Consider the following 72,089-nt stretch of genomic DNA (forward strand, 5'->3'; position numbering starts at 1 on the left):
TTTACTACAGTTTGTTTAAAGCTTTTTTTTCTGGCCTATCTTTCTGAGTTGCAGCTTAATTTTTCACTGTCTCATTATAATTTCTCTCTTTTTTTCTGGATTTCATCCTCTCATTCATTATTCTTTGTCTCCTCTCTTGTTTCTGGCTTTTCTTCCTGCAGCTGGGCTTTGGTTAGAAGGGGTGGACGCAGCTGCCCAACCGTTTTCACATTCTTTACTGATATGATTTTCTTGAGGTAAAACATCATTTAAGAAGTATTACTCAACAATTAAATGTTTCTGTCCTCCTCAAATTCTGTGTGTGAAAGTCTGCCAAGAAGATCCTTTGCAGTTGTTTGTATTGGTTTGGATCCCTTCCTGTTATGCATTATTTTATTTGTTCTGTGCTTGTTTGCCTTTTATGTAATATTTTCTCATAGTTCTAATTTCCTGTTTCTATTTAATCTTCACCACTGACTTGGTTCAACTGTTATCTTTCCTTTTTTTCTTTTTCAGGAGGAAGGGGTTCAAAGGCTACTTTTCACTATAAGTTTTGACACTTATTAAACGACATGTTTCTTCAATGTAATGGGCTAAATTTTTGCAGAGTTCAGGGGCAATTGTGAAGCTAGGAGTTGTACTCCTGCTTAGTTTTGAAGACTCTAACTTGTCCACTGTGCTCTTGGTTTGAAGCAGCAGCAAATTTTGTTGATATTACTACCTAAGGGTACAAAATTGTGCCCATGAGAAAGTGATCTGCTGTGGAAACCTTACACTATCTGGACTTGAGTGCTATTTCTAACTGGAAGTGCCTTAATCTTTCAAAAATTACAGTAGGCTTTTTCAGCATAGCATCTTAGCTGACTTTTCAATGGAACACTGAATAATTAAATATCAGGTTCTTCCTAAGTAATTGAACAAATCTTATTCATCATGCCTAGCTTATCTTTAGATAAATAGGGATGTATCAGGGTACTTCAATGCTGCTCTTCAACATTTACAGAAGGGAAAGGGATGGGATGGGTCCAGGGATAATATTAACGTATTTAACAATTATAAGCACCAACAATCAGAATGGAAGCCAGTCTTAGAGCAGGAGTTGGAAACCTTTGTCATGCCAGTACTTCCCACCTTGTTTGCTGAATTATTGGGAGGCTGGGGTCTTAGCAGTGGGGAACAGACGGTGCACTTAAGGCCCTTGAGCTAGTGTGGAATTATCTTAATACTTTAATAAGTGGCTACATTTTAGTCTTGGGTGAGAGTGTGCTCATTGTTGATTTATGTTCAGTTCAAATGCAGCAGTCCCTTCCAATTTATACATTGTGTTAGATTGGCCCGCAGACACTATTGGGATGGCATGTGATTTTCTACAGTGGTTCCTAGTGAAATCCTGTGTGCAGGTCAAGTTTAGATTTTTATTAATTGAGCTTCTCAACTCTATGGGAATCAGAGCCTACCACTGTCCATAGAAATAAAATTAAATATATATATATATATATATTTATTTATTTATTTCAAAATGCACTGAACTTGAGGTTGAGTTTTGGCCATACCAGTTATTAACTGCAATTTTGGGCAATTGCTTAATAACTTCATTTTCACCATCCTTTATCAGTAAAAGTGAGGGGATTGGATCAGATGAGTTCTAAGTTCCCTTCAAGATCTAGCATTCTCTAATTCTATTTAAATACCAATAAGAAGACTTCTTTTGCCTGATATTTAATAGATAATTGAATAAAAATCAACTTACATTTCAGGACATGCAGGAAAAGGTACCACATGACAAACTTCTGGGCATATAATCCATTCCTGAGAACTACTTATTCATTTCTTTCCACGGGTTTCCAACAGTGTTTAAAGACTATCTGGATAAACTTTTTTTTATTTGTATACAAAGGCAAATAATAATTATACAAAATAAAATACTTTTTCTCTATATGCTTAGCATCCAATTATTTTCTGAAGCATCACTATAGTCTTTCTGCAATGAAGGTGTAGTTATCCTAAACTCTTCCCTCTGTCTCATATGGAAGACAGAATTTTCAATGTTTATTTCATTTTAAGAATGGGTTGAACTTTTTGAAAGTGCATTGTTAAGATAGCATTTGTCATTTTCAGAACAATGGCAGAATTAGTTGTTTTTCACATTTATCAATTCATCACCATCAAAAAAAAGTCAGAACTTTTTTTTACTTTTTTAAAATTTTATTTTTATCTTAGTCACTAGACTACCAGGAACAGAACTATTAATATGTGGTATAAACCATCCTTACCCAAACTAACTAAATAAACAAACAAACAAGAAAGAGTAATTTCTTCTTAAACCTTAAAAACTGCTCTGAAATTATCTGAATCACACACTAGATTTCTTTTAGCCTTTGGCATTTCCACAGGTCTCTGATGTACAACAGCTAAATTGTTTAGGTCATATGGTTCTACCTTCCTACTGATACCTGTTTTACAAGACAGTAGTGTTAGTGCCTAATCATCACGTTTTGATGATGCCCTTATTCAAAAGATAAATCATGTTCTTTCACACAAAACAAAAAATATTCCCCTTAAGCTGAAAAGACCAGTTTTGCCTTTTCTAGTTAAAGTATTAGTTATCATGATATAGGTCCTCTGTGACAAATATGCCTTCTATGAGGGAAGCAGCTCTAAGACAACGAGTGCCTTGTTTATGGTTGTGGTTCAATATATTTCTATTGACTTTAGGTGTAAGCTTTGTTGGTTTTAATTTAACTGGAGTGTATATGTTTATTAAAGACTGTCCAAACCAAACTGAGAGGGAAAATAGGCTAGAAACTAGAAAGAAGAACTGGGGCTAAAAATGAGAAAGAAGAACCAGGCCAGGAAGAGATTCAGCCTGCTGGTTTGGTTAAAAATGTATTCATTTGTTTTTCCATCTATTTATCCATACAGCATCAAAGAAATATTTATTCAGGGCCTAATATTTCCTAGGAAAACAAATGTTGGTCCCATGAAATTCATCTTTTGAAGATACATGAAAGATATAAATTATTATGTATTATATATAATTTATAAAGATATAAATTATTTAGTCAGATTTGTGAAACTAGAGGAATATAAAGTACAGTGGTGATAATAGTAACAAAGATTTATATAGGTCTTATCTATGCCAGGCAATCTTCTAATCAGTTTACATTTACTCTTTACAATAAGAAGTATGAGGCAAATAATTACAACTGTCATTCCCATTTTACGGGTGGAAAACTGAAGCACAGGAGGGTCCCTGTCCAGTGTCAGTGGATTCTGGGTCCGTTGAGAGAAATCACTTCTCACAGAGTGGAGACTGAGTTATCTCAGAGAAGAGATTTCAGTTACAAAGGATCTTGTGTGTGGCAACCACTGAGCCAAGCAGATCTTTCCAAAATCATGCCCCATGGAAGGGCATTTTTATCCAGAAAGTCCAGAATAGCACTTGTACTCCTGAGGAAGGCTGCCATGGATACTAGTCCTACCATCACATTTCTCTTCCCAGTTATTAGTAGGCCCCAGTTGGTAATTTTTAAAGATTATTTCTTGAAAAGAGCTCAATTACTGACAAATTCCCCCTGTATCCCATCTTGATCAATCCTGATGCATGAAGCATCTGATCAGAGCCCCTTTTATTAGGGACCTAATGAGGGAGAGGCCCAGAGCTGCTAGCAGGCTTCCAGGTATTCGCCTGCCATGCCACAGGCATCTTTGGATGGTTCCCTTTGCTTCCTGTTACAGTTTCTGACTCTGAGGCATTGCTAGAGAAACCTGTCCTGCCAGTCAGTCAAGAAAAAAACATTAAGAAAAATTACCATTCAGGCCAGGCGCAGTGGCTCACGCCTGGAATCCCAGCACTTTGGGAGGCCGAGGTGGTGGATAACGTGAGGTCAGGAGTTTGAGACCAGCCTAGACAACATGGTGAAACACTGTTTCTGCTAAAAATGCATAAAATTAGCTGGGTGTGGTGGTGGATGTCTGTAGTCCCAGCTACTTGGGAGGCTGAGGCAGGAGAATCGCTTGAGCCCAGGAGGTGGAGTTTGCAGCAGTGAGCAAGACTCTGTCTCAAAAAAAAAAAAGACTATCTAGCTTATGTGTGTGAAAGTTTACCTGGTATATATGAAAGCAAGACTTATTTTATGAAGTTTAAATTATTACACAGTCTATTTTTTCACCTAAAATAATTAGAGAGAATGATTATGTCCAATTTTGTTGAGAATGCAGGGAAACAAATTTTCTTATCACAGTTGTAGAGCTGTAAATTGGCACAACAATGGGGACATATTTTGATATGATAAGATATAATAGATGTGTGCAAAGATCAATGAACAGTTGTTAATTATAGATACTTTATTGTAAATAAAAAATTGGGAAAATTTACCTAGTAATAGGGAACTGGCCAGTTAAATTATGTTATCTCCAAACAATGAGATACCATGTAGGCATTGAAATTCACGTTGTGAAAGATTATTGATGGGAAAGAGTTAATTATGCATTTAATATTGAATTAAAAAATTGACTATCAAATAATATATGCAGTATATCATTTTTATAAAGAATGGTAAATATATATATAATGCAAATGCATAGGCATGTAAAATTGTACTGATAGATAAATATGTGTGTATGTGTATAAATAGATTTAGTTTAGAAAATTATTGACTAACACTTTACTACTAATGGAATTATGAGAATTTTTAAAAATCTGCATTTAGCAATTAGAACAAAGTAATTACTATATAAGATTGTTACTAGGTAAAGAGTAAGAAATTCAGATAAAATAAAATGCCTCACTCTCTTCATAACATCACTTATTATTTTTAAATAAACCTGGCCCTTCGCATTCACGTTTGATCTACAATTTGCCCACATCAGTTACCCATCCTTTGGTTGATACCCTTCCCTAAGGTCTTTATTAAGGGATATTATAGGTTTTTTAAATTGACTAGTCTACATTATTGCCATCCTGTTCACCTATGAGAAAACAGCTTAGATCTCACAATTAATGAAGGGTAGTGATTCAGCAATAGTGTTTGTTTTATTTGAATATTATTCTAGATCAGAGGTCATTATGTGGCAGTGCTTAGGCTGAGGCTGGGCCACAGGTGTTGGGATTAGCTCCTGTAGTGTTCTCTAATATTTAAAAAGCATAAGACTATTTCATATAAAAATCCAGATATAAGGATTCTTTTGAAAAACAGATAGGCCTTACAATGCAGAACTTGAATTTCCACCAGACAGTGATTAGCTGGAGACTAGTAGACATTTTCCTTTATAAATGGGCACACATGCTCCAGTTAGCCATGGCTGCAGCCAGCCCTTACTTTACCTTATTTTGGCTGAAATTCCTTGTCTAAGTTTATAGGCATTTTTGTTGCCGTCTCTTTTTTGGATCACCCCTATTTTCATCATATTTAAAGATTAAGATGAAATTAATAAATTGATAAGCTAATTTGATGAGTATTTTCTTTATCATCTTAAGTAACATCATCCAGATGACAATTGGCCCTCTAATTTCAGAGTATGTTTCTATTTTATTTCCTTAAAAATAATAAGAGGGAGAGATACAGAAAGCAGGGGCTAGACAGAGAGAGAACATAGCAAAAGCATTTATCAGAGGAACACATGTAATGTCAAAAAAAACTGGTAATTGAAAGATTTTGGTTGTCTGGTTTACAATTTTCTCAGCCATAAAAAGTTACTTTATTTGTATTTGAACAACTCAATATTCAGTTTGTGTTTTAAAGTAAATTACTGAGCCTTTTTTCCCAATTGCCTCTGAGAATAGGAGAAGGAAATTAATGAACTATTAAAAAGAAACTAGCTTCACAAATTTATAGAAATTAAAAAAAACAGAAAAACAGATTTGCTGGGAATATTACAAGGGTGCAATGATCCCCTGGCCTGTTAGGACATGAGGTATCAACTAATGTGCAATTAAAAAATAAAACCTGTGAGAAGGCAGTGTGGGAGAATAAAAGCCTATTAATGCACTCCTAAGAGTTGAGGTTCTTGCCAGCAGAGCCATCTGTCAAGAGATTACAGAGAAGGAAATTTCTGCAGGAATCTTCCCCTGGGACCAGATAAAGTGCCAAAAAAAGGTGTGTGGCATCAGAAGTGAGGACAAACTCCGAGAGTCCTCTGCAGTGCTTATCGCAGACAGAGAGGAAACCATCCACCCACTGGCACTCAGGGAAGAGGAAGAGAAGAGAGGGAAGTCTCTGGATTGCTTTTGACCAGAGAAGTGAGGTCGTATTGAAAAGAGTTTACAAAAACAAATTCCTTATAAGGTAAGTTAAACCTTGTTGTACTACACTCTTAAAATTTTCCAAAATACAACGTTTTATACTAAGGGCACTAATGAGAAAATGAATATTAATTTTATGAGTCACATTTACAGAAGATGATCAGAAATAGTTGAGGAAAAGTAAAATGTCATTTTTCTTGAAATCTTGAATCTTTGGAGTTTATGAAAATGCCCAAGATGTTATTTAGATAAAATGTTGTACTAATATGCTATTTTCACTTATTTCTTCAAAATAAATGCCGTTTAAAAAGTAATCAAGATAAACTCATGATTATTTGCCTCTTGAGAATTAAGAACATGCCATGCTGTGAAATAATTAAAAACCATATGACCATGAAAGTTACAAGACTTGATAATAGAGAAATATATTTTTTAAAGTTTCTAGAATCATGGCAGGAAATGACACTTTAATTTTAAGATTCTAAATAGATCTTAGTTCATTTCCTGATCTATGTTTCTATATGGTAGTATTCTGTATATTTTAATAATTATTATTCCTATTTCCTTTGGTGATTGATTTTATTTTTTTCTAAGATGAGAAAAAATGTTGATTATAAAGAGGAAAAATATCACAAATTTATTATCTTGAGAATTAGATAAGCATTATACATTTTTTCTTTCAGAATTTTGTCAGAAAGAGAGCTGTTTAAATGCAATAAAATAAACATGTTAGAAGGCATGCCTTGTGCTAATTTACAAATGTTTTTAAACTTATAATATTGGTAAGAAATTGTTACTCAGAAATTAGGACTAAACATGCTTTAATTAAATTTTATTTTGCATTGATCAAAATAGAGATATTCTCCTGAAGTCACTGGTTACTTAAGGAAATGGAGATGTGCAGACATAAACATAAGTTCTAGACAGGGAGAAGAAATAAATCTTATCTGTTGGGAAAGAACACAAAGTCAAATAACACAGTGCTAAGTCTGGCTGATCACAGCGATCCAGTGTTCATGCTGGCACTGTGCCCATAGCAGATTATTGCATTTGTAATTGGAGAGAAATTAACCTGTGAATTTAAGTCAAGTTATTCTGCGAATTCAATTAGAGTGGACAATTAATTTTAATAACCCAGGGTTTTGAATCTTCCTTCCTCTCCTACAAATGAACAATTTTTCCTGATTTATCAGAATATTATTTAAATTCTACTTCGTATTTAATTATTTTATCCATTCCTCCATTTACTTGTTCATTCAACCAATATTCAATGAATAATGTCCAGGTGGAAGGCACTATTTGGCTAGGCATGAAATAATGAACTGATGTGGCCCCTGCTCTCAAAGGGCTTATAGACCAGTACACAGCATACAAAGTTTCCCTTTAACTTCATAATAATTTAACAAACAAAATTTAAATCTATTTTACCAACATGAATTTGAGGTTGACAGAAGGTAAGTGATAGCAGTAGGAAGTATCTATGTTAACATTATAATTCAAGACTTTCAGTACATTGGTTTTATTTGTTATTTAGTATTTTTTTTCTGATAGTTTTTTTTTATTATACTTTAAGTTTTAGGGTACATGTGCACAACATGCAGATTAGTTACATATGTATACATGTGCCATGTTGGTGTGCTGCACCCATTTACTCATCATTTAACATTAGGTATATCTCCTAATGCTATCCCTCCCCCCCCTTCCCCCACCCCACAACAGGCCCCAGTGTGTGATGTTCCCCTTCCTGTGTCCATGTGTTCTCATTGTTCAATTTTCACCTATGAGCGAGAACACGCGGTGTTTGGTTTTTTGTCCTTGCGATAGTTTGCTGAGAATGATGGTTTCCAGCTTCATCCATGTCCCTACAAAGGACGTGAACTCATTATTTTTTATGGCTGCATAGTATTCCATGGTGTATATGTGCCACATTTTCTTAATCCAGTATTTTTTTATTTGTTTAAAGTAGCAAGGACTGAGCATTATTTACTCTGCTCTTGGGTTCTCATTAAATTCTTTACTTTAATAAACATGAAACAAATTAGTTTTTACATAGAAGAGGACAAGAATTCTTGTGCAGCAAAATGTCCTCTTCTATGTAAAAACCAACCTCTAAATATTGTCTATTTAAAATTGGAAAATAGATTCTTACCTACTATATTCATTGTTATTCCTACAATTAATTTTTGGTAATGTGCATTTCTATCAGTTTTGGCAGTATTATGATGGTTTATCCTGAACAAAAGTGATATTTAAGTTTTTGAGTTATGAAGATCCTCTCTGGGATCCTTGCCAGAAACAATGAAGTTCTTGCTTGGACCAGTGGGTCCAGAAACTGTCACTTCAAATAAAATGTGTTTATAAGAGAGCACTGTCTTCATATCTTTTCCAAATAATAAAGTACTAAATTCAATAGCCAATATTTTGATAATGCAACATATGTACTATAATGTGAATACAGTATTCTTGTCATAGAGAATGAGTTAGTCAAAATAAAACAAGTTGCAGTCATAACTGTGCAACTATTAGGAACAGACTCTTTAACATTAAAATAATGTAGTAGTTCAAAGGCACATAATGAAAGAGAACAACTGATTACTTTTGACTCTTGTTATCAGATGAAATCTATATTAGGCTTTTAGTTAGAGTTTGATATTTTTAGTCTTCAAAGAACATTTATTGGTCACAGAACATTTTCTTATATTATATATTTTTGAATATTGATCTTTTTTGTCTCTTTATGTATATACAGTTGAAGAATACATTATTTTTGAGGTGGCCAGATAATTAAAAGAAGTTCTCACAGTCTCCTCTCTGCCTAGTACCTAAATGCTTTTTATCTAGAAAGTGACAGATCCCCAACCAAAACAATCTCTGAACTACTGTTCACATGAAGGGATGTGGACACATGAAGGGATGTGGACATACAGATGAACAGAAAGCTGAGCATGAAATACCAAAACTCCTGGGTTTCAGTCTTAACTCTGCTGATTACCACTTTGTGGGGACAAGTCTCTTACTCACTTTCCCAGCTGTAAAATAGGGATAATAATAGCACTATTGTTATTATGTGGATCAAATGAGATAATATATGCATGGCTTTATCATATTGTGGTGGTAATGATGATGATGATGATGATGATGATGATGATTGTGGTGGGGATAATGATGAGATTCTCAAGAAATTCAGACATTTCCAGGGCCTGTGTGGATTTTTACATTAGCCCTTCACTGTGTCCAGTTTTGAGTTTCTTTATTGCATCCCATGCAAGCCACCAGAGATAGCTTTCTAAAGAGCAAATCTGGTTGTGTCACTTCCACAGAGTGGCTCTCCATCACCTATGGCTAAAGACTCACACTCTTTAGTGTGGGATATAAGGCTCTTCTCTCATGCCCCTTCAGTTTCTCACACTCCTGAGTCTTGGCACATATTCTGGTCTCTCTGCCTGGAACACCTACTCTTTGGTCCCACCTGTGTAATTTGAATTTAACCTTCAACACTGAGCTCCAGCTGCCAAAAAGACTTTTCTGATTCCAGCTTCACCTACCTCCCTCCATACCCAGGACTGTGCATAGGTCTATCTTGGCTCAAATTTTAGTCGGTCAGCTTGTCATTTCCTTAAAAAAAAAAACCCTGTGAATTATTTGAAAACGGAGGCCATATCTTTTTTTCGTTAACTAGGAATTACAATTTCTAACACATAGAAGGTGCATAATAAATGTTAATAGATACATGGATGTTCTAGTGAGCAGGTAGGAAGCCTCTCCTTTTACAACTCTGTTCATTTTCTGGGTACTGATGTCATGCAGGGGTGTTGATATAAAGACACGGATTCATGAAATGTAAGGCAAGAACGTCCATAAGTACAACTTGTGGATGTGGCTTTTGATCTTTTAAATAAAAATTTTAAATCTGTTATTTTATCTTTTTATGCTACTTAGCTGGAATAAGAGAATTCATTATAGTGCTTTTAATTTTAAACATAATTTTTAAAATAGTACTTTACCAGTAAAGAATGAATTATTTTTGTTGAAATTTTTGATCAAACTACATGGCCCATTATGTCACCAAAGTGGTAGTAAGAAAGTTCTGGGTCTTTGCTGTTCACTCTTCTCTGTGGAGGTGTTATGCTGAATCTTGTACTTGGACGTCATGATTGTAATGGTGCTTAGAATGATTGTATCAGTCTGGGGATAAAGATGTAGTCTTAGGAAATGAAATTAATATCTCCAAAATACTATATCAGGTTATTAGTGTTGTTATGAATAATTTCAATCTGTTTATGGAAATATTGAACTGTGTTATGAGACTCTTAAAAATTTCCATGCTATACTCAGAGAGGTAAAGCAAGACAAAAATTTTAAAGGAAAAAAATGAGGAGGATTAATGTAATTGTTTTGAGATCTTGGCTACAAAGGTCAATAACAAGGGTGACACCAGTCTGAACTTGGACAGGCAGTTGTTGGGCAGATGCCCTGGCACAAGTATTTTTGGTGTGGGGTTGTGACAGCCTTTGTGCAAGGTTGTGCACTTTGCGGAGTCTTTCGTGATAGTTTAAAAAGAAAATTCCCATGCTACACTGAGATTTTGAATATGAATTGGAATTTTAATGTGGTTTGCATATTTTTGAATAAGCAAATGTAGAGAACTCAGATATGCTGTCTATCCCCTCCCTATCAATAGTGAGCTGCTTTCAGGAGCTTTAATCTTAAATTTCTTGCACTCTGAAAGAAAAAAATGTTTTCAAAGAACAACAAGAGCTTATGTTTCGAGGTTCTTTCCTGCTCTTTCCTTTAGCACCTGTGTTGTTCGGGGTCTTTTCTGCTGCTATAACTAGAAAAGCATAAGAGGGAAAATATCATATTACAGGCAGGTACTCACCACTTCATTGCTTCTTCTCCTGCCAGATTCTGCTCATGTGGCTCTATCTTCTCTTGCTGCCCATATAGATAAGACCGTTCTTGGAGTCTCCCTTTTGAGGTTCTATATCCTCCTTCCAGTGCAATAAACCAAAATCAGCACTAATCAGTTGCATAGTTCTTGTTCTAACACTAAACTTGTTAGACAGCTGTGCTATCCCCATGGATTTTCTTAGTTGGTCTTTTACTTAACATGTAAAGCAATTGTGGCACAAACTGATTTGGAATGAAAATAGAAGCACAACCCCAAACGTAACTGCTATGTCAATAAGTAATACTACAGTAATAGTGAGTTAGCATAAAATTACATTACTTTCTAGATAGGTGTTTAGTTTTCTTCTATTCTTTATGCTCTATTCAGGTACCAAGGATTCTTTCTTATTTGTATTTTTTTCTTTCAGCAATATCTATTGAAGGTCTACTGTGTAGATGCATTATGATTCAAATTATACTTACTGAATAAATGAATGTACATGGTGAATTTTTGAAATGCTTCTTTGTGGTTCTAGGACCTAGCATAAGTCTTGGCGCAAGTATATACTTAATCTTTGTTAATACTTGAATACACTAAACAAAGTTGGACTACATGCCATGAGTAGGCAGCTTGGAGAAAGTGAGTAGGTCCTATTTAATTTTCAGGAAGAAAGATGAACAACTTCATAAAATAACATCCCTCAAACCATTGAGTTTCTCTGAGACATTTTCAGGGGAGGATAATCAGAGGAGGAAGGCTTTAAGCCCCATTCTGGGACCTCTGAAGCTGTCAGTTTTAAAGCCTGCCTCTAAGGTTACACAGGAACACAACTGTAAGGGAGAGTCACAAAATTCTATTTAATTCCATGGAATGCAATTTGATAGTGCCTAGGAAAAATATCTAAATAAAATAAAATACTATGATAACATAAAATTCTACATAAAGTAAAATACTGTTCTATGAAATTGAAAAGTCTAGATTAATTGAATAACAATTAAAGTGAAAAATTGGGAAATCAAATGACAAATCTCAACCATGTAAATTCCTATTTCTTTTTTCTTTCTCTTTCTTTCTTTCTTTCTTTTTCTTTCCTTCCTTCCTTCCTTCCTTCCTTCCTTCCTTCCTTCCTTCCTTCCTTCCTTCCTTCCTTCCTCTCTCTCTCTCTTTCTTTCTTTCTTTCTTTCTTTCTTTCTTTCCTTCCTTCCTTCCTTCCTTCCTTCCTTCCTTCCTCTCTCTCTCTTTCTTTCTTTCTTTCTTGTTTGTTTCAATAGCAGTTTCCTTGTTGCCCTTTCTCAAAAAATTGCTGAGGTAAACTCCTTACCGTTATACAGTATATTTTGTGGAGCACGTAGTTATAGAATTACTTTATTATTATTACTAATGAGGAACACCATAGAAGTTACATTTATATAACAGTTTATGATTTCTTAGTCATAAATGTTAGCAATGTAAGGGACCTTAGCAGTATTCTAAATAAATTCCCTTCTTTTTACAGATGAGGGAACCGAATGATACAGTGATTAACTTATTGGTTTTATTTCAGGGAAAAATGAACGAAAATTGTCATTCAGAATTATGTTTTCAGTTATATGAAAAGTGGTTGTCAATGAGACACTCAAGGTCGAGTTGATATCTGGCTTTATCTTCTTTTAAAAATGAATTTAATAACTTCATTAAAATCTAAGAATATATAAAGGCAGCAATACCATTACTCAGTTAACAGAGATTTACTTATCATAATTTCAAACAAGGAATTCATCAAGTTGAAAATTCTTTCCAAGGAACTGTCCGGTATTCAAAGAACATGAGGGCCATATCACCCGTCATGCCCTTGATGAAAATCCCGACAACGTATTCTATATGTGGGTGAAAGAGGGCTGTTTTATGTCTCAGCTAGCTCAAGGTACAGCTGAACAAGAGACAGAGTTAAAGACTTCCTTCTTTTTAGAGAATCAAGATGTGCATAGTATTCTGGGGTGTCTATTCTGAGTCAGGTTTCCATAGTCTCAAGTTAACATGTCTAGACGTCCTTAAGGCTGTTTATCCTAGGTGTCCTTAAGCTTGAGAACCGGTCTTTAGAGGAGGGTCAGCTCTCACAGTGGCTCAAGACCCAAGGCCATTTGAGAGAAAAAACAGAATCAAGCACAGGAAGACAGTGCCTAAGACACTGACAGACAGCCATGGAAGGAAAAGCAACACACACACACACACACACACACACACACAAACATATATACACACACACACAATTTATGGAGAGAAGGAGATATACTATGGCAGTGACATCTTTATCTTTAATAAGGTACTAACTTTTTTAAAAATATGTAGCATGATTAGAATAAAACTGTCTTGACTCAAAGAATGAATATTTGAAAATATTTTCTTCCTTTGCATCTAGCTTAAGATAGCATTTCTGAATATCTGTACTGTGGGAACACCAGCTTTATGGAATGTTGTCCTACAATACTCCCCCAACCCCCATATTCTAATAATTTGGTGATCATATAACTTTGGGAAATATTGGTTTCAACAAAGACAAATAGCCATCTTTCATTTGGGGCTTAAAAAAATCATTGTAAATTTGTAAGGGAAGTATTTAAGATGCAGAATTTTCTGTATCAACTACAGAAACTTTTGTGGTTTGAAGCATCTCATAGTACCAGCGTTCCATGAAACACACTTAGGAAGTAGTGACTTCTATCATTTAACAATGCAGTAGGAATTGAGGTTAACCAAGACATCTTTTCGTCTTGTGTGGAGCTTACATTTTAATACCATGAAGAGGAGTCCTAATTTGATAATTGTTACGATTGTATAAGTAGTATGTCATCACTAATGATCTCTGTGTTTATTCAGAATAGACCACCAGAAGTCTAATGAGTTGTTCAGAACTTAGACAACCTAGGTTACCAGTATTTCAACTTTCTTAAGCAGCAGCAGACCTCTTATTTAAGCACATTCTTTTATAGACATTCAATATGCAAAAGAGATAAAAGGCAGGCTGGTTTGATTGATTTGGGAATACAGTGATAGACTTTGGTCTTCTGACTTCTATAGTGGTCTGTGATTTGTATATTTGAAGATCAGCAATTACAAGAATTTTGCATAAAGTTCTCATCAATAAAAAAAATTCTGGATATTTTAACAATTTTGGTTAATAAAGCACCAAAAAGCAAGGATTATTTTTATAAAATATTTGATTCGGTTTGATTCTTTTTTTTTTGCAATAAACAGTTTCTATGTTACAGCAAGCGTTCAAGAATTATAGAGCGGGGTTATACTCGTCAGGCTTCTTGAAGTGAATTTTTGAAGATTCAAACAAAGCGAGATTTCTCTTATAAGTTGTTCCCTTACATTTTTTAAAAGTAAAGGGTGTATACATAAGAAGAGAATGACAACTTCTAAAAAACTTGTGTTGGTTTTCTATTGCTATTGTAACAAATTACAGTTTAAAACAATGCAAATGTATTATTTTATAATTCTATAGGCCAGAAATCACACTCTCACGTGGGTCTTACTTGCCCATTGATCAAAACTTTGGCAAGGCTATTTTCCTTCCAGAAGCTCTAGGGAAGAATTTTTCTCCTTGTTTTTCTTCTGGCTTCTAGAGGTTTTCTGCATTCTTTCGCCCATGTACTCCTTCTTCCATGTTCAAGACCAGTAAATTTGCCTCTCCCTCACCCTGCCTCCTTCGTCACATCTTTCTCTGATGACAGCCAGGCAAAGAACTCCACTTTGAAGAACTCATGTGATTACATTGGGTTGCCTGGATAACCCAGGATGTCAAGATCTACATCCATAAACACATCTGCAAAGGCCCCTTTGCCATGAAAGGTAATATTCACAGATTCTTGGGATTAGGATGTGAACATTTTTAAGAATCCATTATTCTGCCTATCAGAGTATTTTAAGTTCCTTCCCAAAATGCTAAATCACTAAATGTATTATAGCTTCATAAAATTAAATAAAGTATGAGTCTTTTGTTTCCTCTTTGCATGTGAGCCCTTTCCAAGTGACCAGGAAGATACTACTCATTCTTCAAGGTCCTGGACCAATGAGCCCTACTCTGGGACCTCTTTCTCTACTGCATCTAGTTGCTGCCCCTTCTGAATTTCTTCTCCATTTATAGGTGGTAGCTTCTGCATCCATCTCCAATGTGTCTTCCGGGCTCCTGTCAATAACAGGAGCTCCTAAAAACAGGGACTTAATCCAATTCAACTTTTTAAAAATAGCAGACATTGTAGGTGATATTCCTAGAGACACTTCCTAGGGGACCTTCCCACATTTTAGATGATCATCTATATGCCCATGACTCTCAAAATCATTATCTCCAGTTTCGATTCCTCCTAGAATTCTCAATTCACTTAGCCAACAGCCTATAAAATATCTCCTCTTTGATATCTAATAAACATCTGTGTTGTGGGTCTCCAAAGCTACTCTCAGATTCAATGATTTTCTAGAAGGACTCATAGAACTCAGAAAAGCTTTTGTACTCATGGTGACAGTTTGTTACAGTAAATGGATACAGATTGCAATCAGAAAAAAAAAATGGTACACAGGGCAAAGTACAGAGGAAATCAGATGCAGCTTCCAGTTGTCTTCTCTGGGTAACATTGTATGGCCAGCACTTAATTCTCCCAACAATAATGTGTGATAATACATGAAAAGTAATGCCAACCAGGGAAGCTCACCTGAGTCCTGATGTGCATGGTTTTGACTGTGAGTCGCTCATATAGGCATGCAGCACCTATATGATTAACCTTAGGTCAAACGGATATAGTCTCAGGGACCCAGGAAACAAAAACAGGTGTTTACCATAAATCACATTGTTAGCAAGGCCCCAGGTATACAAAGACACTCTTATCATGCAGAATATTTCAAGAGCTTATAAACCTATCTCAGAAGCTGGTCAAAAGCCAGTCCTTTTTGGAAGGTGAAGGGTTTGAACACCACAAGTCTGAATTAACACTTTACTGAACAGCGTCTCCAATTTAACATGGCTAAATCCAGAACACTTCATTTTCCCCCAAACCTGCTCTTACATGAGTCTTTCCCACTTAGGTAAAAAGTATTAGTATCCATCCAGTGGCTCAAATAAACAAAACACAAACAAAAAAATCTAAAAATTATTCTTATTATTCTCCTCATCCTTTATGTCAGTTTCATCAGCAAGTGCTAGCAATTCTCCTTTTAAAACATTTCTAAAACAATCCCAAAATTTCCCACTTCTTTCTATCTCTACCATGATCATAGTCCAAGCCACTTTGGCTATAGTCTCCTAAATGATTTCCTCCTTTAACCTCCAATCTTTTCTACACAGAGCGTCCAGAATGATATTTTAGAATAATAGAGATCGTGCCATTACCATGCTTAAATCCTCCAGTGGCTTTCCATCATCAGACCCAAAGCCTTCTCTGAATTAAAAAGCTTTATTCTAACCCCTGCTTGCTTCTTTAACCACCCCTCTATTACTCTTTATATCTCCACCTATGATTCTATCAAAATGGTCTTCTTTTTATTGCTTGGACTTGGCAAACTTGTTTTGCCTCAACTGTTCGGCTACTTGAAACACTTTCTCTATTTTTACATGGCTGACTTCTTGTCATCATTTGTAATTTTCAGCTTAAATATCAACCTCCTCAGAGAGGCTTTTTCTGCCCATCCTAAAACAGGTAGCTGATTACTCACCTGACATCATCCAATTTTAATTCTTTGCATTGCATTATAGTTATTGATATCTAACCGTTTCTATTGTTTATCTTTAAAAAAATTATGTCTTAACTTTTCTTTTCTTGTGCATAATATAAGATCCCATGAAGGCTTGGTCTTGTTTGTTCCTTTTGTATTTCTTGGTTGACATGTAACAGACACCCAATGGATATATTTACTCAGTGGATAAATTTTTTAGCATCATCATGAGAGGTTAAAAAGTTGCTTGGGATTATAACTGGTGTTTAATGAAAAGTAGTTTAACTGAATTTTTGGTCTAATAAGAATCAGAAGAATTCCAATAAAGTTATCTGCCTTTAACTCTCATAATTTTTTTTTTTTTTTTTTGGCATTTTCTTTCCATTTACTCATTTGTACGCAGCAGCCTTGATTTTTGGTCTTAGCTATTTAAAAACACCAAAATAATTCTTACATCTTGGTGAGTTTTAGCAACATGTTAAAAATTTGATTTTAAGGCTGAGATAGTTTCTAAATATTTTATAGTTTATTAAACAATCAACCAGAACAACATTGAAGAGTCAGGTTTATAAAAATCCCTTACTTTTTTTTTTGGTATGGCTAGGCTTTTAGACTAGGAATATCACCTTTGTACTAAGACTGTCATGCCATTGTTTGTATATTGTTGTGTTGCATATTGCTTTTCTTTTAATTTTATTACTCATGTTGTTTACTTCTACTGAACGACAATGACAGAGGAATGTCACTAGAGCTTAATTCAGAGTTTAGTTATCATGGATTTCTGATGGTAAGCAGAATCAGTGACAAGCAAGCTAACTTATTTTCATACTAAACTGAATTATAATTGCCAAACATTTATTTATTCTTGGCAAATCTAGCAACCTTCTAAAATAACCTCACTTTGATAACCTTCTATTGCCATTAAGAGCATGTTGTGACATCTGATTCCAAAAAGTATTGAGTAATTTACTTCAATATGCTGACAACAAATGCGCACCAATTGCTGAAAACACTGGAAGCAGATGAAAGCTCAAGGAATGAAAAGAGGATATATGGGTAGCTATAACACACCTCATTATCAAACCCGAGATTGGCACATACTAAAAAATGTTGCTAACTCAATCTTCCATGCCAGTATGTTTCAAAATATTGCATAACCAATCACTAGCTTAGGAAAAACTTTCTAGGTCCAATCTCTTTCTGCCTATTAACACACATGCCTGTGAGTTGATCCTTATGCTGCTGTTATTGCAAGAGTATGACAAAACACAAACAAACAAACAAACAAAACCCAAGTGAGGTGCACTGTCCTCCACTGCACCCTGGCTCCTGATGTCCAGCCAGATTTTGCTGACATTAAACACAGTCTTTAGAGTTCAGAAAGGCTGGGCAGGTGCACCAGACACATCAGAGGCAAATGTGTAACAGCATGGAGCATTTCTGCTGGGCCTGTTGGGTTTGACATGCCAAAATAGCCCAGAAGGAATAGCAGTGCCTTTTGAAGTAGCTGAGATGCTTCCCTGATATCACTTCTCTGAGTTTTAGATCAATGGCTGGAAGATGAATCAGAACATGTGAGGAGAGTCACTGAGGGGAAAGGTGGTGGAAAGGTTGCAGGAGTGAAGCACCCAAGCCCAGAGAAAAGGTGCAGTGAGTTGTGCAAGCAGGAAAAACAAAGGACTGAGTCATTGGAGGCCTAATTGACAATGGCACAGCTGTGACAACAATTTGCCGGCGGCCTGGCCTATTTGATGAAAGGGCCTCTGCTTTCCTTGGAACCCCAGAGTTGCAGTGGCTCATAGGAACGCGCCACTCATGTTTCCAGCTGTCTCAGCCTCATAAATACCTAAACTCACAGATGACATTTTTAATGCTCTGCAATTGCTATTCTGCATTTATATTTATTGCAATTCAACATTTCCATTAGTGAATCTATCACTGATAAATTTGTCACTGCTTCAGGAATACAGTCCATCATGCTGCATCAATTTCACTTTACAAGCTATTAATGTACTATAATGCAGCTTAAAATATCATGTGGATATATTTGATTAGAGAGGTACCAGAGTCAGTCAGATTGAACTGAGAATTGCCAGAGAACCCAAATTCTTAACTTATTTATTGTAAAGATGAACAGCCTTGGTGATCAGTGAATGTGTTAATACAACAGGTGTATCTCTTTCACTTTTTCAAACAGGCACTGGAAAGAACAAATTTTAGGAATCTATTTTGACTCAGTTAGTTTGAAGCACAGCAGACTTACAGTATTTTGTTGACACTTGACATGTTTATTCTTTTAGCAGACTCATAATCATATTTTAATATTTTCTGCATTCAATTAGCAGCTTGATTCAAGAAACAATGATGGCATATGAGTCCAGGAGATAGGACCAACTATGGCTTTCTGAAATAGGGTAAATAAAAATATTAAACCTTTCTAAATAAAACACAGATTTTTCAATACAAGATGAGATATTTCTGGATACTGTAACAATTTCTGTTAAAAATAAACAAAAACAAAAGGCACCTGTGCAATGAAACTTTGTACAGAAATTTACAATGCTCAGGAATATGGACTACATTAGTTCATTGGCAGTTAGAATCTGGCAAATCACTGTGTCCACAGACTCTAAAAGCTGAACTAGAGCAGGTCAATCTGAACAATTTTAATATTTCTGGCAATTGTCAAATGCTCAAACCATTTTCTAAATCTCATTTTTCCAATTTTAAAATATAGAGGAAGACCTGTTATGTACTTAGAAAAATCTGCTTGTGAAGTGCTATGAAATTCACCAGTGAAAATTATTTTTCTAGAGAGGTGATTAATAGCACATATATGTAGAATGATATGCATTTTAAACCTTACTGAGTTATTTTCAAATGAGTGGCAGCAGGCAAGGTAATAATTTTTTAAAACCTCAGCTTTCTACATGTTTAATGAACACAGTAAGATCCAATCTGTGGAACTTTTCCTAAATTATATGAGATGCAAGTTGTGGTACGTCCACACAATGACATGCAGACAGATACTCATCAGGTTAAGATGGCTCTATGTGTGATGTACAAAATGATTACCAAGAATTAGTTAAATTAAAACATTTAAGACCAGAGTACTATACATATAATATATAAACAAGATATACAATATATATGCACAGAAATTTTGGTAAGATATAGGAAACACAGAAATCTGCAGTTTCTGTGGGATAGGAAGGTAAAACATATTTTCATATTATGTCCTTTTAGGCTATTTGATGCGTTGCTATTTATTCATATTACTTTTATAATAAAATTAATAGTTTAATTTTTTACAGGGTACAATGTCTTAAAAAGATTAACACATTGTCTAGCTCGTAACTAGAGCTCAATCAATGTTGGCTCTTTGTATAATGCCAATAATAATTGCTCCTTTCTCCATGAATGTAATAGATACCTTTGCAGCTGCTCCAATAACTATGTTAAGTTGATTCTGAAGTTAAAGAAGTCTGCATGGAGACACATGGATTTGCAAAGTCCATTTGATAAATGTCTCCAAATGTGGGTACATTATAAACTCAGGAAGCACCAATAGTTTGAAAGTCTGCTTAAAAATGTGGCTAGCAATTTGAAGGTGTCTTCATAAACACGGAGTGCACGGAGTGAGGGAAGCAGTAGTTCCTGTCTGCTTTCTATCAGTCATAGCACTCAGGAACCTTGTGTTGTGGGTGGGTTTTCTATGTTGTGAGAGATCTGAGGAGTTAGAGCCTGGGCAGAGGAAAATGACCAGGACAGTGCAAGGGAGCAGACTCCACATCAACATGAATAGCTAAAGGAATTGAGGGGGCGCTGAAGAACTCAAGGGAGCTCTTATAATGACAGTTCGAGGGCTGCCACACAAGAGGGATTCAACTTAATCTGTGTTAGTTCCTGAGGGCAGAACTGGGACCACTGGGTAGAAGTTAAAAGGAGACATATTTCAGCTTAGAGCCACAGCTAAAACCCAGCATGTCATGATTTATAGCAACAAATGCCACCCTAGGCAAGGATAGACTTTTCTGTTAAATTCTGAAGATAAAATGTACCAAAGCATCTGGATTCTCACAAGGATAATGTCCCAAACCTAAACTAAATAAATAATCCCTGCATGTACGGCTTTACAAAGGTTAGATACACGTAGTGGATGAACTTTGTGTCTGCTGCAGTTAAGCAGGCTGCAGAACTCCTTGCTAACCTTGGCTACATCTCGTCGCTGCCCCACCTGTATGCAACAAAACACATCATCCTTTTGATTTTGCCTCTTCAGTGCTTTTAGCCCCCATAGCTTCATTCTAGTATCACAAACCTACAGAGTTTAGGTATCAGGCACCACTCTGCTCTGATACTGGACTTGTTTCTTTGCCTTCAATTTTATCCCTTTTTTCATCCTCAGTGCCCTCATGGCTGTGCGTTTTTGCTTCTGCTGTTATATTTAGCTTCTGCCTTGCATCAACATCAGTTGGGTAATATGGGTTTCCTCTCACTGAAATATAAGCTCCTTGAGGGTTGAAGAGTGATATATTATTGTGTCCTAGAATACAGTAATCCTCAGTAGATTAAATCACACCCCTTTATGAAGAGTAACAGGAGCAAAGACAAGTAGATTTAAATGTTTAGTAGTAAACTATTCACCACCAGCTTCCAGCCCTTAGTTTTTCCACAGATCATCTATCTCTAATGGTTGTAAGCAACAACAAAATACAAAATATAATACATAGTTGGAAGACAATCTTTAGATAATAATGCATGTATCAAACTTGTGTCATTCATTAAGGAAACCTACAATCCACATGTATGTTATTTTCCAAATTTCTGGAATTGCCATTATGGGTAATTTTAGATTTATCCAAGGGTGATATTCCAAATTTTTTGCAGCCATAGCTGCATAGGAACTAACAAATACAGTCTTTAATGCTGTAGCAGAGTTTGTTTGGGGGTCCCCTGCTGTGCTAGACGTTAACCCTTTGACTTAGGAAACTCATTATCAGCACTGGAAGTACCAATTGAGGCAAACCTCAAGAAAACATGGTGATACGTGCTCAGATTACAATGGGTATTCAAACTACTTTCCTAAGGGTTACTGAGCCCTTCAGATGTGTCATTTATCCTTGTAGGCCAGTGGAATCCTATGGGGTGTCAGGGCTTTTCAATAGGTGGCTTCAGTTTTCTCTCTGCCTTCTGGTACCCTGTTTAAAAGTACATTTGATAGTTTTAAACAATAAATGCAGGTTTCATAAGCACATTGCCTAAAATGAGAGAAGCAGTATAGGATTGCAACCTCCATATCAAAGAGTGGGACCTCAGAATTAGGATCATTGTTACAGTGAACTATACCAAATGTTTGCCCTAGATTTCCAAAAGTATAGCTCAAATCTGAAAATCTAGCGCACTAAAAATAGTCTGTTTCAACAAGAAATAGTCATTTTTCTAAACTTTCAATACCACCGAAAAAATGAAAAGCGAATATGTTGATGGGAGGGAAAAGGCAGTATTACAGAAGTTTCACAAATCAAATTATTCTTAAAATTGTTTTAACAATCTTACAAGAAATTGTTCTTACACTCATTAGCTCAATTTAAGAAATTATTGTTTATTAGGCATCTGCTCTGTGCCAGACATAGTCCTGATTGTCACTGGATATACATAGATGGGATGAGTCAGTCTAGACAAGGACTACAGTCTAGGAAACTGGCATTTCTTCATAACACTTATCAGAATTATAATTTTCACAGCAATTTAGTTAATTTTTGAAATGTCTATCATTCTGAACTGTGACTCCATGAAGGCAGGAATCTTTTCTGTCTTGTCACCAACAGGTAACACCTAGTACAGTGACTGGCACATGATAAAAGTTCAAAAAATGTTCACGGAATGACTCAATTAGTGGATGAAAAATTACTATATTTCAAAGCAGAGTAATAGACATTTTGTGAGAAAAATACTCACGAAGTACTGGGATCCAAAGATAAGCATCTTACCTATTAGGGTGGGAATTCGTGAGTGTGTCATTTGAGATATCCACTAATTATATATGTTGCATTTATATAGACTTAATTATATTGAGATTATACCCACCCCAATCCTTCATCCAAAAACATTCTAAAACTAAGGTTTCATGCTTCAGTCCCCAAAACATCTCATGAAGTGAAGGCAGGGAATGTTTAAAAAAAACAAACAAACTGTACTTAATTATTGCCCCAACTTTCACCTACCTGCAAAGCCTGTGCAGTCATTGTCACTGTCCTTCCTAACCACAGGGAGAGGGAGCGATCTTGGCTTGTATTTACAGACAACAGAGCTGAAGGAATTTCAAGCCATGTGTATGAGTGCAGACCACAAGATCAATGGAGCCCTGCAGAGAGTTCCACAGGCACAGCATGAATGACTTAGTCCTTTCCTAGCCTGGGAGCTGCTGGTGGGGAATCTTTTTGCTGTTAGCAATCCTACTGTGTGTTCACTCTTGGGCAGTGTGACATTATTTCTATAGTGTGAGCCACCCCATTTCTGATTGCTACATGACAGCACGCACTCCTGTTGCTATCCAGAAAATGACAGCTTTTCCTTGTTGCCTCTGGTGGTGTCTCACAGCATCCCTATCGCTTGTGATCAACAGCTTTAGCTCCCCTTCCTACTGTTTCTTTAACATCTGTCTCTGTCAGTCCTCCTCACACTTAGTTCAGCAGTCCTTGGTGGCAATGGGCTTGGCTTTGATACCAGTTGGCTTGCAGAGTAGGAACTCAGTACTGCTGACCCCTTCTTGTCATTTGAGGTTATACACAGTTGTTACTGACAAAATGAACACAAGATATCCTGAACTGGAATGTGACTCTGGAAGTGCTATTCACTGCAAGGCTGGTTCTAGTCAAGAATTTGGGGGTGATTCCATTTTCCAGGAGTTAGGAGTTTGAACCTTGTGCATCAGTGCATCTTTTGAAAGGATCTAATTAGCTCTGAATTGCCTATTGGTATTCTGAATACATGCTACTCCTCTGATGAATGCAGATAATATATATTTCCTTTAGATTTTTGAAGAACAACACCTTGTAAACCTCACAAACAAACCATAGTCACGGATTGATTCTTCTCTTTCTGGAGATTAATCAATATGTATTGATGGTCATTGAGCTTTAGAAACTCACACCCTAATGATATGGAAGATCACTCGATGAATTTTCAAGTGGCATTTCCATGCTCTTCGTCATATCTTATAGCACAGTCAACAAAAACTTCACTTTCTAGTGCCATTTTGATATCAAAGTAAGGGTCATACTAAATTTAGCTCAGAAACATAATACCACTGATAACCACAGTCTCTACTAATATTGGTTTCAATTACATATTTTTTTAATTAAAAATCTCATTTTGTAATTTTTTTTTTTTCCAAGACAGAGTTTTGCTTTGTTGCCTAGGCTGGAGTGCAATGGCATGATCTTGGCTCACTGCAACCTCCGCCTCCCTGGGTTCAATCAATTCTCCTGCCTCAGCCTCCCGAGTAGCTGGAATTACAGGCACATGCCACCATGACCAGCTAACTTTTGTATTTTTAGTAGAGATGGGGTTTCACCATTTTGGTCAGGCTGGTCTTGAACTCCTGACCTCGTGATCTGCCCACCTTGCCCTCCCAAAGTGCTGGGATCATTTTGTAATTTCTAATGATCATTTACTAATTAAAGCTATTTTCAGCCATGATAATTAATGAGTGTTAGAAAGTGCCATCATTGATTATGAAATTCAGGACTATGTGTTTTTCCAGAGAATTTACTATATTTCACAAAGTTCTTTTTCCTATCTGAGTCAGTGAAGTGGTTGAAGTATGTCATTGCTTGGTGGTTGACAAATGTAATTGTTCTGTCAGGAAAGATGGGTTCAGCTTGGATAATTCTAAATGTTAAATCCAAATGTGAGCTTTCGATTTATTTCAATGAGCAGTGCTATCTCTTTAATATCAAACTATTAGCATATTTGAAATTGTGAAAAAGGCTAAATAAGCAATATTTTAATCTACTTAAAATTCTTCTTTTGACCTGGTATTGAATGTCCTACTTATATTAACTAGGCCTCTTTTGGTTAAGTCCAGTGGATACTCATTTAATCTGCCTCCACATAACCAAATCTCTAGATTGATAGGTACCCTCTATTTCCGTTATAAAATGCACTAATGCCACCAACATACTAAATGCAAGAATTAGGTTCTTATTCTCTAATATGCTGATGCACTGTTTCTCCTACCAGTGAGCTGAATGCTTAAGAATGAATAATTATGTAATTTAATTTAATATCTATTTCCTTATGAATTATCATTGTGAAAAAGAGTTGTCATAGGTATTAAAACTAAATGAGTATTTGGGAAAATTTGGTAATGGCAAATCATTGAAAAATGCTCAGGAATCGGGGTGTAGGTAAAACAATGATAAATCTGGAAATAATCCTTAAAATTTGGAAGGTTTCTTTACCCACATTGCTTTATAATTAGCTTAAAATTCCCATTTCACTTTGAAGAAATTTAAACTGGAAATCACAATTATTGTATTTTGACTGTGGTTTACACAAGAATAACTATGGAAAGTTTAATTAGAATATATAAAGTTAATTTGAAACTATGTATACATTTTCTTATTTCAAATAAAAATAAAAGGTTTGAAGTGTTCAGCACTTGTACGGCTTCCCACTTGAAATTAATGATTTTTAGATTAATCAATCATCTACTGATCTAGATAATTTTGGGAAATAGTTTTGTATGGTAGCAAGAACTGACTCTGGCTAGAGGATTTACTGGAATAATACTAAGGATTTTACTGTATCCAAGCATGAGCTGAACCAAGGTCTTGCAAGGGAAGGAAGCTCTAGGGAGCTCAGAAGCAGGAGTTTGTGACTACTCTTATTGCATCTCTGCTCATGTTGAGCCCTGGCAAATCTCAGTCTGTGTCTCTAGATTATAAGTTTCAAGTTTCTGAGAAAGAGAAGCTGATTCTACCAGCTTGGATTCGCTACTCTTGTATCAATCAACCATCCTGGACCAATCATCTATATCCCAGAGGAAAGGCCTGATTTGACAGTTATGAATCAAATAGCCACTTCTGGAAAGAAGGATGTACTACACTCTTAAAATAAATGACTTGAGGATTCTAAAGAAAAATTGGAAAGAAATTTTAGTGGTAAGTATATGATGACGATGGGGAATTTTATCCACTAGAATTCTGGAAATCTGCTTCCAAAGCTAAGGGAGGTCAGAGTAGAATATTCGAGTGTAATTCCTGAAGACAGGAGAAGCAGAGGGGGTCACACAGAGGTGAAGTAGGGCTTTTGGAGGGGTAGAATATGAGCAGCAATTGTCTAGAAGGAGGGAATAAAGAAGACAGCAAAAAATGAAGGAGAAAGGAACAGAGGAAGAGCGAGAGAGATATCTTGACATCTGTCCTGTATACGGGACACTGGAGAGAGAGAAGAATTATGAGTTTTCATCACATTTTCAGGATGAAGCACCACATATATATTGTCTCCTCCATTTCAAGAAAGCCAAAACAAATGTCTACACTTTTTTAAAGGATTTAGTTGTTAGATTGGACAAATACAAGCCCATCTCAATAAGGCATGTTTAAACATCTATCCTGTAATACACACTTTAAAAAAGATTTTAGATTTAGCATTGCTTTTGGAATCATTTCTGTTCTTCTCTACTCATGCTGATATGAAGAAGAAAAAGTAAAAACAAACACATTTATACCATTCAAGGAAAAGTGGACAGTTAGAAACTCAGTTGCTAGTCTTTGCTTCTCCAGTTAATGGGTTTATCAAGTAGTAGTTGTAAGCCTCATTTTTCTGACTCATAAAATGTAGTGCACTAATATAAATATTAAATAAGGTGACATATACAAATATGTACAGTACAAAAGCAAAATACTATTCTAGTGTGAAGTTATAAATGGCTTCTTATCCACATATCCTTAATCATTACAAAACCTGAAATTCTAGAGAGGTAGAATAAAACAAATATTAATAAGTATTATTAATAAAGTAATATAATTTCATTTTGAAGCTTTTACTTTCCTCCCCTTTATTATTTCTTCTGGAAGATTACAATGATTATTTATCCTTTTTTTTTTCTTCTCCAGCATCCCCAAAACATTTAGACCTTCTAGAGTTCCTCCCCATGCACCTCCATAATATGATAAAAATATGGTTCTCTCTTTCTCTATGACCCCAAAATAAATGTGTAGGGACCTTTTGTTTTGGGCTTTTACTGTTAAGGACTACCTGGAAATAAACACTAAAAGCAAATATAACTCATATTGAAGTTATCAATCCTTAAGACACCTCAACATATTTTTAGGACATTTGGGCCTGGACTATAGGGAAGTGTACATGTGGCTAGCCCTTCACCATTTCCCATGATCTCTTCCCTAACTTTAGAAGGTCTTGGGGATGTTATTATTCCTTTAATGTTTTATTTCCTTATTTTTGGGCTTGGTTCTCCCAAAGATATCAATGAACGATTTCCGGTTCTTGAAGAGAACATCGTTTGAGGAACCTCCCACTTGCTGTCCTTTGTCCTTTCTCTCCCTGCCCCAATACTCTTTCTGTCTCTGGTGTAGAACCCTCTCATTCCAGAAGATGATCTGAAAAACCTATTAGGACAAAACTAAGATATTCCAGTGCACCCAGAGTCAAGCAGATCATTTATAAATTAAGCAAACTCTTGGCAAATACCTGCAATTTTAATATTCCCTTGTTCCTCTCAGAAAAAAGAAATCACGTTAGGTCATTTCTGACATATAATTTGGGCCTCCTGTATATACCCAAGATAAAAAGAAACATGCATGAGTTAGTTTATATTACACTCTGTATTGCAGAAAGATTATAGCTTTCCATAAACTCAACTCATAAAATGACATTCAATATAAGTTATTTCTTTCTAGAGAAATTCCCATGGAATGCCTGTAGTTTTAAAATAGTACTCATTGTTTATTGAACTACTTAAAGAAATCAAAACTGATTCTGCTTATGTTTTCTTAAAGAAGAAAAGAAGTTAATTTTTCATCTATCTGTGTTTCCTCCATGAGAGTATGTTCCAACTGAGAAATGGGACAAAACAGGAAAATTTTATAGTTTCTAATGTGAAAGGAGGACTATAACTATCACTTCTGTTTAGCTTTCAATTTTTCAAGTTTTGCCAGCCTTTCATCTCCTCCTGATGAGGCATTTCTTAACATTCCTCATACATAGTTATACAAATTGGTATTAACAAGAAAAAAATACATGAATTATTTACATAATACAAATGCTTTAAACATTGCTGTGAGAAATAATATTTCAACATTATCCTTATCATCTTTTGTGTGTGAAAAGCCAACATTTACTTACTTTGGGAGAAATAATATATGTTCTTATGGCAAAGTCATTGAAAAAAATAAATATATATATATAAATATATATATTTTTTCTAATAAACTGAATTTTTAAATGAAATATTATGTCTCTATATATTGTATGTGTGAGTGGTATTTAAACATATTAATTCCTCCATAGTAATTCCTTTCATATAATGTAAATTATTTGAACCACAATTGTTAAAGTGCTTTTAAACAGTAAAGTTCTATATAAGCAGGCAGTATTGCCATTACTTCTATGGCTTATTTACACCCCTATGGACTGTTTTCTGCATTTGATATAATTTTTTATTTTTAAAAATTATTGACAACACAGTGAAATTTTCAAATACCAGCAACTATGATGTTTGCAAGCACTGAGAATCATTTAGAATTTTTGAATCATAAGAAATGAAATCAACCTCTACTTGTGCAAATTCCTAGTATGTTATGAATGCAATGCGATCTTGGTATTTGCTTATCAAAGGAATGTACTAAAATATTGCAGAAAAGGCCATGGGCCATGACGGACTTCATTTTATTACTTCACTTTCTTTTGCCTATTAATTCCACATTCCTCTCTCTTCTATTGGCCTTATTAATGGACTTTAACAATGAGATAAAAGTCTTCAGTCCAGTGTTTAGCAAAAAATTGCAGAATTTCAACATGAATGAGACTTCATTTTATAGAAGATATTGTGGTTAATGAATTGTCCGCATTTTGATGTTTTCAGATCTTATTAGGAAAATCTAACTCAATGAACAGTTTCCTTATTTGATGATTACTTTATTTTCTTATGTAGTCCTTGAATTCAAAATTAATTCAACAGATATTGATTGAATTTGTATATAGGCTTCTGATGTGGTCCTTTAAAATGATTGCTTTTAGTCTTTTCTTCTGTGCTTGTTCTTGTATTCTGTTCTTGTATTTTCCTGCTCAAGATTTAAAGCCCCAGTAAAGAGGCTTCAATTAGCCAAGCTCACGTGAAGGTAAAGCAAGGTGAGAGGAGAGTTTTGGAAAAGAAAGAGATGCAGGAACCCCTGATTTTCTTACAGGTAAGACAGAAACCTGGGTTTTTTCCATGAAAACTGCACTCATTAGGGAAAAGACAATCTGCAAAAGTAAGATGGAGTGTGATAAACAAAGGGGGATAAAGAATGGGTTCTATAATCAGGACGTGTACATAGAGCTGGTGGAAATATACCATAGCCTTGATGAAAGTGTGGGTTTCAGATTGGTGTAGAAAGAGAGCCAAAAGCATTTCAAGGATGAATTAATTTGGAATACTAATGTTCAACTGTTCATTTTCTTACAGTCTATTGAAAAAGGCATGAATCAAACAATCACAGAGACAATAGCATTATGAACTATAAGAAGTGCTTTGAGTGTAGTAAGTGAAGCCACTTTGCAGCATGACTCTTGGTAAAAGTCCGGTTTACTCTCTTTATCTGAATTTCACTCGGTCATTACTAGCCTTGTTGTGAAATACAAACATATGTACAATTTTTTACCTTCCTTACAAGGAAATTGAGATTACTGTGAGTTTATTAATGACTCTGATGCCCTCAGAGGGAGGTTCAAAGATTGCAAACAAGGGATATGAGAAAATGATTTTCTCCCATTGTTTTTCAATTCAAGCTTCAGTTGTGTCCTTTATTTGTTATGTGACCTTGAGCAAATGTCTTAAATTCTCTGAGTCTTCAATTCATACATGAATACATAATATTCATTTTGATTGCTTAATGTTGATATGGAATATAACAGTTTTAAAAAAATTATTTGTAGAACTAAGTATATTGCTAATTACATTCCTTACATTAAACTTCAGGGGAGAAATAAATGCATTCTGGAAGAAAAATACCCCAATTTTGAAAATTCTATGCCATTTACAGGAAAAACAAACATACCATTCAACATAAAATATACATGCACAGTATAACAATGAAGTTGAGGCTTTAATGTCTCAAAAATAATTTTTAATATTTATCTTTTAATACTAAAACTATATTCGTCAAAATTTATATAACTGCCATCTCTACTTTGTCCAGTGTTTTGTAGGCCAGTAAAATGACAACTCATTTTCAATTATTAATAGTATCAGATTTCTTAGTTTAAAAAACTAGTGAGAACAAATAAATACATAGTTTTTTCTCAATTATCTTCACCAAGGAAACAATGATATGAACACTCTAAAACAGCAGATAACACAAGTAATACTGTTATCACTGGCTTGGCAAGCCTTGCTGCAATCACATTTTAATTCAGGTATTTCTGAACTTTGGAGAATTATTAGTCAGAACCAGATTTCCACAAGTGGGTCAGCAGTTGATAGCTTGGTTATGTGATGTAATTTGAGGGGGCAAATCCCGAAGTATCTCCCTAGTGTACGTAGTACCTGAAAATCTCACAAAACTCATTGAAATACCTACCTGGTTGATAGAGTTTGGCTCTGTGTTGCACCCAAATCTCATCTCAAATTGTAATCCCCACATGTCCATAGAGAGAAGTGATTGTATTATGGGGGAGGTTTCTCCCCTATGCTGTTCTCATGATAGTGAGTGAATTCTTACGAGATCTGATGGTTTTATAAGTGGTAGTTTTTCCTGCATGTTCTCTCTCTCTCTCTCTCTCTCTCTCTGTCTCACCTGCCGCCATGTAAGACGTACTTGCTTCTCCTTCCACTGTGATTGTAAGTTTCTTGAGGCCTCCCCAGCCATGTGGAACTGTGAGTCAATTAAACCTGTTTTCTTTTTCAATTACCCAGTCTTAGGTACATGTCTTCATAGCAGTATAAGAACAGACTAATACACTGCTTATGAATTATAACTTTATCAGAGAAGAGCAGAAAATTAAGTCACTAATGGCCAGCAAATGTTATTCTCCCTCCCTTCCTGGGCCTTCCCTTTACTCCTTTCCAGAAAAAAAGCTTCTTTCATTCTTCCCCAAATATTCCTGTAACTATCCAACTTCCATTTCTTCTTATTCTGGAATTGGCTCTCCCTTTTCCTCCACTTGTTACCATCCTACATCAGCCTTTAAATTTCAGTTTAAAGCCAAGCTTCCATAAAACCTTTATTACCAACTCAAGTTGAAAGGCACTGTTCTGTCTCTGAACACTTATGAGCTTTGTGGTCTATGTGATTCATTTGGTGTTTAATCATTTGGTTTTGCCTTGTGATATCTATTTGATTACATGTTTGGATTTTTAAAAATTGTTCTTTTCTTCTTTTTATTTTCTTCATTTTCTCCCCATTTTTCTGGTTCAAGTCATTCTTTACACAGCTTCCAGAAGGGTCATTCTAAATGGCACTCTTCTGCTTAAAACACATTGCATACTCAATTAAGTCTACATTTCTTACTTTGACTTGTGAAGTCACATGAGTCTTCCTTCAAATCACACAATACAATGAGCTACTTCTTGCCATAGGGCCATTGCCAATACTCTTCTTTCAGCTTAGAATTTTCTCTGCCTGTGTCTTTGCATGGTTGGCTCTGTTCTTCAATGTTCCACCTATGTGTTATCTCCTCTATATTTTTCTCCAACTTTATTATAGAAATGAGATCTTTCTGGGCTCTTTATCTTATGGCCTTATTCCTTTTTTTTTTCATGTCTATTCTAGCATTTTCCATTTATGTCTCAGAATCTGCTCTTCACCATTGTGCCTCCTGCTCTGGAGACTCCCTGGGAACTGTATCCATGGTCTCCTGCCTTCCAGACTGGGGTTGGATTTGTCCATTGTGAGGTGAGATACAGAAAGTGGAGAGTGAGGGCTGGGCATTTATTCTCCTGGCTCCCTTCCCTCCACATAATCCAGTGTTGGTTGTTTCCTATAAAGTAGTTACTATTTATTTTTATTTTACAGATGAAAAAAGTGAACTCAGAATGGTTGGCCGAATGCGGTGGCTCATGCCTGTAATCCTAGCACTTCGGGAGGCTGAGGTGGGCAGATTGTGTGAGGTCAGGATTTCAAGATCAGCTTGATCAACATGGCGAAACCCCGTCTCTACTAAAAATACAAAAATTAGCCGTGTATGGTGGTGCACACCTGTAGTCCCAGCTATTCAGGAGGCTGAGGCACAAGAGAATTGCTTAAACCCAGCAGGCAGAGGTTGCAGTGAGCTGAGATTGCGCCACTGCACTCCTGCCTGGGTGACAGATGGAGACTCTATCTCAAAGCAAACAAAAAATCGTTAAGAGATTTATACAATTAACAGTGACTGAGTGGCACTGTCAGGATTTATATTTCAGCATTTAAAAAAATCACTCTGCCTCATTTATCAATTGGATAATCACAAGTGATCCAACTTTTATTTCTCAGACTAGTTAGAAACATCAGTCTGAAATTAATTTCTCTACCACTGAATTCATTGTTTTTTTAAACTTATGCTCACAGCAAAGGATGAGGAACAAGTTACCATAGCATTTATTCCATGCATGTTGAGCTGTAGAATCCTACAGAATTTGTTATCCAATGTGTTAAAAATCATCTAGCTTTATAACAAAAAACCAAGAGTTGACCACATTTTCAAAAAAGCGTAATAACTGTCTTGAAACATGTCCTGAATACAACTATAATAAGATGTCTTAATTATAACTTACTTTTAAGAATTATTTGAACTTCATTTTTAGGTTAAATAATAAAAATTTGTTAAAGATCCTAACAATATTGAATTACATATATTGTCTAACTCAATAATGTTGACCAAACTCTCAATGAGTTTTAAAAATCATGTGGCAAACCCTTTAGCAGAAGTGTTTCTGTATTATATTTGTTAACTAGAAAAAGATGCTACTTTACTATTAATTTAGAGAACAAATGCAAAAGATATAAAGTAAATTTAGGCACAATGCAAAATGTTGAGGGGTTTTAAATCTTAGGAGTAGTCTTGTGGGAAATAATTGTTTAGGTCTTGAAAATTTAAACCTTCTACACATTTTGCTAAAACATGATATGTCCAATATCTCTACTCTTTCCTCAAACATGAATAGCTTCATAAAAAGGTGTTCATTCACTTAAGGACATCCGTGAGTTTCCTTAAATACGGAAAAGGCAAAAAACATGAAAGATGAGAATGAACTCCAGTGTAAATACAGATAAATATGGCGACAGCTGTTGCTGAATAGTTACAGAATTAGCTTGAGAAATGAAACCTCTGTAGTTCACACACAGGCACACACATACACACACACACACTTTGGATTTATTTATGAAACAGCATCTTCTAAACACAGAACCTTGCATTGCAGAAAAGGCAATTAAATAGAACAGCATGAGGTTGTCAATCACTTCAACAACTAACAAAAGCATTGACTATCAAAGCAAATAATGTAAATGTGCAAAAAGGTACCTTGCTATCAAAGCAAATAATGTAAACATGCAAAGGCAAAGAATTCTCTGTATCAAATGTCACCATTTTAATGTTCACCATTTTTGTGACTGTTTTTGCATATGCATGATACTATATCAGTAATTCTGAAATTTGATATAGAATTGGCCATTATCATTTCTTAGAGGATTTGGTCATCCTGTGATGCTTTTGTAAGAGGTGGGGACTTTCTTTTTCCTTCTTTTCTTTCTTTTTTGTGTTGTTGCTAGTGTTGTACAAATAAATGGACAGTCACAGCTTATCATCATTTAAGATGCATGTGCATGCTGCAGTTTACTGAAACATGATTGGTTGCTACATAAATCAATCTGATAGAGATCGGTTCCATGAAGAAGAGATAAATCATTAGCCAGAGCTTTTAGAATGTAATTCATTTTAGATAGTGATTATTGATGATTTAATTTTAGCAGTACATGTACAAGTCTAGACCATGATTTTATATAAAATGTTAACACAGAAGAATGTATTCATCTTAAAAGTGAGTATAAAGAAACCAATTAGAAATTTACATGCAAAACATGTTAATGAAGTGGCAGAGTTGTGAAGTCCACAAAGTTCTATTTATTAAATAAGTTAGAATGTTAGCATATTCCTCAGGAAATTTTTAAGAAATATTTCCTTAAGACTCAGTGGTACAAAGAAGTGTCCTCAAACTTCATTTGACTTATCACACTCAGATGACTGAAGCTCAGGAATATTTTAGATATACATCTTATGCATCTTGGCCTCTAAAAACAATAGTTCTTCATGCCCTTAGACCTAGCACTTCTATTCATTTCAATTGAACAGCATTTAGTAGGAGTCCACTTGAGCCAAGATCCTGTGCTTTGAGATGCACTTTTTGTTTTCTGTCATGTAGATAAGCAGGAAAGAAGGTATATGTGTTCAATGGTACTAACATCAATAACTCCAGGAGGCACTGGTATGAGACTGGCCAAGTCATACTGAGAGGTGAACTAGATGGGCAGTGCCCAGGGCTGCTGTCTTTAAGGGTACTAGGACATTATTAGAAAATTAACAGGATGGAAGAATTATATTTATCAGAAAAATTCCAAGGAACATAATATATGTACACTTTTGGGTGACATACTTTGAAAAGCCACTCGGAGTGAGGATGAACTGGTCAAATAACAGTAGCTGGTCAACAACATATTTTCCCAGAAATGTCTTCAGTTTACTGAGTGGGGTATTTGAGTTCTAGGTCAGAGGTGAAAGCTGCTTCCAATGGGACTCTTCTTTCTTAATCTTTCCCTCATGAAGTCCTGCTCTGAATAAATGGGAACAAATATTTTAACTATACTGGTTTGCAGAGAAACCAAATTATTGCCCTGTCCGAGTGCCTACATGTTTAAGTCCCTGCAGATAAGGGGAGGTAAAAGCACAATGACAGACTTCAGAGAAACGTTTTATGTCATGTCTCTCATCTTTACCCCAGGCTAACTCAGAGTTAACCTTCCCGGGTTTTTCTAATCAACCCCTAGTCTTTACAAAGAAAATTCCATTCCACCAAGAAGACATAATATGTTAAAAATCTGAGTTTCTGATCACTTTTGCAGTTTTCTTTTCCATCTCATGACTCTCTGTACACAGTCACTCGCTTTTCCCCCAAAAGTGTTGCTATCCTCAGTCTACACTGGCTAAGGCTAGAACTAGGGGACTCATCAGCCTGCAGGCTCCAGTTCTTGCCTTATCCCTTTATACTTGCAACTTTGATATTCGCATATTGCCTTTGATTCTGAGTGATCTCAAGATGCCAGGACCTCTCCTTAAATCACACTGGGTGCTTCATTTTAGACACGAACTTACCAGTGAAACAGGTTACCCAGGTGGTCACCAAAATTTGTTTGAAAATTAACTACTGGAAGAAAGGAACATCCTGTCCTTTAAACTGCACAGCTTTTCCTCCCATCTTGATCAAAATAAGGTAAAGCAAATATTTTATTTTGAATGAGAAATTTTGATATATTGGTGAGATAAACTCCCATATATGATAATACAAATAATCGTATTATTTGCAGATCACATCATGTTTTCTTTCAAGAAAACAAAGTTTCCCCCTGTGGAGGTCACAAAGAATTTGAGGGTCTTAATTCTAGATGAGACAGAAGCAGACTAGCCAGTATAACGTGAAGTAAGAAGGGTGTGTGTGTGTGTGTGTGTGTGTGTGTGTATAAAGGAGAGAGACGTTTAGTAGGAAGCTTCTGGAGGTGTGCACACTTGGGGAAGTCATATAAATCTAGTGTTTTATTCTATATTTATTTTCTTTCTTTTTTTTCTTATTATTTCTTTCTTATGGTTATCCCTACGCCTTCAGCAAAATCTTGTTAGATATTTGAACCTGCTATTGACTGTGCTGTGGGGAATAATGAGACAGACTCATGTCCACACTTAGCACAAAATGGCATGAAGGGAGCAGAAATGGCTTGAGGGAAGTCAGACTCAGGCAGCCAGAGGGTGCCGGCGGAGGGTGTGACTGTAGACAGAGACAGATGGCTGGGAGGGGTGAAAGCGACCACCAGCACAGGTTCTGAGACATATAAGCAGTCTCTGGAATTCTCAGAGTTACTAGGGCACAAGAAATTGCTAAAAGACTAAAGTCCCTGAGGGTGGGGGTCTCAGACTATTGTTGTATAGTCATTAAAGGGAAGGGTGACCCCTGGAGGCGAGAGCAGCCTACAGCGCAAGCTGTCTTCAGTCACAAATTCCTTCAAAATGCATTCCTTAGTAAATAATAAAAATGCCCACCCCCTCCCCAAATGCCAGCTAAGCATTTTGAAAATGCATTATTTTATTAGACCATCTTATTGAATTAATGCACAGATACAGCTAAAGGAATAAATGCAGACTTAGCAGTGTTTAGCCTCCCAGGCACCACCTGCTCCTTGATTCTCCTGAGCTAGGGATTCAAGAGCCCCACTCTTCCCGAAGACACTACAAAACATTTGCAATGGCACACTTATCCTCTCACCCCTCTCCAAGCCTGTCTACCACCAGAGAGTCTCAGTTTGTTAATGCAGTACATTTTCTGGAGTTAATTTTTTTTCCCCTTATAGTCTAGTGAATAAGCTTCTTAACAAGATTGGAACATATTACATACTTTGGCTTCCCCATCAAGCCTATTGCAGAGAATTCTGGAGGCAGTGGTGAGACTTTCTGAACTGAAACTGCACAGCTAGGAAGTTATATTTTCAGCTTGATCTCAAAGTTTGTAAACTGGTCTGTTCACAGGGATGCAGAGGTGTCCACAGTAGCTCTAGTGAATGTAGAGCTGTACCAGGCCTGGTAGAATATCTTTGAACCTTTGAAAATGCATTAGTCTTTCTCTACTAACATTCTCAATTTCACCAGCTCAGAAACAGATTTTCTGTCTTAAGTATAAGTTATGATCCCCAACTGTCTTGCAACTTAAGTTCTGATCAAAAGTAGATTTGTTCTACAGCCTGGCTACCGAAAAGGCCTGCTTCCTCTGTATCCTCATTCAAAACTTAAAATAAATAGTATAATGTATGTGTATGCAATTTCTAATGGAAGTATTTTCTGAAAGGCAAAACTCAAGAATTATTTGTTTAGTTTTGATTAAAGTTGTCAAAGGCATTCTACTGAAGTAAAATAAATTATATTTATATAATATTGATTGTTTTAATCTAATAATTTTATTTTTAAAATGTTGGTCAGTGCAGCTGTTTAGGCACCAAATGATCAGGTAGTGATGATTGTCTGAAACTTCAAAAATCAGAGCAAGAAATTGTCATTTATTGTGTTCTGACTTTATGGAAGTCTCAATGAATGCTACAAACTTTTCCAAGTGATGTTTTACAGAATTGCTTTTAAAAACCCCAGAGGGTAAACAGTATTCTCAGAATAAACAGAAAAATGCTGACCTTGTCAGATTTAGCTGCTGAAAGCCAAGCTGTTTTAAGACTTGGAAGATCAAGGGTCACAGTTATAAACAACACAGATAAAAAAAGAAGAAAAAAGAGGAAGAAAGTAAGAAAGCTGGAAGGAAAAATAAAGTATAGTGAGTTACACCATGAATATAAGTAATAAATACATTGACCTTGACAAAAAGGGAATGAGATACTTATGTGGAAATATAAAATAAAAACAAGGCAAAATTTTTTTTAAAAACTCGCAGCCCAAAACTACTTGAAAAAGATGTTTCTTAGAGTATATTTAGAACCGGAAATGAGTCACTTTAACTTCATCTGTTTTTGGTTTCAGAAGGGGAGAAAGGTCAAAGCTTCTTTGTTTTAAGTGAGCTGGTCACTCCTTCTGAAGTGTAACATGATAGGGGTCAGGAGTCCTAATGAAACAGGCATTTCCCAGACATCCAGAGCTGCAGAAGAGGTCTCCTTAGTGGCAGGCCAAGAACTGGGCTTCAAAAAGGTGTTTTAAACAAAGGCAAGGCAGAGCTTGACCCTTTCTTGACTTTCACCATATGGACAACAGGATGTAGAAATTGGCCATTCCTTTCTATATTTTCATAAATTATCACACATTATAGCCCCACAACCAAACCATTATAGTGCCATTCACACCTAGGCCCTAGACACAGAGGTATATTTTTTATGTTGCCCTGGTACAGGTGATGTTTTCTGTTAAGCCTAGATGAACTGAAACAATATTAGGAAGAAATTCTCATTGCTGAGAACAAAAGTACGCACTAATAAAAAAAGTGAGTGTTCTTAAACCTACTGGATTCAACATCCTTTGAATGGGAACATTAAAATATAATACATCCAAAACAGTGTTGGGCTCAAGCTGACTGAAGAGACAGATTTTAAGAAGTGAGCCCTATCTTTACTCTGAGCACGGAAGGCCAAAACAAACTGTCTTCTTCAGCAAGAAAGTAAGAATACATTTCTTTCTATGTCTTCACCAGATTTGTCCAAGGTAAGGAGGTCTGGACTGTGGAGAAGATGGAGTTTGGAAGGATATGCAGCTTATAAATGCAGTTAGACACAGAGGATTTCCATTGCATCTCCAGTTTGTTGGTGGCTGGCTCCTCCTTTGCTGGTCTCTTTTATTCCATCTGGAAGATTCTGTTCATGTACACCTCTGAACTCTAAACTAGTTGTTCCTGACTTTGACTCTGCAACATTTTTTCAGGCCTGTTGTATTCCTGACCTTGCTTCCTCTGTGCAATATATTTACTCCAGGTCATCTCTACCATGCCTGTCACCATTTTGCTTAATGGTTGGGGTTTGATGTTTTTGACCTTGGGTTGAACCCAGGAATGAATAACTTCTCTATACTGGCTCAGTGGCTGAATTATCAGTGTCTTTCCCTGACAACGTGCATGTTTTCAATGATTAGAAATGCAGCCTCCAAATAAGGAAAAAGGATAATATTTGCATAGGCTGTGCTTAGTTGCAGGTTTTGGAGCCGGAGATGTTCCAGCATAGATGCCTGTTCATAGAAGTGCTCCAAAATTGTATTTAGTGTAATGACACGTCCTCTTTAAAACCCTTTATAACTTTCTTCTTCCCTGGCCTCGTAAGAGGATAGAGAAATGTTTCTCGGCCATTACATGCGACTCTTTACAGGTTATCATATTCATTATGTCATTAGATTTACCACAACCCTGAAAACTTAATAGAGAAATTATTATCTCTAAAAGTTATACCACTAGCAGGTGGCAGGTCTGGAGCAAACATCCATGCCCTATTGACTACAATACCAGTACTGTTAGTACCATGCTGTGCCTCTCTCTCATATTATTATAAGAATAATAAACCTATAGTTGCAGAGTTGTAGAGCTGTATGAAGCCTTAAATATCATCTAACTTAGCCACATTATTGTTACAAAAGAGCAAATGTGACTGAAGAAGTGGCTTACACAGAATTATTGGCAGAAAACATCATATCTTCTGACTTCAAATCACACACACACACACACACACACAGGAGATGACAAAAGGAAAAGAGATTGAGTCAGAAACTAATAAAGCTTAGGAAACACTAATGCAGCCAGGTGCAGTGGTTCATGCTTGTAATCCCAGGACTTTTGGGAGGCTGATGCAGGAGGATTGCTTGAGGCTAGGAGTTCAAGGAAACAGAAATGAGAAAATTTTCAATATAGTCATGGTTTCATGGTAGAAAAGGTTAGTAAAGACTAGATTCTGTATAAAAAAAAACTTCAAAATCATTAGTTTAATTTTTCTTAACTACAGAGACTATGAAAAAAGGCTAAGTTTTTAATAATTTTTTTCAAAGCTAATGCCTTATTGGCTCTTTCAAAAATTATTTATTGAGTATCTTCTGATCTATAAGACGTAGTTGATGATATAACTGTGACCAGCATATAGTGTTCACTCTCAAGGGATTCTTTGTGTCATAGAGGATTGTGGCAGTTTTAAGCCATGGCTACAATTATTTGACACTCCACCCATCAAAAGATGGGCTCTATGTCCCCTCCCATGCACCTGAGTGGGCCTACAATTACTTTCCTTCTGAGGCTGAGTAATATAAGGTCATGCACTTGGGAACTTGAGCTGGTAAGAAGCCCAACTACCATGATGTCACCATCCTGGAGGGGCAAGACACATACTCCATATGTAGGCAATGGCACTCTTACTGACACTCCCACCCATGCCCAATATTCCCACTAGTGCTGCCAAGGCACCGAACATGTGAGTAAAGTTTGACTTTCCATGTCCATCTGCTGGGTGAATGCCACCAAGTAACTCTGTCACTTGTCAGTGACCTGGAATAGAAGAATCACTCAGCAATGTTCCGTCCAAATTTTTGACCCACAGAAATTACGAGACTTAATAAGATGGCTGTCATTTAAGTTACTAAGTTTTGGGATTGTATATTATATAGCAATAAACAACCATAACAATGAGATAATAAATATATTTTAAGGAATTCAGAAATAATAGAAGTAATAGAAGGCATGATCCCTGATCTCTACGAATTTACAATTCACTTGGGAGAAAGGGGTAAGAATCACTAATGAAGCAATTAGAGAGATCAATAAGAGCCAGAAAAATCAAGGAAGTATAGGAACAAGTCAAAATTGAAATGGATCTTGGAGAGGCAACTTGCCCTAGTGATGGAGCAATTCAGAAGAAGACAATGATATTTAGTAAACTTTAAAACTGATATTATTAACAGTAACAATGATAGCAACCACTTATTTAGTGCTTATTATGAGCAAATAACTCTCCAAAGTTCTTTATATATTATTTCAGTTGCCTTTTAGTGAACTTTCAAAATACGAATTGTCATGCCTTTTATACCTAGGAGGAAATAGAGCAGCTTCCCAGGTAACATAGGTAGTGTGGCAAGACCACGACTCAAACGGACTATGTGTGACTCATGATTTTAACAGGGGTTCTACACTACTCCTGTGAAATCACTTTTCACCAAAGTAAGAAATATAACTGTATTATATCCATAGCTTACATAGAACTTGATTCATATTAACAAAATTCAGAATAAATCCTTTAATTTTTAGATACTTAGTAAGTAAATAAAAGGGCACATATTTTTACCTTGTCTTGAGTCCACAATATAAATATGATTAATAAAATTCTTTTATCAATATTTCTGAAAGTCATATAAATGTGTGATTTATTTTACAGAAATTTCAATAAGTCTCATTTTTCTAATTGACACATTTTAGCTTTTTTTCAAAAAAATAATATTTTATTTTAATTGAGACATACTAAAATTTCTAAAAGGTACTCGGGAATTTTCTTTACAAATCCTAAGAAAATACCCTCTGTTACGTAGTAGAATGAGTACAAGATTGATTATTTCATTGAAAGTATTTTAACCTCTATAAGCAATTAAACCAACGTGAAATAAGTTGAAGGAGCTCAAGTTTTAACAGACCGAAATAAATGAATAATCAAAAACATATTTATTTTTGTTTTAACTTAAAGAAAACACATGTGAAAAGGTGCAAAGATCTGCGGAAAAATAACATTTAAGTGGCCACCCGATATAGATAGGATATCAGTGGCTTGGGCAGTATTGTTCTCTTTGATTTAAAGGGCCAGTAAAAACAGTTTCAATTCTGAGGCGATAATCACAAACTTTATATCACTTTCTCTGAAACCTCCTCTCTCCGGAAGAGAAGGAAAAGCAGTACAATGTGCTCATTGAAGAAGACAGCTCTGTACAGGCAGAAGAAGAAGCAGAGTCCTGTGTAGCTTCATTCTAATGTAGATTAAAGTGCATGGTATTGTTAGTGAGAAAACTTCTACAAATAGAGATAATGCTTTATCCAGGAGAAATGAAAAGAAATTACAACATAGCCAACATAGGAGTGTTTCAAAAGTACAAATCAGTGATGCACACACACACACACACACACAGCCCCAGATGTCAATGGTCTATTTTTCATTAAATAATTGAATTAAGAATACTTGAAAATAGATTCAATGTTTGTTGAAAGAAGTAAAATAGCTGTAGTTGTGTTATTGTTTGACAACATGGGTATTATCAACATTTATTCTTTCATTGTTTATTCTATTATATGGAAATATCAAAATTTATTAATTTAACCCTCTAATAGTTGGGCATAGATTATTTTTCTTTCTTTCACTAGTACACAGAACTCAACTGAATAAAAATTTTTGTGCACATTCATAATACTTTCTTTAAATATATTTTTATAAATTAACTGACTGGTCAAAGGCACATTTTTCAGGCATTTCTTACATATGCCAACTTGCCTTAGAGGAAGGTTGTGCCAGTTTATAATCCTATAGCCTAAGAGAGCACTTGTATTTTTTTCCAGTGAGTATAAAAATTTAAGGCTTTTTTCTAATGTGAAAAATATCTTATTTTAAAAATGTGCAAATTTACTAAACCTCATTCTTCCATATGTTGTCTTTTAATTTTCTAAATGCATTTTTTGATACATTATTTTTTAACCAATTATTTTAATATGCTCCTTAAAGTTTCTCACTTTCTTGTTATGATAAGTCAGCTATAATTTATTCTTGATTTTTATGGTTTAATTATAAAAATACATTTTTAGTTCACCTAGATTTCATTTTGATGTATAGTGTTTGAAAAAAACCCTAGTTTTTTCTCCTTTAAAAAAAAAGTACATTAAAAGCTATACATCCAAATGAATTTTTTCTTCAAAGTCATTATCTTAGGTAGTTAATAACATATTTTAATGATACTCAGAACATATTTGTAAGTTTTCTCTAAAATTGTCTTTAATGCCAGTAGAAACTTATAAAGCCACATAAACACATCACTTTGGGATTTATAACCGTGCTTTGATTTTGATCAGAAGTGAAAAGACTCAGCTTGATCACTTATCTCATTCAGCAGACTTGGCTTTGATTGGCTTTCTGCTCTTTCTAAAAATAAAATCTGACCTCAATTGATGAAGATGCACCATCACTAAGAATATTTCAAAGGGTCTATACCAAAGTTACCTAAGAATTCCTGAAAGAGGACTTCCAAAAATATTCGGAACAGTGGAATAAGGGTCTGCCCTCTTATAGTGACTAACTTGAAATTGGCAATACTCATTTTATTGTATCCATTCTGATTTTGTTGTTTAAACTTTGTTTTCATTATTTAATAATTTTACTCTTTATATTTCCTCTAAAAATCAACTTGCTAAGTGAGCAATCTTGTGTATTAAACATCTCTTGTGTGATTTTAAGATGTCAATATACTTTTAAAAAACAAAACAATCCAAAACATATTTATACCAAAGCAGTATGTGTGTGTGTTTTAACCAGCAGATCTTGGACATATATAGCACAGTATCTCACACATAGGAATACAATTATAAACAACATTCTTATTAAACATATATTCTTCTTCTAGTACATTTAGTAATGAGAAACAGCAGTAAACCTAGGACACAAATAATATGTAAAGGGAGTTAATAAAATATATATTCTAACAATACTTTTTTGGGGCAGAAACTTCATTTCCAGAAATATTAAATAGAGCATAGGATATATTCTGGGATTTCAGGAAAGGAAAGAGAAGTTTTATTCAAAGATGACAAACTAGTGGACCTGAATTCTTCCTGTGCACTTAAATTTACTTTGCTTTAATGTAAATGCTATTGAGTGAGCCCTATACCCTGAAGCCACAGCTGGACCCTTACCTGGCCCCCAAGGTATTTGAGTTTGCAATTTCCAAATTGGAATTTTCCAAAAACATTAAGCACAAATTAAACAAGTAAAACCTCATAAATTTGAGAATTCTTTTCATTCTTTTGAAAAAGGGGCTGTGATTTAAAAAGAAGGAGAGTACAAGATTTATCCTTTAGGTATGAAATGAAGGATTTATTGATTCTTGATTTTTGGAGTACACTAACCTTATGAACTATAGCCGCTTTATCCCTACGTGGAAGTTCAAGCACACCTCAGGCTTGGGGGTCAAATTTCTCTTTGGTCAGGGAAGTTTGAGGAGCACCAGGCCAAGAGCACAGATGGAATTCCCCTGGCCATCCTTGCTTCTCTTCCCACTCCTAGCATCATTCTGCACCTCGAAGGGTCTTGTGTGTCCATGGATGGATATTATAGTCACACATCCAAATTCAAACTCTGTTCATCGTTCCCCTTTCTCCAACAGCCAACTCACAGCTACAGCTCAGGACTAGCGGTGCCCACACAGGTGGTGCTGTCAGTTTCCTCAGGATAAACCAAGACATTGCTATTCAGGCCCCAGAAGTGGGCTCAAGGTCACTTGAGCAGAGTCTAGAAGGATGACTGCAGGTTCTAAATGGACATGTCTTCTTAGCATGGTCTGGAAGGCTAGACACAGGCCCCAGATGACTTGTCTTAGCAGAATGTACCCCTTACTCTATGGGAAGCTGCATGGCTGGAGGAAGGCCCGGAGGAGTTCTCTGAAGCACAGGATTCAGGGCACAGGCCCTTCTTGCTTCAGTATAAGTTTTATTCATTTTATTTTGTTTTTTAATTTTTTTGAGATGGAGTCTCACTCTGTTGTCCAGGCTGGAGTGCAGTGGTGTGATCTTGGATCACTGCAACCTCCACCTCCTGGTTCAAGTGATTCTCCTGCCTCAGCCTCCCAAGTAGCTGGGATTACAGGTGCCCGCCACCATGCCCAGCTAATTTTTTGTATTTTTTTTTTTTAGTAGAGACAGGGTTTCACCATGTTGGCCAGGCTGGTTTCAAACTCCTGACCTCAAGTGATCTGCCCGCCTTGGCCCCACAAAGTGCTAGGATAACAGGTGTAAGCCACCGCACCCAGGCAGTACAAGTTTTCTTGTTTCCCTGAATTAGAATCCTAGTCTTGGTTCTCAAACCAGCACTTTCATTCTGCTGTGTTCTCCTCAGAGACCAAGTTTTGCCTGGGACCCTCATTCTAAAGATTATGTCTCCACTTCTTTCTTCTGATGACCTGGATTTAACAGGGTCTCAGTGCCTTCTGAACCTATTCTCCCTAAGTCATTAAAAGGCCAATTCAAAAAGAGGACTTTTGTCCCTTCTGAGCATATATGCAATTATCCTAAAAGAAGTCCAGCAGACTTACCTTCAGAGTTGGCCTTACTCTCAAAAGGAAGGCCAATTTACTTGGAGATGCCCAAAATTCCTTTAATGGAGATGCACTATTTTATTCCATAATTAGAGACAAAAGGATTAATATAACTGGACCTGACCATGGTTAGACACTTACAGAAGCTCATTCACAATCAAGGGTCATTAGTCAATCAACCAGTTAACACCTATAACTGGCAGACATTAGAGCCCTTCCTGTTTCAATGAGTGGGTAGGGGGTAGATAATAGAAAGAATCTTAGAAAATCAAAGCTTCTGCATATACGGGTAGACTAACCACTGAGATGGGGAAAGAGGAATTTAAATGGAAAGTTGAACACTGAAAACTTCACAGATTTGCCCACCTTGTCATTACCAGACTGAGTGTGGAAGGGCCACACGATCTCTCTAAGGACATAGGATTCAAAGAACATAATCTAGGGATGATTAGTCAGTGATGCTATCATGTTTGAAGAACAGAATATTACACTACAGATTCCGAGATTCCACAGCCAGGAGGCAATGGATATCTTTGATTTACATTTTGAAGCATGAACGCATAGATGTAAAGCAGCTATTCACATTGTGTGGAGTCTGTGGGTAAGTCACAAATCAAAGCATGGAACCTCAACTGTGGTACCGTGACTAAAGATCTTGTGGCTATTCTTTGAATAGTTACCCATTATCTGCTATTATTTTTAGTTGGCAGCTTAGGGTAAACCATTTTTATAAAATAAAAATCATAGTATCTAACAATTTTTGAACAAAGTCTTGAGCTAAACAAGCTACTTGGATTACATTATTTAATCCTTATAGCAACTCTAGGAAACAAGTTTGAGGAAACTGACGGGTAGAAAATTTACTAACATTTGAGGGTCACAGAGAGAACCCGATAGCACCAGAATTCTAATCTGGGCAATTTGATCTCATGAAAGCTCATGGAAATTTTCATTGTTCCCCACTAAGCATAATAGTAAGAGCTGTACTTGGTGGTTTCTTCTATGCAGTTTTCTGCTCATGTCATTTTTTGCTTTAGGACTCTGGGTTGAAGAGAGTGTTTTGCAACAGTAAAGGGATGACTAGATAAGCATCATTATTACTTATGTTTTGACTGTTCCCAGTATAACATGTTTTCAGCTGATATGACTCTTCAGTAAGTGGAATAAAAATAAGTGGTACAAAACTATCCTTAACACGGCTAGCAATAAATGAATGCAACAAGAAACTGAATATGGTCTCCCTATAGGAAACCAAGCAGAACCACTTACTTGAAATGCAAAGTATTGGAGCATGCAAAAAAGTTTGATTTAAACCTGCTTTTCTCAGAATCTTTTCAAGATTTTATTCTTCATGAGTAAACAAGCTAGAAGGCTCTGATTAGAAGTAGGCTAGACTCCTGATAGAACTTTTGAGGGAAGCAATATTTTTGTCATAACAGCCTCATTCCTGGAACTTCAGCTAATACTACAGTTATTGTGGGCATTGAAGGGTTATTGAAAAGTAGCCATTAATTTATTAATTACTTTGCTTACTAATTACACAAACATTTATTGAACATCGATGAACTTGACGATGTAAAATGTACTATGCTTTGATCTATGGAAGATACAAATATTGGCCATATAAAGGCTAAGTTTTCCTGGTTGTATCAAGAGAAACTAGCTGAAGCTAACATTGATTTAAGGGCGATTCATTATAAGGATAAATGGAAACCTGAGAAAGAAAGTATACAAAAGCTGAGGAAAGGATATTCCAATAGTCCATGGAACTTTTCCTTTTATTATTGTAGCCATGAAAAACAACCTAGTGCCTTGGCACTTTGTTTAGAGTTGCAGAATAAATTAAGGGCTGACCCAGGAACAGAAAAGTCTGCAGCAGGAAACCCAGAAAGTGGCCAATTTCCAGGTTTCATCTCTTTACATTTGCATTTGTAATCTCTCTACTCACTTGACAGAGAATATGACTGCTCTACCATGCCTGGAGCTTGGATATTGCAATCCACCTATCCTTAACTGCATGTCATTCTAATAGGCTCAAAGAGGATGCCCAGTCATAAGAGTTGGCTTACCAGTAGTGGCCAGGTGTGAGAAGATGTGGAAAAAATAGGGCTGCTGGAGGCTTACCTTAGAGAGAAGGAAGCAGTTCTGAAGGTGATGTTTATTGCAGACTTGGCAAATAACTTAGTATTTATTCCAAACTAAAAGTGGACACTGCAGTAAGCAGAGCCTTTGGATACATACATAAATTATATTGTTTCTCAGTGTTCTACATTTGAAACATCTCACTGTATTCATTCTCCTTGCAAATATGCTGCTCACACCATGTTTTTAATAACCTCTTATAAACTGATAATTTTTAAATCTATATTTTCAGCATAAACTTCTTTCCTGAGCTCCAGGTCCAATATTATACTTCTTAACAATGCATGACTCCTATGCATGACTCTAAGATATCGCAAATTCCATATGTTCAAAACTGAAATAATCTTCCCTCCAAAATGTGTACCTCTTTCAGTATTCTCTCTCTTTAGCATGTAAAAGTAATTTTGTTTAATTCATAGCAAAGACCATAGTAAATATTGGGAAATCATCCTCATTAGAGGCAAAAATATGAGAGTCCAAAAAGGGCATCTTGAAAATTGGAACAGAAAACTAGAATCTGAAGACTGCCAGTAATACACACATTAATAAAGTGTGTGTTCATACATAACCTGAAAACAATGTATAATTGGGAGTCCAAATAAATTAATTTGGCCATTGGAGTAAAACTTAGTAGTAAGGTGACTGTATATCCTAGTCTTCCTGAAATAGTTCCAATTTATTTTATGTTGGCCCAGCATTCTGTCTGGTTTCATATTTGTTTCCAATGTTTTATTTATAATGAAGTATTATTAGCAGTTTAATTAAAGTAGCCTTGGCTGAGCTTAGCAGAACTTCACTTTTTTCTCCAAGCTTCTGCCATAGGCTTGCCCACTAATGTGTAAGATGCATGTACAGTGAACAGAGTTCTCACTCTAATATGTGGTAAAAATAAGATATGGCTAGTGATTACCCATTTCTCTTTACTAAACTTTTTCCAGACACAGTATGGCTAAATTCCCCTTTCTTCCCAGGGCAGATAACTCCATGTGGTATCAAGTGGTAATGGGAGCAGGTATTCTACCCTAATGCCCTTGATGACACTTGCTATATTTATCAGTTGTGCTAGGGCCCATAGAGCGGTTGATGAGATGTAAAAAGACATCAGTCAGTGGAGTCAATGAGAAACATGGAAATTATAAGCTGGGTATACATGAAACATAGGCAGGTAATAAAGGCTGAGTAGCCCAGACATGGAGGACATGAAAAGTAATTTAAACACTGTTTCTAGAATGAGTTTGGCATTTATGTACAGTGCAAATCTAAATATTAAATTGTTTTACTTTTGGTAATGTCTTTAAATGTTGCAATATATTCTCTTTTAAGCAAGAATTAAAATGAAAAAATAACAGTACATGTTTACTGAACAAATAAGTACTGGTTTTCCATATCTTAAGCTATTTTGATGTTGAATATATAACTTGCACAAAATGTTGACATTTGCCATCAACCATCATCAGGAGACATAATTGAACATATGTAAATAGAAGATGACAAATTTGCTAAGGCAGCATCATTGTGTACTACAAAAGTTAATACATCTCTTTCAGAGATTGTGTCCAAAGAAAACTCCTTAACATTAGCACATGCAGTCGAGTGTGTTTTTGTATCACTCTTTGAAAAGTGACATTTCATTTAGATTAGATGACTGCTCATCCCAATTAATTTCACTTATTTTGATCCCAACATTCCTTTTGCGTATAAAATAAAGTGATAGCTATTATCTTTGACCCATTAGTAGAAGCAAAATTGCACAATTAAATAATGTCAATTTTATGTCATGTCATCAGATACTTCAAATAGAAAATTCATTCCAAAAGTGGTTTGATTGTTTTTTCATTCAATTCATGGAATCTAAGTGAAGCTTTTGGAAGTACGTTTGTCATAGATGAAACACATGACATTATTGGAAATGCAATTGTAAATATTTTACAAAGAACAACAATACTTTACAAACAGTAAAGATAAAATTATTTGTTTTGCAGTGATCATAAGTCAACAAAACTTGGAGTAGTGCAGCATCATAGTAAAAACCATGTTCTGAACAAACTAAGAAAGTTATAGGGCAGAAATATATTTTGAATTGATCATGGATACATTCACAGTTATGTATAAATAGGCTTATATATTCTATAAATCAAAATGTAAGTGGTAATTTTTAGAAATAATTTTATTTTTGAAGTTCCTTTTTGAAGAGGACTATTTTATGGTTCCACCAATAAAATAAAAACAATTAATTCATCAATGTGAAATAATTTTAAAATTCTAGACTTTTCATTATTTTTAGCATTCTATTTGGCTGTCAAATCTGTCTTGGTTTGGATGATCAGTTATATGGTTATTCTACCTATTTTAGATAGAAAGCATATGTATTGCCCATCCATTGAATCAAGACATAAACCTAAAAGTCATTTGAGACTCTTTCCCCTCACTGAAACATCCAGTTACTAAATAATCTTGATGAACTAAATTTCAAATTCTCTATTACTATCTGAGTTCAATGCTTTAGCATTTATCTCCAAAATTACTTCAAAAGACCTCTGCCTAGTCTCACCATCCCCAGTCTTTCATCCTTTCAACTCATCCTTCATACTTCTGTCAAAGTGATAGTTCCTTAAAATCCTTTGAAAACTCTCAATTTCCTACAGAATAAAGTTCAAACTTCCTGTCAGAGAAGGTTTCTGCCTACCTTCCACAGTTTATTTCTTGCCTCTTCCCTCCATGTACCCTTTACTCCTGTTTTATCTATGCATCAAATACATTATCCTCCTTTAGGACATGAGGCAGATGAAATGTGCTTAGCCTATACATATATTTTTTCTTCTTCTTTGCTTGTATCTCTTACCATAAGTTACCTTCCCCTACTATAGCAGTCAATATGTACCATACTTAACTCTACTAGAGTCATGAATTTGTTATCTTCCTCTCTAAACTGTGACTTTTATGAGAACACAAAGTCTGTCATGCCTTCCACATTCCCAGTACTAAAAGTATTCCCTTACACATCAGAGACATGAAATAAATATGTCTTGAATACAAGGTAATTCAAGATTGATTCAAGTCCTGAGGCACAGGTAAAGTGTTATATTTGAAGAAGCAAAGGGACAAAGTATTTCCAGTTAGGAGGAAAGAGGGTGAGAAATATTTGAAAGATCTAGATCAAGATTCCTGAATGACAGTTATCCTAAAATTTAGACATTATTTTCTTAATAATGATAAATATTCTGAGTTTTTGAATAGGAATCATGTGTCAACACATAGAACTATATGTGAGATGGTTTGCACAGAAGAAAAAAAGGAACCTAGTTAGAAAATTATTGGACAAGCTAGGTGAACGATAAGCAGGGCTGTCCTGGAACCAGTTTGTACTGGTTTGTGAGAGCCAATTGCTAAGTTTTGGAAGCATTGTGAGCCAGTTTTTACATATAATCATTATTAAAAGCTAAATTATGTAAATTTATAATTGAATAATTTATATAAAAAATAAAGGTAATAAATACCCCTGAACTACTCACTTTATAATTATTTTCCTATATTTTACTGTTATCTATGTGCTCAAGATAACATGTACCTGTATGGTGGAAATAATATAAAATGGGGTACTCATGTACATTTCTTCCCAATTCAGTGTTTCATAACATTATGAGGGTAGCTTGAAACTGGTCATGATGAGAGTATTTACACTATAGCAACTGGCAACTGCTACAACTACGACTTGAGTTATTGTTTTGTTGATTGTCTAGATTTAAGGAAAAAAGAAGACAACTATAAAAATATGATTAAATTTAAAACTGTGTCATGTTTATAGCCATTCCTTTCTGAGTAGCACAAAAATTTATGGAAGTCTTCTATTATAATGTCAAAAATTATTATCAAGATGTTGATAATGAACAAAATTTTAACACATATCTTCACATTTGCACAACATTTATGTTACGACTGCATTTATTCATCAATTGCAACCATAGGTTGTTTGCTATAGGTACAAGGACTTGGCAAAAATTAATAAAAACATTGTATGAGAATAAATTGGATTTATAAAATTTACATTAAACAGGATTGTGTATTTTATCATAATTTTTAAATTGTGAGCTACACATCCTTTACACCAATAAAACAATATTATAGCTGTCATTTTTCTGAGACAGAGTTTTGCTCTTGTTGCCCAGTCTGGAGTGCAATGGCACCACCTTGGCTCACTGCAACCTCTGCCTTCGGGGTTCAGATGATTATCTTGCCTCAGCCTCCCGAGTAGCTGGGATTACAGGCATGCACCACTACGTCCGGCTAATTCTGTAGAGCCGGGGTTTTACCATGTTGGTCATGCTGGTCTTGAACTCCTGACCTCAGGTGATCCACCCGCCTCGGCCTCCCAAAGTGCTGGGATTACAGACATGAGCCACTGAGCCCAACCATTCAGAAATCTTGATCTGGATAATTAAACAATAATGATCGTATATATGTTTTTATATATATATGCAGAAATGCTGACAGTTAAACATTTAGCATCACACTGCTTGTAATATGACCTTAGTAGTAGAAATGGGGGGGGGGGTGGGAAGGATACTTTTAAAAATACTTGGAGGTGTAAAAACTGATTAAATGTCATTGAATCTATAAATTACCATGGGCAGTATGGCCATTTTCACGATATTGATTCTTCCTACCCATGAGCATGGAATGTTCTTCCATTTGTTTGTATCCTCTTTTATTATTTCATTGAGCAGTGGTTTGTAGTTCTCCTTGAAGAGGTCCTTCACGTCCCTTGTAAGTTGGATTCCTAAGTATTTTATTCTCTTTGAAGCAATTGTGAATGGGAGTTCACTCATGATTTAGCTCTCTGTCTGTTACTGGTGTATAAGAATGCTTGTGATTTTTGTACATTGATTTTGTGTCCTGAGACTTTGCCGAAGTTGCTTATCAGCTTAAGGAGATTTTGGGCTGAGACAATGGGGTTTTCTAGATATACAATCATGTCGTCTGCAAACAGGGACAATTTGACTTCCTCTTTTCCTAATTGAATACCCTTTATTTCCTTCTCCTGCCTGATTGCCCTGGCCAGAACTTCCAACACTATCTTGAATAGGAGTGGTGAGAGAGGGCATCCCTGTCTTGTGCCAGTTTTCAAAGGGAATGCTTCCAATTTCTGCCCATTCAGTATGATATTGGCTGTGGGTTTGTCATAGGTAGCTCTTATTATTTTGAGATATGTCCCATCAATACCTAATTTATTGAGAGTTTTTAGCATGAAGGGTTGTTGAATTATGCCATCCTCATCAAGCTACCAATGACTTTCTTCACAGAATTGGAAAAAACTACTTTAAAGTTCATATAGAACCAAAAAAGAGCCCGCATTGCCAAGTCAATCCTAAGCCAAAAGAACAAAGCTAGAGGCATCACGCTTCCTGACTTCAAACTACACTACAAGGCTACAGTAACCAAAACAGCATGGTACTGGTACCAAAGCAGAGATATAGATCAATGGAACAGAACAGAGCTCTCAGAAATAACGCCGCATATCTACAACTATCTGATCTTTGACAAACCTGAGAAAAACAAGCAATGGGGAAAGGATTCCCTATTTAATAAATGGTGCTGGGAAAACTGGCTAGCCATATGTAGAAAGCTGAAACTGAATCCCTTCCTTACACCTTATACAAAAATGAATTCAAGATGGATTAAAGACTTAAACGTTAGACCTAAAACCATAAAAACCCTAGAAGAAAACCTAGGCATTACCATTCAGGACATAGGCATGGGCAAGGACTTCATGTCTAAAACACCAAAAGCAATGGCAACAAAAGCCAAAATTGACAAATGGGATCTAATTAAACTAAAGAGCTTCTGCACAGCAAAAGAAACTACCATCAGAGTGAACAGGCAACCTACAGAATGGGAGAAAATTTTCTCAACCTACTCATCTGACAAAGGGCTAATATCCAGAATCTACAATGAACTCCAACAAATTTACAAGAAAAAAACAAACAACCCCATCAAAAAGTGGGCAAAGGATATGAACAGACACTTCTCAAAAGAAGACATTTATGCAGCCAAAAGACACATGAAAAAATGCTCATCATCACTGGCCATCAGAGAAATGCAAATCAAAACCACAATGAGATACCATTTCACACCAGTTAGAATGGCAATCATTAAAAAGTCAGGAAACAACAGGTGCTGGAGAGGATGTGGAGAAATAGGAACACTTTTACACTGTTGGTGGGACTGTAAACTAGTTCAACCATTGTGGAAGTCAGTGTGGCGATTCCTCAGGGATCTAGAACTAGAAATACCATTTGACCCAGCCATCCCATTACTGGGTATATACCCAAAGGACTATAAATCATGCTGCTATAAAGACACATGCACATGTATGTTTATTGCGGCACTATTCGCAATAGCAAAGACTTGGAACCAAGCCAAATGTCCAACAATGATAGACTGGATTAAGAAAATGTGGCACATATACACCATGGAATACTATGCAGCCATAAAAAATGATGAGTCTATGTCCTTTGTAGGGACATGGATGAAATTGGAAATCATCATTCTCAGTAAACTATCGCAAGGACAAAAAACCAAACACCGCATGTTCTCACTCATAGATGGGAATTGAACAATGAGAACACATGGACACAGGAAGGGGAACATCACACTCTGGGGACTGTTGTGGGGTCGGGGGAGTGGGGAGGGTTAGCATTAGGAGATATACCTAATGCTAAATGACGAGTTAATGGGTGCAGCACACCAGCATGGCACACGTATACATATGTAACTAACCTGCACATTGTGCACATGTACCCTAAAACTTAAAGTATAATAATAATAATAATAATAATAATAAACTGATCAAATGTGATTCAGAGGTAAATATGGTTTTGAGGCCTATTGACATATGTAGTTTGGAGAAATATAAAGAACAAGAAGAAAAGACTTATGAGAAATAATGTTCAATTATTGATTATTGATTGTTGTGGCTTCCAGTGGAATGTGCCCAGTAGATCAGGGTGAAATATTCATATTGAGAGACATACAGATTCGGGAGTTACCTGTGTGCCCTCAAAGTCATTGCAGAAATGACAAAAGAAAGAAATTGGCCTAGAAAAATCTTTGAGAGAAAATCCAGTATTATGGGAAAGAAGAAAAAGGATATGCAGAGAAGGAATCAGGAGTAGCCAGAGAAAAAGGAAGAGAATTGGAAAACCAGAGAAGCTTGGTGAAGAAAGAATGTCAAAAAGGACCTTACTGTTAGAGATAATGACATGAAGAATTCATCATCAGGCCCTTGTTAGTGTTTTGTTTGAAAACAGCAACCTAGAGGGAAAAAACAAAAGGATTTAGATTGGAACAGTTCAGCACAGTGGACACTAAAAGAGCGTATGATGTAAATATCCTCTTAAAAGAATCAAGAGCACCCAGGTAATTTCTCCTTCAGAATATCTGTAGGTTTGTCCTTGGGAGCTATCGTCTGCTCTTTCAACATTAGAACTACTAATCCCCAGTAAAACTCTAGAGGGTTACATTTAGATTATTTTGGCAGAATCATGAAGGTAGGCTGTAGATTTGGAGACCGGAAGAGTCCTTGAGAGAATTTGCATTCCAAATACCTCAAAATTGAGTCATAGCAGTTGGCAACTTCTGGTATAATCTCAAATATTCACATGATAGCAAAATCCAGTAGTTAATCCAATTGCTTACAAGATAAAAGCCATGTGGACTGCACCTAACACAGACACATACTCAAAACTGCAGTGAAAACTTTATTTGATAAGCGCTGTAACAAAAAGTGCATGTGGGTGCAGGGCACTGTGGATTGCTGGGTAGCCAGGACACAGAGAAGAGAGGACAAGCAGCTGGCCACTAAATAAGCTTCTTAAATGATGTCCACACCAGTTATCCTGTTGGAAGAGGGAACTGATAGTCCTCAAGGCATCCCCCAGCTTGTGAGTAACATCAGTGCCTGACAGGTGATTGCTGAGGGTAGAAGAACCACCCTGGGTTCTCATGGCACAGACAAGCTTATTATGGATGGCAGAGGCAAGCAACAATCTTCTTGAAGCTTCTTGAAGTTGTCCATCCTGCAGCAAAGACTTCAATGGACATTGCCAAATACCAAGATGCCAAGGTGGGTGATAGCACCACCTCAGTGACCTTACTGGCTGCAGAGTTTCTGAAGCAGGTGAAACCTTATGTGGAGGAAGGTTTGCACCCGAAGATCATCATTCAAGCTTTACGCACAGCCATCCAATTGGCAGTTAATGATAACAAAGAGATCACTGTGACCATGAAGAAGACAGAAAAAGTGGAGCAGAAGAAGCTACTTGGAGAAGTGTGCCATCCTGCTCTGAGCTCCAAGCTCATCTCCCAGCAGAAAGCCTTCTTTGCAAAGGTGGTGGTTGATGCAGTGATGATGCTTGATGGTTTGCTGCAGCTTAAAATGATTGGAATCAAGAAGATACAGGGTGGAGCCCTAGAGGATTCCCATCTGTTACCTGGTGTTTCATTCAAGAATTTCTTTTATGCTGGTGTTGGAAATGCAACCCCAAAAGTGCTATAATCCCAAGATTTCACTTTTAAATTTTGAGCTTGAGTTGAAAGTTAGGAAAGATAATGCTGAGATCAGAGTCCTCACAATGGGGAATTACCAGGCAATTGTTGATGCTGAGTGGAACATTCTCTATGACAAGTTAGCAAGGATCCATCATTCTGGAGCCAAAGTTGTCTTGTCCAAACTCTCCAATGGGGATGTGGTCACTCAGTACTTTGCTGACAGGGGCAGGTTCGGTGCTGGCTGAGTACCTGAGAAGGATCTGAATAGGACAATGATGGTCTACAGAGGGTTAATCCAGACCATTGTGAATGCTCTGTCAGCAGACATGACATGCTGGGCAGCTAGCTGCCAAGTGTTTGAGGAGACCCTGATTGGAAGTGAGAGGCACAATTTCTTTACTGGCCTCCCAAGGACAAGACATGCACCTTTATCCTCCACAGTGATGCCACAACTTATGGAGGAGACAGAACAGTTCATGCCTAATTCCATCATGATTGTCAGGAGGGCCATTGAAAATGATTTGGTGGTGGCTGGTGGTGGGGCTATTGAGATAAAGCTCTCCAAGTACCTATGGGATTAGCAAGGACTATTCCAGGAACACAGCAGCTAGAGTGGGGGGTATGCTAAGGCTTTGGAGATTATCCCATGGCAGCTAAGTGACAATACTGGCTTTGATACCACAAACATTCTCAACAAGCTGTGGTCATAGCATGCCCAGAGAGGCACATGGTATGGCATGGACATCAATGACGAGGATATTGCTGACAACTCTGAGGCCTTTGTGTGGGAGCCAGCTATGTGCCAGGAAGAACACCGTCATCAGAGAAATGAATTGTCTTGCACCTTGATTTTGGACTTCCCAGCCTCCAGAACTGTGAGAGAAAAATTCCCATTGTTTAAGCCATCCAGTCTGTAGTATTTTGTTATGACAGTTCAAGCTGACTAATACAATAGAATTTTGTTAATTGAGATAACTGATAGTTTTCAGGGCACTCATAGGGCTGCCACAAAAAATATGACAAACTGGGTGGGTTATAACAACAGACATTTATTCCCTCACAGCTTGGGAGGTTAGATGTTCAAAAATCAAGGTGTTGACAGAGCCATGCTCCAACTAAATGCTCTAGAGAAGAATTCTTTCTTGCCACTCTCTGAGTTTCTGATGTTCCTTGGGTTGTAGCTTCATCGCTGTGATCTCTGCCTCCATCTTCAGATGGCTTTCTTTTCTATGCATGTCTCTGTGTGTCTGTCTTATAAGGATACTAGTCATTGGACTTAGATTCACCCTGATCCAGTATGTTCTCATTTTAACTTAATTATATCTATAAAACCCTATTTCCAAATAAGGTCACACTCAGAGGTTCTGGGTGGATATAAATTTTTGGAGGGAACTGTTCAATCCCCTACAGCTGATAGTGAAGTAGAAATTTTCAGTAAATATTAAAATACTTCTAAAAATTACAGATCTGAATTTTCTAAGTAATAAAAATTATATTCTGATTTATTTTGTGTCACATTCTAACTCATTTTTTCCATTCATTTAATTTCTCTTTCCTTCATTGCCCCCGTCTCAGAAGGCTATGGCTTACCCATGAGAAACGATAAACTCTCTCTTGTGGTTGATATTTATGGGAATGCAAGCTGACAGGTAAGCTGATGCACTCTTTCTTAAATATTTGACCCACAAATGTAGCCAGACACTTGAAAAAAAATCTGTGTTTCCTAGCTGGTGTGGTTATATTAATATCAGATGAAGTAGACCTCCAGACAAGGAAAATTGCCAGAAATAAAGAGGACACTTCATAATGATAAAAGGGTCAATTCATCAGGAAGACATATCTTAAATGTGTATGTGCCTAATAAAAAAAGTTTCAAAATCTGTGAAGCAAAACAAGATATTCTCAAATCGGTAATCACAGTTGCGCATTTTTAACACTACTATTAGTAATTGATGGACTATCCAGACAAAGAATATTGATAAAGAGATAGAAAATTTGAATAGTACTGTCAACATATCTGGCCTAAATAACATTTACAGAACATTTCACCCAACACTGCAAAATACACGTTCTTTTCAGGTTTACATGAGAAATTCACCAATATAGGCAACAGGATAGACCAAAAGAAGTCTCAACAAATTTTTTAAAAAAGGAAATCTTATTGAGTATTCTCCTGCAATAGAATTACATTAGAAATCAATACAATATATAAAAATCTCCAAATATTATAAAATGGAAAAAAAAGTGTTTTATCATCTCAACTTTAAAAATGAATGTCAGTGAGAGCTCTTATTCAACTCTATGATTCCCAAGTGGGTAACGAAAAATCTCCACTAAATTGTTCAAGAAAACTAACTCTCAAAACCAATTAATCTTTTTAAAATTTATTGTTTATAGAGCTCTTTACAGTTGTCTTATGTATTGCCATTGACCACTCGCTTGCTACATCAAGAAAAATGTATTCAGCAATATAAATAATGCTTTCATATAGCCCAAGATTATTTACATGAATATTCTATATTACTTTTCATGGTCTCATTTATTTAAAACCTCTAGGATCTCAAAGTCTTTCTGGAACCAGAGACGGGATTGCTAATTGCCTTGGAAATGTGAAATAAACAATTTTTCTACATATGTTAGTGCCACTGTTTATTGACTATTTGCTCAGCTCTGATGTAATTGGGGTCATTAGGGAAGCAAAAACAGCTCCCATCCTGTCAGTACCTGACCTTTAAACTAGTCGTACATTCTGTGTTACTGGATGTTAAACAAGCTAGCCCTTTCATGGCATGGTAGCTGTTGTTGCAATGCAAGCAGGAGTAGAGAGGTGCCATTCCTTGTTGAAAACTTTTTTGGAAAAAAAAAAAAGTCTTCTGCTGCAGACATGGTGTTCCAAAAATCAGACAAAATATATTTCATGGAAAATCTATTTTGAGTTCGACATTCATTTGAAAAGCTAAAACTAGCATCCGGATAAAAAAAGGAAGGGATGAAACATCAAACTGAAAATATCTTCCTATATTGTGACATTTTAGCAAATGTAAATGAAACCACCTTTAAGGCTGTCACAAGCAAAGAAATCCAACTGGGGTCTTGATGACTGAAGGAATGTTAAAGAATCTCTCATCAGCAGACCATAAAGAATAAAGCAAAAGCTATCAGTAATGTGCAGATGTTATCAGGATGTGACTACAGCACAACCCCGCATCCCGATGAAGAGACAAAACTGCAGATGTTTAACATATTACAGGAACTAACCGCAAATTCTGTTTTGCTTCTCCTACTTTATAGTGTTTAATTTTTTTTTTTTTAAAGACACATGAATTGCACTTTGGAAGAACTTCCTCCACCTCAATCACTTTGTAAGTCTAAATGCTTCCTACTAGAATGGAGGGAGTTCTGGGGAAAGTGGCATATAAATTACTACACGGGTGTGGGCAGTGGGAAGTATGCAGGGAAGGGATGTGTTTAAGCATTTATATGGAGGTGGTGGGAAGAGAGTGCTCATCATTGTGTGATAATGGAAGCCTAGGTGTGAGATAGAGACCCATACACTGATTTGACAACAAACCTACTTTAAATCTGCTTCAATCCTGGCAAACCAAAAGAACTCATTGAAACTTCAATTTGTTAAACAAAGTAGAACACATTTGAAGATGTGAAGCCAATAATTCTGCCCAGATGACTTTTTTCTTTTAAAGTTATAGATAGAGTAACAGTTTGATAGATCATTTATTTAGTTTTCAAAGGAATTGTTTATCTTTCAGTAACTGCCCCTCCTTGGTGAGAATTATTTTAGTGGGACAGCTGAGTTTTCATTATGTTCTTGAAAACGGCCAATTATCAAATCATGAAAAAGTATACTAAGACATATATTTCTTTCATTTTGATTAGTTAGTTTAGACATACTCATGTTCCAGGAAAATTTTGTTTTCCAAAAAGAACCCAGCCTATCTATTGTGCTCAGCTGCTGGTTTGATCCCAGGTCGAAGTGGGGGTCAGCAGCTGGGGTGAGTAGGTCAGTTTGCTGGTGCCCTCTTCTGTCTGACACAGGTCTCTGCTGGCCTCTGTCCCCTCTGCTCTCTATCTGCAGTTCTGTTCTCTCCCAAGGAGCCTGCACGACCTTGCCCTTCCGGGCCTTTATTCAGAACCAGTCAATATCAGCTGGGTCACATGGACTGAAGACTACAGAACAAAAACAAAAAAAGAAGAAGGGAGGTACTTTTTTAAAAAGAACAAGATGACCTCTTTGAGATTAAAAACATAAAACACACTAAAACACACAAATCAATTTTGGCGATGGGCTTTTACTTCAGGGAAAAACATGTAATTTACATTGGAAAGAATAAATATTAGAAAGCGTGACAAAGAATGACACTCTACTTTTGGTGAAAATGATTAAGTCTGTATGTTTATAAGGATGAAAACTCATAGATAGATATCACCTAGAACGAAGAGTGGCTTAATATGTATTCTCAAAATAATTTTCTTTGAGATTCAGGAAAGAATAAGGCCAGAAAATGGGAGTTAACATATTGTACTTTCCAAAGGAAAGAGACAGAAGAGATACACAATAAAAAAGATAGTCCTGCTTGATGTTACAAGGCTTGAGTAAGTAATTCCAAACCGATGATTTAAAAACAAACCAAACCAATGACAAAAACAATTTTTGGTTTTAAAGCACACTCATCTATTTATGTCCACATGGACTAAATACAGTAGAAAGTAAACACAGTTCATCTTAAAGGTTGTTTAATAGTGGGCTCAATACATTCTCTTCACCTCTCCATTCCTAGTGCCTGGAACAGCATTTGGCACATTGAGAGTGTCCAATAATGTTGGTTAAATTGAATCATTGAACAAGAGTAAAGAACCCTGTTCTGAATGCTGAACAAAGTAAAATATTCAAATATTTGAATATTTCAATGCTTTCTGTCTCAGGGGCCATCTCAGCTTGTAAGAAAATTTCATGTATTTTTTATGCCAGGGTAGGCAACTACAGAGGGAATGAAAGAAATTCTTTAGCGTAAGGTTGTTCCACGTTTTGCCAAGTTGTGACCGGCTGAAAAACTCAAAACATTTTGAGGAGATGCTATCTGCCATGGGGATTACCACAATACTTGTAGGATCAAAGAAAATTCCACATTTTACCCTGGTGATTAGCTGTAATTAAATAAAGTAAGTCTTTTTAAACTTCATTAGCAGCAAGACGTTTGCTACAGCAGAGTGGGCACAAATCATCCATTCTTAATTAAAAGATAATCCACAGGATGGCCATAATCTTCTTCTAAAAATACACCACTTCCCCCTGAAAGATTTTCTCATCAAAAAGGATAAATAACAGTTTCTATGAGTTTAAGCCATGAAGGAAGGATGCTCCTCCCGTTTGCTTGAGTGAGTGCTGAATGTGGCTGATAACATCACTTTGGCATGCTATTATCTAAAATGGTAGAATACCTCACTTCAGCAAAGTCTGACATAAATCTTTGAAAACAAAGACATTGCATATGTATGAGCTGAAATAGATATGACAGTGTTGGCACATTAATATTCCTGTCACTAGGGGGTTTCAAACTTTTAAGGAGAGGATGGGAATGAATTCAGACTGTAGCTGGTAAAATAGGGCAACATACAGTAGGACAATTAGGCATGAGGAACCATCATAAAATACGCACAGAGAAGGGTTCCCCTGCTCCCTGCCTTTGGTTAAAAAATGACTGTAGGATCATTTCTTGGGAATGCCAAGAATAATTAATTTGGCTTAGAGATCTGCATGGTTGTTCTAAGCATACTAATAAGAATATTCCACAAAGACCAGTCCCAATCAATAGAACAGAGAACTATTTTTTCATGTGTAGCCACTGTGGTGGTTCGTGGTAACAGATGTTTCCACTTATTCCACAACAACTGTCATTAAAAGTAACAGTGGGTCCTAATTGAACAGTTCTCCACATAGTTGGATCTGTGCAGAAAATAGTTCTGTTATTGTATGTCCTACAATTACTTTCTTTTCCTGTTTTTGATTGCTGATATGATAAGCTTTACCATGATCTTTATACTGAATTTCTCTGGAAGAAGTAAATGAATGAAAAATAAATTTGTTTTTAACTCCATCTTATCCTATAGAGTATTACTATGTGTTGGAAAACCATCTACTTAGAGATGTCAACCATTTTTAGAATAGCCTTGTAAATCATCAAATTCTAGAAAATCACCACTTAACAAGGAAGATGACATAACTGTTGTATTAGATTACATTCGGCATGGGTAATTCTGTATGCTAAGAGTTATTCAACACTAGGTCTTAATGAAAAATTGTCACTAAGTTACAGTTCTGGTGTTTGAAACTTATGTTGAAATGTTAGAATTTTTCTTTTGATAAAACATATGTGTTGATCTGGTGAGTGGAAATGAGGGGCTGCACTGCTTAAAGGCTTTTTACCAAAAGCTTTTTGGACACAGTGCTCTAGCCCTGGGAGGCTTGGTCTGAGCCCTGACAGCAGTCTTCCAGATGGAGAAAAAAGGCTTCAAAACCTCCCCTTTTGACAAAGAGACATGAAATAATATCTGACAAAGGCATCTCAAGCAAATATGATGGCAAGCCAGCAATTATGTAGGCTACAAAGGAGAGCACATCTCACTTCCAAATGTCTTTTTTTTTCCTTCAAATTTTACTTATAACAACTCATAGAGGCGCTTAGGTCAGTATTTTTAGAAACAATTTAATGTATGACTGTGCTTTAGGTTTGGTGTATCTCCTTTATTACACTAATGCTATTTGTCATTTCATGCATATGTCAGCATTGTTTTTGAATGGAAAATGGTTGGGAAGAAACCAAGCACAAAGAAAGGCTCTTGCAGCTCACTATATACAACTTTGTTTTAGAAAGAAAGAAATATTCCAAGGAGATAGGTTATATGACACTTGCAAAATGTTGGGATCTCTTAAATGGAGTTATATGTTGAAAGAAATAAATTAAATAATACTGGCCAAGAAAAATGACAGCAAAATTGACCAGGTCAAGCTGCATAGCTTCCCTCTTTAATCTCAGACTGTCTGCAAATGTATTATTCTCGATCTTGGAAAAGCTTTTCCGAAGATCTGAAAATACTTTGTTTTGTTAGTACAATACTAAACTGTGAAGAATTTACATGTACAAAATGAATTTTGATTCAATCTTATACATAAATCATCATTAAAAGCATATATACCCCATGAATTGAAGCCCAAGTTTCAACTAGGATGAATAGCAATAATAATAATAATGATAAATGAGATGAAACACATACTTCACAAATAACTGCAACATATGCTTCCTCAAAATGTTTGCTTTTTTATTTCATAATAATCAAGCTGTTCCTGATGGAAGACACATCTCAAACAGGCAAAGTGCTCATGGTATAAAATTATTGATATGAACTGTAAATGAAAACAAAGCTACTTGGTCCTTTAAAATGTTCTCTTTCATGTTGATTTATTGCAGAAAAATAATAAATTGCAGCCTCTTCTTCTTCCTCTGACATACCTGGGATACTTTACATGACTTTGAAATGGCTTAATTATTTTACCACCCACTGTAGAATATTCTGAAGAGGGGAAGAAAAACATGTATTTACTTTCCTGTGGACATTTCTTACTGTCTGATCCAGTACTTGGGAATACCAAAGAAGTACTGTTTAATGGGAAAGAAAAAAATAAATCAAAGGTATCAAAAATTATATTAGAAGTTACTTGATAAGAGGTAATCAATCCATTCACCACGTGGTCTGTAGTATAACGACACTGCAAGTTCTCTGATACCCACATCTGCTAATCAAGTTACCAATAAAGGGGCTATAGATAAGGATGCTCCTGAAATTGACTATAAATACTAGTTACCATTTAAAAAGCACTAGAAAGATGTAGTCTTTTCTACCACATTCACACAAAGAAGTTTCTTTATACCCTCACTATTTCTTTCTTGGGATAACCTCTTTTGTTCTATCAGATTGTACAGATTGAATTTGCTGTGAAATTATGTTTTCTGCTAGCTACGAAAGAACAAGAATTTCAGTATACCACTGATAAAGCCATCATATTCTTTTATTTATTATGTACAGAGCATCTATTATGATTTAGACCCTTACAAAAGCTAGCATTTATTAAAACATTTCATATATTTAAATATGTTTGGTTTCAAAGATAAAATATATCTTGTTTGTTTGAATAAAATGTTTGTCTCACTTTTTAGCACACCAGATGCATTTCCTTGTTTGACTTAAACAAAAACGGTCATGGGTTTGATTTTATATGGAGTTAAACATTTAGTAAAATAGCTGTTTTATATGAAATGCAGAACACAAATATCTGCAAACAAATGTGAATTTGGTATTACCAATGAAGAATATACCCTAAGTCACTGGTACCATTTAATCTTATGTGCGATAGCATTTTCTTATCTAGCAAAACAAGTCCTCCATCATCTGTTACCATTTTATATAAAATAAATAAAAGACCAACTTCTTTTCTTATCCATGCATTGCTTATTCCTTGAAAAAACAGATACGTTTTATAAAAGAAGTTGTTATATTAAGATGTATGTCTGCTTTTCTTCAGAAGACAGATTAGAGTGCTTCAGCTGCCACTAAAGTTGTCGCTCTTTGTAACAAAATGTAATGCTGCATATATAAAAATGCAAAGTGTAATGTAGAGTCAAATGTCTCTCAGCACAAGAGTTGTTCGTTTTAGCACCCATTTTGTTGGTATTTATCAACTTACTAATTATAGGCAAATTGCTTCCAACACGAAAACTGTGATGATTAGCAGTTTTTTCTGCTAACTCTAGTCTACTGTAGTTCCGGTAAAGAATGTCAATAATCCAGATTCCTTTCTTTTTCCTGGCTTAGAATGTGTAAAAATAAATTCATCAGGCTAGCATTTCTCAACTTTTGGGAAACGTGGTTTTGAAGGATGGGGGTGGGAAGAGGAAAAGGAATGGATATCTAATCAAGAAGGTCTACATGCCTCTTCCCATCAATTGGGCAATCTTGAAGGCATACATGAGACTAATCTATCTATTACATAATGGAATTAGGTAATCCCAGTTTTACTAACAGAGTAATGCATTTGTGCATTGCAAGGGAAGTGCATCAATCACTAGAACCCAGCATAGAATACCTATATTAAAGAAGGGAATAAGAAGAGTTTTAAGAACTAGCTCACATACCATCACTGATAACCAGAAAATGGCTGGCATATATTGTTTTAAACCTTTCATAGAACTATGCAGCAGGGCGACATGATATTGCTTGGTCAGACATAAAACAGTTTGTCACCTTCAGCCTTCCATTACAATCCTTTAAAGTGAGCTCAAATGAAAATGGGAGTAACATGGCAATCTAGAAAATGTTTTCATAACATGCTATACAATAAAAAGGTTGAATTTTCTATCACCATTGCTAATTTCACCCATTTGTTTCTCATTATAATAAGGAAACAGGATTAAATGGAAAATTTTACAGTTCACAGAATACATTACACTGCAGAAATGTCTGTAGCAAATACTGACTTCGTGTCTTAACCAACTTACATGCCTCTAAGTGACTATTTCTCCCTGCTATGAAGTTTTTAAAAATTTAAAGTTATATTGGCAGGTTCCAGTCAACAATGATATCTGCAATGTCCTTCTTTCTCCAATACATTGCTTTTAGTCTAATTGCTTATTTGCAGTCTCAGCAAGCAGAGAGTAGAATTTTATCCTCTTTGCCTTGTCTCTGAATACTAACTAGCTGGCCAAGCCAAGGCTCTCTAAAGAGAGAAACTGCATGGGAGACACACTGCATTTGACACAGTCAAGAGGTAAAAGAAAGAGCAAAACAAAAGTCTATTCAGAACTGAATCCTGTGATATTCTCCCCCATCCCCCAACCCCTTTAAAAATAAAGAGAAAGGGGCGAAATACCCATAAATCCATGCCTGAATGCCTGAAGTTGTCAGAATAAAGGACAATGAATGACAGGTGACTGTCAGTCTAATTCTCAGTCTCCAAGTTATCACTTTTTGGCATTGTTGAACAAAAAAAGTGTATACATAACAAGGAAATATGTCATAAGTTCTCTATGAATGCGCAGACAGGTTCAACATGGGAGAAGAACTTAAGTATTTCCACATGGGCACATGCATTTCCTTCCAGTTCTGTGTATTTTTCCTGGAAAATGTTCTGAAATTATTGTTTTTCTAATGACAAGAATGCTAAATAACTTTGGGGAAAATGCTGAAGGGTTATTAAACTGCTTGCCTTTTAATTCTTTTTTTAAGAATGGGAGATATAACTTGATATATAAAACTCCTTGCACATGTTGCTACATTTTTAAAAAAGAAATAAGAACCAACTGATGAGAGTTTTTCTGTTTGATTTTTAAAAGGCTCTTCTCAAGCTATTTTCCCCCAAGATCTCTTTATACTTTCATCCTTGCAGACTGCCTTAATCCTCCTGTCTTTGTTGTTCCAATGTCTGATCAGCTTGTTCTACCCCACATTTGCTAGAACTGAAACTTGACTTCAGGCACTTGCAGTTATAAATCCCTACAAACCTACAGGGTTTCCAGAGAAAGGTGGAGAGTGCTGAAGCAGGAAAGGTTTTGATGGCTATTTAAATAATGTATATTAACTTGTCTGTTGCATTTACTACAGGTACAGAGAGATAAATGTGGAGTGATGGAGTAATTTGTAATTAAAATAAGTTTGGCCTCTTCTCAGATTACTGGCACACTCCAGTCTGTTGACCATCTGTAGTAGGACAAAGATTCTATTCTGAGTTCCATTGGGCTGGGTAAGAGACACAACTACACAGAGCCCCAAGTTTCTACATCTTACCACGGTGGGCATGAAGAAAGTTCATTGTCACCAGCCTTCTGATGTCAGATATAACCAGGTGATTGGAAGAGTATAGAGACAGTAATCTGTATCACTGCAAACACACGGCACTATTCTGGGGAAGTGCCGCTGGAGGTATCACCCCAGCAGGTGTTACTAAATGTTCTAAGCCTTTTGAGAGAAATTAAGAAGGGAAAGTGTGTAACTGAAATGAATTTAAAAAAAAAACCTTGCTGTAAAGGAAAAATAAATGTTTAAAGTAGGAACATGACAGAATTCTATTTCACTGTTAAACATGAACAATCGTTTTTTCACATTAACCGTGAAATACACAGAATTCTCTCATGTTCCTACTTTTAAAGTTTGGAAATTAAAAGTACTTGATAGGAAACAGTCATCTTAGTCTTCGAGAAATTAATTTGTATGGGAGGCTGAGGTGGGCAGATCACGAGGTCAGGAGTTTGAGACTAGCCTGGCCAACATAGTGAAACCCCATCTCTACTAAAACTACAAAAAATTAGCTGGGCGTGGTGGCGGTTGCCTGTAATCCCAGCTACTCAGGAGGCTAAGGCAGGAGAATGGCTCGAACCCAGGAGGCGGAGGTTGCAGTGAGCCGAGATCATGCCATTGCACTCCAGCCTGGGTGACAGAGTGAGACTCCATCTCTAAAACAACAACAACAACAACCAAAAAAAAAAAAAAGAAACAAATTAATTTGTAGATTATTTGACAAACTGATAATATGAGAACCATCCTTGATTTCATATAAAATTTATTTTTGCACAAAAGTGAACAAGATTCCTGGATTCTATTTCTCTTTTTTTCCCCATTTACAGTAGATATAACTTAAACTGCTTCATCTGAGTATTTATTTCAGGAGCTCAAGCAGAAATGATTATGTCTAACACCTGAAAATGTTTTCATATAGTAGTTGTAATTATTTGTACTTATTTGTAGTAATTCTGTTTCTACCTCTTATTTATGATGGTTCTCATAAAAAAATTCTCCTGTGGAAAACAGTAATTAAAAAATCTTCCTGTTGTAAGTGATATTGACAGGTTTACAGAAACTAAACTTGAAAGTCACAGATAAAATTGTTTTAAACTTCAGGATTATAGTCTACTACTACTTTTGGTTAATAGAAAATACATGGGTATGAAAATTAAATATGACAGTGATATGAGGAAAAGGTTTCATTTGAGAAGAAATTGGAGGCTAACTTCTAATAAATAAAATTAAATCTATGCACATTTAAAGAGTGTGTTTTTGAGGTGGGATCAAATGATCAAAAATCCAAATTTGCTATTGAGTAGTTGCATGAAAATATTTTGCAATGAAAAGAGAATAATTGTTATTTTTAAACTGATAGGTTTTTTTTTTGTGGAATGTGTATGTGTATAGGGATGTGTGTGTAGGGGTGTGTGTGTGTGTGTGTGTCTGTGGTGGAATGATAGTGAGAAAGTAGGAAGAGTTATGTTGGGAATAATACTGTTTCATACTAGAGACTTTTCAAAATGAAGATATATAATTCTGCATTTCATTTATATTTAACAAGACCTACTATACAGTTGAGGGAATCCCAATTACTTTGAAAAATAATGACCTATGGGTCAGTCACATCTTGACAACTCCTGATGAGGGTTCAAGGAAAAATTCAGGGTCTTAAAAATACAGAAATCTAAGTAGATCACCATCATCATGTGATGACAGCAAGTTTTACACATTTTCTGAAAGATAATTATTTTATGAGCTAGTTATATCTATGAAGACTGATAATTTCTTTTTCTAATAACAAAGAACAATGTGGTCAGAAGGGATGAAATACTCAGCTGATCATCATTCTTAAATAGTAGGTAATAAATGCTTTCCTTCTAAAAGCAATTAAGCTTAAATGCATTAGTAACTCTATCTTAGCCAATATTTATCCTCTAGGTTGTAACGATGCAGTGTCAGGGATAAGAAGCGGAGAAATGATTACTATGAGCCAGATAGAGAGGCAGCAAGGCAGGGGTGAGGTTTTTCCTCTGGATAGAAGAATGGGAAGTTAAGAATAGGTCTGGGAAAGGAGGAAGAGCATGGTGGAAGAGGAATGAAATGAGCAAAGACACAGATATGAGGATGAATATAGGGGTAAAACGTTCAAACGCTGACCTTCCCTTTATAGGGATAGGTAGGTAGGTAGATAGACAGATAGAGATGGATACGTACGGAATGGAGAACCTCATGGTGGAAGTAAAATTCTGTGATGATATTTTAGGAAAGTCTATTCTTCTGTATTGATATTATTTACATTTTATAAATAATAGAGTGACATCAACAATGGCTGGCTAGAGTTACCTGGTACTTGTCCTCCCCACCAAAAGGAACCAAAAAATGAGTAAACAACTATATTTTGAGTACAATGACTAAGGAAGTATGCTGGGAAACACCAGGGTAATGACAAAAATCCCTGTGTTGCACAGAAAACCAGAATAGCAACATAAAGAGGTGAGCAAGACATTCTGCCTTTGCCACTCTGCCTTGTCCACTGGGCTCAGCTCAGAGTCAGTGGAGACATCTTCTTATGAAGGAAAGGTAAGCTGGAGTTATCCAGAGGTCCCCATGGCAGCCACAAACATCAGCAATCCTGTCCCACAGTCCTCATAGGCCTTTACTCCAGTTTGTACAGTAGCCAGGAGTTGTGCAGCTGCATTGCCTCAGAGTAGAAGCCCACCTTGAACAGTCTCCACCCCCATGGCCTAAGCTGCTATGGCTCAGCTTTGTCTTGAAACTGGACACACTGCTAGAGTGCATTCTTCCCTGGGGGCCAATAGCAACCAATTCTTTCTATGGCTGAAGTCCCACTGTCTTATTATCATGTTCACACTGGTGTCTGCAATACCATGATGCTTGCTGCCAAGAGCCTAGGCCAGATGGAATGAATAAGACCCCAACATGTAAACCCATGTGGCACACCACCCCTTCAGGGAACAAGCAGAGTGGTAGCCACTAAACAGCCAACTGGGTGCCTCACCCATGAACACTTGTGTTGAACAACTGACTGGCCCACTTATCCTGTACATGTCCAGCCTGAAAGCTGGTCCTATGGTGATCTGATCCCCTCAACAGACCACTGCAAATCAACTCAGCCCTGACATACTTGGGCTCACCTGTGTCCAGCTTGACAGCTGGTCCAGTGGTAGCTACATGTCCCTGGAAAGACTTCTGCAAGGCCACCCAGTCCTGCTGCACCTGCATGCACCTGCATACAATGGCACCTGGCCTGACAACCAGTGCTGCCGTGGCTTGAACCTGTGGACAGACTTCCTCAAGGCAGCATGGCATGGCCATGCTCACATGTACCTATGCCCAGCACAACTACTTGTCTGGCTGCAGCTTCCTTCCCCTGACAGACTGCTGCAGAACCACCTGGCCCTGCTGTGCTCATGTACACCTGACTCAATAGCCAGTCCAGTGGTATCTCCAATTTCCCAGAAAGACAGCCACACAGCTGCTCAGCCAGTTGTACCCTGTCCAACAGCCAGTCTAGCAGGAGCCACTGCCTTCATGGAAAGCCCACAGGACAGTCTGTCAATTTCTTTGCCTGCCCACATCTGCCCCTGCAACCAGCCTGATATCTCCCCTACCCCCAGCAAAACTGCACCACAACCATCATAAACTCACACAGACTAGGCCACTGAAGCAATCACAGGTGTTGCTGACAAGAATTATAGTTAAATAAACTGACAGAGACCATGCTACTGAGTCCACCAGAATGAAAGTTAATGCATCATACCCAATTGACACCCTAAGACCTATCTACAGAAAAACTCCCTATGTAAGCTACTCCATAAAATTGGAAAAAGGGACTGTTTCTCTCAGTGTGCACACAAAAATGTAGGAACATAAGAAAAGTTTAAAAAGAAGGAAACATGACACCCTCAAAGGAACACAATAAATCTCGTAGTAACAGATTTCAAAGAAAGAACATTTATACATTGATTATGAAGGAATTCAGGCATTTACAAAATGCCTTTAAAAGGTTATTATTATAAAATAAAAATCTGAAGAAAGATACAAGAACATAAACAAAAGACAACCAATTAAAGGAAATCAGTAAAACAATTCATCATCTGAATGAGAAATTCAACAAAGAAATAGAGATCATAAAAAGGAACCAACAAAAATCTTGGAGCTGAAGAATTCAATGAATAAAATAAAAACACCATTGAAAGCTTCAACAACTGACTAGCTCAGGCAGAATAAAAAGTCTCTGAATTGAGTACAGGTCTTTCGAAATAACCTTGTCAGAAGAGAAAGAAGAATAAGAAAGAATAATGAAAGCCTATTGGATGTACAGAATAACACTGAGCAAACAAAATTTGCATTAGAGAAGTATCAGAAGGAGAAGAGATGGTAAAACACACAGAAAACCTATTTAAAGAAATAATAGCGAAAATTTCCCAAGTATTGAGAGAGACATGGATATTCAAACTCAAGGAGCTCAAAGACCCACAAATATATTAAATGCCAAAAAATTCCTCTTCAAGATGCATTATAATCAAACTTTTAAAAGTGAAAGAAAGAGAATTCTGAAAGCAGCAAGAAAATAGCATCAAGTCAAATATAAGACAATTATTGTTAGACTATCAGCAGGCTTCTCAGCATAAATCTTGCGGGCTAGGAGGGAATAGGATTATATATTCCAATTTATATATTCAATTTAGCAAAGCTATCCCAGAAGTAAGGGAGAAATCAAGACCTTCCAAGACAGGCAAAAGCTGAAGAAATATATAATCACTAGACTGGCCTTACAAAAAGTGTTTAAGGGAGCATTATAGCTGTGAACAAAAGAACTATAATTACTATTCATGAAAATATAGGAAAGTATAGAAATCACCAGTAGAGGTAAATCTATGTATCAAACTAAGAATACCCCAGTGATGTAATTGCACTATGAAAATTTCTCAATACTCTAGTATGAAGGTTTAAAATAAAAATGATGGAAAACATCAACAGCCACAATTAGGAGCTAAAGAATATATAATAGATAAGAAAGTAAATTAAGGCAACAAAAATACAAATTATAGGGTGGGAGGAAAAAAGTCTAGAGTACTCTTATGTGAGCAAAATTAAGTTGCTTTCAGCTTAATAGTCTATTATAACTATATGACTCTTGATGTTAGCCCCATGATAACCAGAAAGCAAGAAATTACAGCAGATAGGCAATGAGAAAAAAGGAAACTAAGTTTAGCACCAAAGAAAACTACCAAGCCACTGAGGTAAATAAGTGAGGAAGAAAGGAACAAAGGACCCAGAAATATTCTTAGACCTAAAGGGAGAACTAGACTGCAATACAACAATAATAGGAGCCTTCAACACTCCCAGTTTCAACAGTAAACATATTATTTCAATTAAAAATCAACAAGGAAGCATTGGACTTAATTATACCATAGAGTAAATTAACCTAACAGATATTTACAAAACAACCAGAAAACAATT

General features: G+C 36.1%; 1 long non-coding RNA gene and 1 pseudogene across 1 annotated transcript; both read left to right on the forward strand.

Moving 5' to 3' along the window:
• The first annotated feature begins 6,142 nt into the window (after positions 1-6,142).
• LOC117980237 (uncharacterized) lies at positions 6,143-34,029 on the forward strand. Its single transcript, XR_004671462.2, has 3 exons — positions 6,143-6,266; positions 31,805-31,927; positions 32,048-34,029. It is a non-coding gene; the product is annotated as an uncharacterized LOC117980237 (long non-coding RNA).
• Positions 34,030-55,081: 21,052 nt separating this feature from the next.
• On the forward strand, positions 55,082-56,940 carry LOC100984349 (T-complex protein 1 subunit eta-like; annotated as a pseudogene).
• Positions 56,941-72,089: the final 15,149 nt, after the last annotated feature.

This window comes from Pan paniscus, chromosome 4 (genome assembly GCF_029289425.2).
Source record: "Pan paniscus chromosome 4, NHGRI_mPanPan1-v2.0_pri, whole genome shotgun sequence".
NCBI lineage: Eukaryota > Metazoa > Chordata > Mammalia > Primates > Hominidae > Pan > Pan paniscus.